Raw genomic sequence first — 72,089 nt, 5'->3', positions numbered from 1 at the left:
GTTGCAACTCAGCGGCTCCAGCAGGACGTTTCCGAATGGTTAGTTTAAAATATTATGTCTGGATACGGTACTTTATTCGGATGGTTTACAGTTATCATCATGTAGCTAACGCGAACCTACTGTTGCCTTTTCATGAGAGATCTGTAACGTCTGTAATTTATCTTATTACAATTACATCAAGCTCTGCGATCTTGAAATGCGGATATCACGTGCGCGCCATATAACCAACAGGAAAACGGTTATTCAAAATAACAAAGAAATGTACAACACTCGCGTTACAGTATGTGTAACTTGATGCTGTCTACCTTTACATTAGCGCAAGTAACTACATAGCTGCATAGCTAATGTGACAGCCACATTCTACGTGTAAGAAGCTAGGTAACCATAAACAGTAAAGCAACACACTTATATATAATTTGTTGACTTACTTGTCCGACGTTCAGCAAGCCCAGCTCTGTATTGACCATTCGATGTTCATTTGTACATCCAATTATTGAGCAATTATGCTTCGCTCGCTCAAAAGCCATGATATCTCTCGTGGACAAACTAAAATCGCGCGCGCGCGTTCTACTTCCTAGCTCATTTTCTCATGGGCGAGAAATATTCTCTGGGCGGGCAAAGCAGAGAAAGGGGAGGTAACATTTCTCCTTATGACGTCATAAGGAGGAGATTCAAGATCAGCCCGGTTGAGCTTCCATTTTCTCAAAGGCAGAGAAAGATAGCAAAAGCTCGATTTACACCGATTAAAATTTTTTGAAACTTGGGGACCATATACAGGCTAGGGGAACTCATATTAATGTTAAAAAACCTCAGAAAGTGGAAATTTCATGTCATGGGACCTTTAATGACCACAGAGTCAGGACCTCGGTTTAACGTCTCATCCAAAGGACGGTGCTCTTTGACAGTATAGTGTCCCCGTCACTATACTGGGGCGTTAGGACCCACACAGACCACAGGGTGAGCACCCCCCTCTCTAACATCTCTTCCAGCAGCAACCTGGTTTTCCCAGGAGGTCTCCCATCCAGATACTAACCAGGCTCAGCCCTGCTTAGCTTCAGTGGGCAACCAGTCTTGGGCTACAGGGTGATATGGCTGCTGGTGTATACAAATATTTGTGTGAAGAGGTTACATTACTGTATCCTTGATTTTATGCACCTGATAGTTATGGATGGAGGTTAACCTGTTCATTTCCACATATTTTTGGCCATGTAGTGTCTATGCATCTATAAATATTGTGCCTACCTAAAAAATTGCAATGCAAAAGTCGGTCAGTATGGCCTAACAGAAGTGGTTACAATTTTGATAAAGTGAAATAGACATGGTAAACCATCTTTAAGCTTTACTTAGATTTGAAAAATGCTGCATGTTTTGGAAAAAATTGCATTTCTGAACATGTTAAGTGCATTTTCAAAGGGAGCTGGTTTATCAGGTCTCTAGAGGCTTCTGTATACGGTGAGCAGAGAAAGTGTTTGCGCTGAGGCATTTTCTCACATTCACATGTGAGAAGTAAAGGTATTTTACACTACAACTCCCTTCCCCCAATATGAATCCAGACGAGCGGCATCCCAAAATGTCCTTGTTGCACTGGGATTCATTTTATCACTGTAGAAGATTATCATCTTTTCATTTCCTCTGTGAATGCAATTCTTGAACGCTGACAACTTATGATTGCTACAACACAAAGTGAAAGGTCAACACTGAACTGGTTAAGAGAGATAGATGAGAATATTTCAGTTGAGGAATATTTCCATGTAATATAAATTCACATTTCTGTTCATGTTTCTTTGTATGACACAGAGCTGGGTGGAAATGTTGAGTGCAACTTGAGAAATCCAGTTAGACCAACAAAGTCAATAAATCACTATTATTGATCTCAAAAGAAGCCACTTGGTCTGTGGTTATCACAAGGAGGGCAGCTCATTGATTTGTGTTGACTCTAAAATAAAATGTGTGCTACAAATATGTGACGTGTCGGCCATCATTTACAATTATGCTATAAGAAATGAGACTATGCTAAAATGCAAGATAAAATACCTTCCAGACACATGCATCATCAACATAGCCAGGTACTGCTAAATTCCCACAACTCTCCTTTCAGTCCATAAACCCACAGCCAGGATTTTCTAATGGAATCTTAAAGGAATGTTCTGAGTTCGATAAGTTAAGCTCTATCGGCAACATTTGTGGTATAATGTTGATTTCCACATACTCAGTCCATTAGAATTCAGATACAAAAGCCTCTAAGTGGCATCTGAAATTTTCTTCTAGAATTATAATTTTTATAAAGCTTTTATATTTAAGTTAAGTAATTTCACTTAAATGACAATTAATAGGTCATTTGCATTGACATTTAAGTGAAATTATTGAACTTATACAAGCTTGATAAAAATGATCATTCTAGAGGAAAATTTCAGATGGCACTTAGAGGCTTTTGCATCTGAACTCTTCATATATATATATTAAAAAAATGTGTTTATGTTAATGCACTAAAATAATTGTTTCCATTTAAGTTGAAAAAATACTTTTTGTTTCAAAATCATCGCTTCTAGGGAAATTGGTGCAAAATACAAATGTAATGTCAGATGGGTCTAGAGCACACTATGCAGTTTCCGTTTTTCTCAAACAGCGACCCCTAGAGTACTTGTATTTAACGTTACTGTCGGAAATACCACTCTGCACTCTTCCAACTGCGCTTTCTTCGTTTTCTTTGGCCATGTCCACACTAATACGTTTCCGTTTGAAAACGTAAATTTTTCTCTCCGTTTTGGCCTTCCGTCCACACTGAGACGGCATTTTTATTAATGAAAACGAAGCTTTTTTGAAAACGCACTCCAAAGTGGATACATTTGAAAACGCCGTTTTCACGTTGTAGTGTGGACTGTGAAACCGGTGGTATTTAAAAACGATGACGTAAATGTAGTCATGTGATGCATATTGTACCAATAGATATTCATGTTTATACCAGTACTGTTATGTGCTATTCACTTTCACATTGTTGCTAAAAATATTCTACATATCACAGTCCTGCAAAGATGACAGAATTTACTCACATTTGCTGTCCTGCGGCAAAACATGAGACCAGTTGTATTTTAGACCAAACATATGGTGACTGCGTGCGACCTGGACCGCATCAGTGAATGGTGAGATATTTTACTAAATAAAATGATCCTATCAGAAGAATTGCGCGAAAACTTCATTATTTATTTTTCCATCTGAATCATATCAGTGATCTTTGGTGGGGTTTTACGCATGCACAGTAAGGTGAATTTAGCGTTTCCAGGCATTTTTCAAAAGTTTCTCATCCACACTGAAACGTCTGAAAACGCCTGAAAACGCTAGTGTGGACGGAGAGCGTTTATAAACAAAAACACCGTTTTCAAATGTATCCGGATTAATGTCTTTGTCAACTCTGCCATGATTCACGTCTGAAATGCGTGCTAGTGTCTTCCATAGAGGCTGCTTCATATGTTGTTGATGTATGTGACGTCGTGCCGTAAAGCAAGTCGTGATTCTCGCGAGATTTGTCAGGGCGCCACCTCTCAAACTTGCATTGCTGGTTGGTAATATTTGTTTGTTTTTAAAGTTTTATTACTTTTTCATAATATGTATATTTTATTTAATTGTATTTCAGCTTTATTTAATTTACAAAAAATAATAAATATATATATATATATATATATATATATATATATATATATATATATATATATATTAATAGCTTTAGTTTTAGATAACACTGATATGGTGATTTAATATTTGTTATTTGTTAATCATTTAACAAAGGATTTACTTTTTTGATGAGCATCAAGATTTTTTATTTTTTATTTTTTATTTTTTTATTTTTTTTAGAAAAAATCCTTCATTTACCAAATCATAGAAAAAAAGCATTTTTTTTTCTTTTTTTTTTCTTTTTTGAAATTATTTTCACATCTTGGTGTTTCCATTAATCATTTCTATTAATCATACATAACAATTATATATTAGATATCCAAAATTTTGCAGTAATTCCTGTAGTAAACAGTGCTTTAGATAAATGCAAAACATTCATTTCTGGTACTGGCTAGCGTTGTCATGACAACAAAGTGGAAAGAGTGCATCTAACTTTATACAGACAGGGTCATTAAGCAATTTTATCATACAAGTCTCATATTAATGCATATACTGAATTAGTCTTGTGTTTAAATGGTAGGCTACATACTTTCAAATTAACGTCCATTGTAAGTGCCTTATTGTAACCACAATTCTTTTTAAAAAGGCACAAGTGAAAATGATGTTCTGTTCCAATCAGCAATAATGTATGTTGCAAATTCAGCTGACGGAGCTCAACTTGTTGTGAACCTTTAAGGTCAAACAGACAGGCTCCTGTAATTGTTAAATGATGTCTCGTAAAACTTACACAAGCCCATAAAATGGAGGGGTTTGGGACAGGAGTGACATGAAGGAGCTGCATAATGAGATTAGCATCCTCTTTGTGTTTGATGCAACTCAATCAAGCAGATCCTCAAGGTTTATGACTCTATTACGGCCTGTGACGTCGACAGAGGAGGGCCGGGGTCCTGTCCCTGCGTCTCTGGCATCAGACGCTCAGCCTGTGATGAACTAGCCACTTTGGAGGACATCAGATAACAGAAGAGGACTGAAAGAGAGAATCACAGTGTACAACCTCGTGTTTAATGCTTTTATGTGACAGTGAGAAAAGAGCTGGATAGATGAATGGGCCTAGGGAGGTCACTACTATGGGTGAATGTTTGTGGGATCAAGCTTTCCGTTTTTATTTTGAGGGGGAACAAGGGTGCTGTGAATTAAGGCCTGTTCACACCATGAACAATAACTTTAACCAAGTTTAAAATATAAACTCTAAAGGTGTGGTTATATTAGCAAATTTGATAACACTTTACTTAAAGCCTTTATGTATAATGCATTGTAAAGGTATTCATAATGTATGTTACAATGCATTATATCTTTCCATAAATTATATTTAAAACGTTAAAATGCATAATAATTGCACCTTTCTAAAGGTGTGACATATTATTGGTGTGTATTATAAAGTATTATAACTGTAAATACAATTATTCATGAGATCATACAATGCATTAAAGGAATAATTAATGCATTAAAAATACTTTTATAAGAACAATGGTAAACCTTAAAGTCAGCATGAAATGGAATTTGCAATCTTTTCTTCCCTATGACGTACAGTATATCCAAGTGAAATGGCTTCTGGAATGAGAAAAATGTAGAGCGGGATTTGATTTCATCCTTCGGGAATTGATTGGATCGATGGATAAATGGAGGTGGATCCATTTGGCCATTTAGCACCACCGTCCATCGAGACATATGGAGAGAACAGACGTTGTTGCGAGGGGGAGTGGAGGTTAGCGTTTTTGGTTAAAGACAACATGATCTCATGACCAATTCATACGAATTCGTACGAGTGATAAAAAGGTGGCTAATTCGTATGAATTCGTACGAGTGAGGTCGTACGAATTCATACGAATTAGCCACCTTTTTATCACTCGTATGGGGGAAATAAGTATTGAACACGTCATCATTTTTCTCAGTAAATATATTTCCAAAGGTGCTATTGACATGAAATGTTCACCAGATGTTGGTAACAACCAAAGTAAGCCATACATACAAAGAAACAAACAAAAATAAGTTCAGAAATTAAGTTATGTGTAATAATGGGAAATGACACAGGGAAAAAGTATTGAACACATGAAGAAAGGGAGGCGCAAAAAGGCATGGAAAGCCAAGACAACTGCTGAAAACTTACAGTAATTAAAAAGCAATCCAGCCCCCTGTCAGTGGAAATGAATAACAGCATGGTTCAGTCCCAAATGATGGCCTACAAAAAGGTCTCATTGCCAAGGTGTCACTCAAGACACATCTCATGATGGGTAAAAGCAAAGAGCTGTCTCAAGACCTTCGCAACCTAATTGTTGCAAAACATAATGATGGCATTGGTTATAGGCGTTACAGTCCTTCGCCAATAACGCTAAAAGGCGAGTGAGTCATATACACTGTAAAAAGGTTTTCAAGCAGTACTTCATCCAATTAATAATTTGTCTTTCAATTCAGTTTACCATTATTTGTTTTATTTTTCAAATAATATTTTTTTCGTTCAAAACATAGTTAAATATAAATATTTTTCATTTAGAGCTCAAATAAGAAATATTTGTTTCGACGAATGTACAATTTCAAGGTTACACACAGGATTGCGCATGGGCATTAAACACAAATCTTCTCGACGACAACGACCACGTCAGCAGACCGCTGTAACCGCTCTTCTACGTGCCGTGGATCACTTTGCTGCTCCAGAGAGAATCAGATTTCATCGCGGATAAACTGAAGTAAGTGAAACAAACAATTTAAATGTGCTGCTGCATATTTAGAAGCCTGTACAAGACATGTTGCTCTGCCGAATTTATCTGTTAGATATCGTTATGTAACTTACGTTAGTTTAAAAATGTGTTAGCTAGCTTAGTTTACACTAGGCAAGTTAACCTTAATGTGTCGACGTTAATCAATTCCTGACCGATTGCAAAAGGGAACATATACGTTTACCCCTGGCTTATTTTGATTTTACAATGGTAATTAACGTGAACGTTTAATCATTGAACATAACGTTATCTCGATGCAGCGTCATAAGAACGACGTTCTCTGGTTAAAACCGTAGAAACCTGATCAACAACTAAGGAGCTAAAGTTAACTTACATGTAAAAGGACTGACGTTCACTTGTGATTAATGGTAACGTTATCTAACACGTATGATTGTCGACACTCACAATGGTAATTTATTTATGGATTGTATGCATAGAAGTATTGCTGCATTGGCGCCAATCGGTTGATGTCGGTTGGTTTTCAAAAAAGTGTAGTAGCAGCTACTAGCCAGAGGACACTGGGGGGGCAGACATTTTTTCGTGGCGTTAGTAATAGGATTGACACACTATTGAATCATATATTATAATGATTATTATATCAACTGATAACGTATATTGTGCTAAAGTTTGTTGACCATAATGTACCCTCATGCCAAATTTGTACTATCTTGATGCAGGATACTGACACCGATACAAAGAGCACTTAAATATCTCATCCTTTATATGGGAGAAACAGTGGAGGACCTCATCAAAGATTTCCTGGTAAGGCCAGATTACTTTAGAGATGTGAAAATGCTAGATATGGCTGTCCACTTCAAACTTAGCCATCAGACTATGTTCAGATATAGGCTATGTCTGATAACAGTCTGAAGGCTAATTTCAAATATAGAAACAATTACTTTCAGCTAAAATCAGAGTCCCATGTGCTGGAAAGTTTGTGCAACTTATATTTATATGTCAACAACAAATTGGAGTAAATTTTATAATTAGTTAGAAGTATTAGTATTATTTAAACTAATTTGGGGGGAAACCCAAGCTGTATTGATTCCTTATTCTTTTTCTTTTCTCCTTCCTAAATTCTTTTCCAGGTGTTGGAGAAGGAAGAGGCTGAAAAAACTCTTAAGCAGAAACCATGGAAATCTTTGTCATCAGAGATGCACAAGCTGTATACCCACTAACATTGGAATCATACTTGAGGGTCAAGAGGTTCTGAGGGACTTGCTGTCTGTCGCAAATGTTGAAAAAGTTGAAAATCTGACACGAAATTGTGGATGTGTGGAAGTAATGTATATAATAATTTAATAAATATCGATTTAATGAAAATTATGTGTCTTTTTTATTTGATTTTGGACAAGATTAATTAATGTTCCTTAATGGGAAATATGTTTTATTGAATCCATATCTTTTTGTTTGTTTAAAATAAATAATTTCTATTAAGTTGTATTTTTAAAAATGAGAAATAATTGTATTATTAAATCAATATCTATTTAATTGGAGAAAACAAATAATTTATAATACATATTTATTAAATGAGAATTTTTGTTTTGATTAAATCTATATATTTTTGTTTAGATCAAAAATAGAATTTAAATTAATTGATTTTTTTCAACAAGAAAAATATGCTTTGTGCCAAGTTTTATAAAATGTGACCTGATCCAGCAAAATGAGTCACAGTGACCCAAACTTCAAAATTGAGATTTTGGTATTAATGGAAAGAGGAGACCATAAGCTTTCAACTGATATCCTAGTCAAAGTCATACCTTGAATGGTTGTAAAGATATACACATTTGAATTATGGTCGTCTGCCCTCTTTTTCCAATTGAAAACCTGAGAAAATCGCGTTTAAAGTTTTTTGCCCGTTTTTTGTTGATATCTTTCAAAATCCATTGCATTTAAAGGGATGAACTATTTATTGTACAGCTTAATTTGACCAAAGACATTAATATATGCTATTATGCCAGGCTGAAGCTCAAATTATTTAAAAAAATTTATTTGAATAAATAATTTAAAAGGCACTTTTACAAACATTTACTAAAATCAGAAAGATTGAACAGAGGTGCTACAGTTTTGCTTGAGAGAGGGGGGTGTGTGTGTGTGTGTGTGTGTGTGTGTGTGTGTGTGTGTGTGTGTGTGTGTGTGTGTGTGTGTGTGTGTGTGTGTGTGTGTGTGTGTGAGAGAGAGAGAGAGAGAGAGAGAGAGAGAGAGAGAGAGAGAGAGGCAGAGAGACAAGGAAACAGAGAACAAATAATGTTAGCCTATGCAATCATATCTTTGTGTAGGCTAGAATCTAGATGACAATAACAATGTAACATATTCATAACGGAGATACCAACAGTTAAATATTGGGTTTAAATAAATCAAACACATTGTAATGGATTCTCCTTGCAGATAAATACACTCACAGAATAATTGCACTCATTCACATCCATACACGATAAATACCACAGGGCTGTCGCTGTCATCAGAGGATGACACGTCTCCAGATCCAAAACAATCACTGACTAGCCTTAGCCACTCTTGATGACCAGCAGCAGAGCTTAGGTTAGAAGCCTCCAGTGAGTTCAACGTTTTTGGCGACTTTTTGGCGACTTTGCTCTCTTTTGACAGCGACATTTCTCAAATTAATAATATTTCATCTTTCTGAGGAGATCTGGAACCTGTACCATGAAGGTAGCTGAACAAACTCGGGGTTACAGGATTAGTTTTGAGTTGACAAAACCAAACCGATGCCATCAGGCTTTATTGGTACCATGATGCAGCTCATCAACTTTCTCTGTCAACTCAGGCTTTGATCCTCAAGCTATGATTACTCCACGCGCGCGTGCACATAAAAGAGTGACGTCGACACTGAACAACCAATCGCGAGTAGAGCGATAGCGATATATTTTTCCGCGGAGGAGCAAGAGATAATCATTCATAATTACGATGAATTTAAATATGTATTTCAAGCTTGAAACAATACGGTCTCTGCTGCCAAAGCAAGAGAAGACTGTTGGAGAAAGATTGCTGATTGTTAATGTGTAAGTTAAACAAATACGTTCTATATTTATGTAAAATTATGTATATGTATGTAGCCTATACGTGTAATATAGCCTATAGCCTATTTTTATCATTTATAAAAATGTGCATGTACTGAGAAAGATTAATATTCATTGATTTTTAGATGCAACCCCAACTCCAAATGTTCTTGGCAGCAGATAAAGACAAAATATAAAAATATAATTCAAAGTGGTGAGTATATACCACAACCTTTTATTATTTTTGTGAACATTTTATCACAAACACTTGTTTGCAGCAAACCGAAATAAAGAGTTAAATTCAGAAAACCAGAATACACTGTGGCGGTTAGGGTGAGATAACCGGTTGGCTCTGAGTAGGCAATAAGGGACGGCCGATTATGGATGGGATTACAGGTGCTGTACAATCTGACCCTGGTGCTGGCTCCTCTAAGCAAGTAACACTGGGTACATGTGCAATACATTACTACTTTTTTAAGTTTTAAATATGGCTGACTGTATGTTCTGCAGTAGAGGGAAATACAGTGTCCCTGTTGAAGCCAGCACACATACACACAGTCTCCCTCACAGAGGTCAGTATGCAGCAGACAGAACACCAAACATAACCTGCTTTACAACAGTTATGCTTTACATTGGCCTATTTTTATTTATTAGGGTGGAGGAAATGATGAAGACACTCTGTCTGTGTGTTCTCAGACAGTTGCTGATGTGAATGCACTGGGCTTTTTATTATGGCAAACATTTGAATGTGTGGCATAAAAAAGGGACTGGCCCTTACACATCTCTTTTATTGTAGGATTTTTCACAACCTGCCCCAGAAACTGAGGCCTCTACCTCAATGGGCTTCAGAAGAAATGTGTAAGGATTTAAAACCCTTGACATAAATTACAGTCAGTCTTGTGTTTGTAGGAAGTCAAGGAACTTTTTGTAATTTGATGAGCCTCCAGAAAACTTGTAATGATCATGTTTGTGGTGGAATTATGTTTCAGGTGGAAACAGACTCAGTCAGGGCCCTGTACAAAAGGAGTCTTGAACTAGACTGCACACTAAAGGAGTCTTGAACTAGACTGCACACTAAAGGAGACTTGAACTAGACTGCACACTAAAGGAGCTGGTGGACTGTGAGCTGAGGAGGCTCCAAAATTTTTTTATAAAAATAAAACATTGGAGATCAAACAGTTGGATAAAACTGATCTCAGTATGTGAACTTATTTAACCAAGTAACACTTTAGTATGAATATTTATTAATGCAACTTTCTCTTGCTCTCTTTCTCCCTCCCATCCCACAAAACCAATAAAACAGTTTGAGACCTATCTGCAGTTTCAATGTGCTTTTATTAAGTGTAATATTGTATGGTGATTGCATCTACATCTGCACCAGCTGTGTGGTCCGCTCTGGTGACTCTGAAGCGCCGAACACAGTTGAAACGTGCCTTTAGGAGGCCAGAGGTCATCTCTATCTTCACTCTGGTTTTACTGAGGGCCACATTGAAGCTGTGCTGTGGCCCTGTCTGAGGGTCATGATAGGGGGTTATTGTGTAGGTTTTTCTATCTCAGTTCAAATTAACAGTGTTTTGTACTGTACCAAATTTAACTTGCTTTCCTCAAAGCGCTGACACAACAAAGATTCGTGAGTCAAGCACTGGAGCCAGGCCATTTGGCATCCAAACTTGTGATCATACGTTCATGACCACCACAAGTCATCTGCAGATGAAATGTTTAATAGATCATTGTTATATCTGTTAATGTTACTATTAATTTAAAGATTCATATCACAGAAAATAATCATCTCACATATTCACATCATCTCTACCTGAACATTAAGGCTGTGATAGGACTTCCTATTAACATAATCTGCCTCATGTTCCCCTAGAGCAGTGGAGATTGGAGCAATAGACTGCATACATGTTGCAATGACTCTAGGGAATCCTGTCATAAGATTAACAGAATAATAATAAAAAATATTTAAAATAATTCTTAACATGTATTGTATAGTACATTTGTGAAATTTGCTTTTTGAAAAAAAAATGTGTTCATGTGATGTCACCCTATCAATATATCTTACCGGCAATTTTATAAAAGCCCTCTTTTATGGACATGGTCGATAAATGTCCGGGGAACACTATTAATGAAACTATTCATGTACTCCTGCGGAGCGAGGACCACCTTGCGAATGGTTTGACAAACCGTGTTTTCCCCTAGCTTCTGTGCGTCACCCACCGTGCAAGAATGTACCACTTGCAAAAAAACGCAACGCAATATTTGCGATACAGTAGTGCATGAATTCGACGTGTTAAATTCTTTTGGTGCGAATCAAGAAGTTCGCAAAGATACATTGCTTCAGCGGAAAATCTGTATCTTTCATACAAATAACTATCAGGAAAGGCAAAGGGATTTTGTCATGTTAAAAACTCTTTCTTTACGAATTGCTCGACTAACAATTTGCGCTGAGATGTCACCGGATTTGGAAGAAAAGGTGAAGTCATTGCAACAGACACTGGAAATAAGTTACGTCACCTATATGTTTCTTTGCTCTCAGCTGATTGGTCAAACTTCAGTCTGAGATCTTGAATCCAGAACATAACCTGCCCCGGAGCAGGTTAGCCGTGCATCGTAAGAGACCATGGCGACGAACACCGATTAAAGCCGAGCTACTTTTATAGTACCTAAAACCAGGGGCGTCACTAGGCCCTTTTTAGGGGGGCTTCAGCCCCCCTAAACTTCTGCCCAGCCCCCCTAAAAAAATATTTGATTAATAAATTTTTGATCGCTTCAGTCCCCTTTAAAAAAACTCATATGAAACGGCGGCAAGCTGCGTCAAGTTTCGGCTCCTCCCCTTATCTGAGTCTGCTTGGATTTTCAGCGCATTTTTCAATCTGCAGTGGCGCAGAGCAGAGCGAACATCAGAGAGTACAAGGTGTGTCGTGAGTGCATTTATTGATAGATTGCTATGATATTACATCTGCATCGGTGCAGTTCTTTGTCATAAATGCATTGCAGTTTACATAATGTAATGTTACTGGAGCATTGGGAGCAACACGAGACGGTTCGGTTTCTCATCCAATACCAATACGTTTCGCTGCGTTCACCTTCAGCCCTTATCACAGTGTGATAGTTGTTTTTTATTCCTACAAAAATGAAGCGATTAACACCCATGAAAACATACTTTAGAAAACGATCATGATTTATTTTAATTTACTTTTTAAACTTTAAAACATATTATTTTGTATTTCGGCATTACATTATGCTGCCATGCACAGAAATGATTTAAAGACACACATCATTGTCTGAAAGCACTAGATGGCCCAGAGAGAGAAACATCATTATTATTTTGGAGTTTTTTTGTTTTGTATTAATAAATATAGTTTTGTATTAAGTAATAATTAATCAGGAGGAGTGTACATACATATATTAGAGTAGGCTAAGAGTAGAGTAAAGGGATTTGTGATTTTCTTTTAAGTACTTGATTTATAGAAGTGGCAAATTGATAATTCATGTTGTTATTTTTAATAAATAGAAATAAATATAGAACAGATTAATCATATTGCCAATAGACAGTTACATTAATACACGTTTAGCTGGTTAGTTAAATGATTTGAAATTAAATCGATTTTCACGGGGTGACTTGATGAATAACCAACCGTATTGTTGATTACAAAGGCTAAAAAGCTTAGAAAATAAAATAATTTATATTTCATTGTAGATGGACTTAGTTACCTAGCTTTCCTGGTAGCTTTGTCTGAGAAAATGATTCATAAATCAACCTATCAGTTGACCCTATGTTTACTTTCGTTACTGACAGACAAAAATAAAAAGCCTGTATCAGTCAAAGCTCAGCTTTAGGAGGGAAAAAGACAGAGCAAGAGAAAAACAAAGAGAAAAAGAGTGTGATGCTGATGAGGTGAGAAAAAAAAACAGCTGCCCGCACATGGTTTTAAAGCTATTGTCATCCAATTTTTTTGGCCTTCAAAACATCTTAAAATGCACATATGTAGATCAGAGAAATCAAAATTTTCTCGGGGGAGCATGCCCCCGAACACCCCTAAATACCTCACATTCGGTACCTCAGTGATTATAAAACCGTGCCATATGCATGTTATTGGATGAATGAATGAAACTAGTTAATAATGAGCATTAGACCATAAACTATCTTTTTTTTTTTTTTTTTACATCATACCCTCATTGGGGGCTGAGCCCCCCTAAAATGAAAATCCTAGAATCGCCCCTGCCTAAAACCCAGGGTTGGCGGAAACTAAACTGAAACATAGCTGGGTAGCCACCTAAACCGGCTTCATGGTATAGGCCCCTGCTAGCTTGTTTACACATAGCGCTACGAGTCTGACAGGAGGATGGCTGGACCAATCGCGTGCCGGTCAGTCGAAACGGGGCTTCCCATTGACAAATGATCAGCGTTTGTGTACATTTCTAAGCTTTATGATTGGTTCTATACAACGTGTAACACCATATTTGGAAAGCAGAGACGTTTGAGGGGATTCCCGGGAAATGCTCAGAGGTGACGAGAGGAGTTGAGAAAAGCAATATTCATTTCCAGCGAATTTAGTAAAGCTTTGTAAACTTTAATAGTCATTTAAATACCTTTTCTCAATTATCTGGACTACGAAACTTTAGGAGATTATTTTTGAATGTCTGTTCTTTGAAATTTAGCTATAATAATAATAAATAAAAAAATCTATTATTTCATTGTTTTTCCACATAAACGGCCCATATCTTAAAATGGAACGTTGCGACTTCCGACTCATTTCGCCAGATCGGGTCACAAATAGTTTTCATAGACATAGAAAATATTGGTACGGGCAAGTTATTTATTTTTCATTGGCTCAAGTTATAAAATATAGATGTGAACCATTACCCTAAAATTTTTTAATTGGATGAATGAAAATATTTTTTCAGTGTAGATGTAGATATAGTTACCATTCTTGGTATAGATAGGCCCTTACTGTGAACAGTCGTTACAGTTCATAAAGTTTGCTGGTGAAAAAATGTCACTTAGAGCAGTATGACAGAATATGACATACCATTACAGATTGCTGAAGTAGAAATGTCCATAGTTTTTTCATCAGAAATCTGGTAACCTTCCGGTTATTCCTGGTACATTCCATGAATTCCTGGTACATTCAATGCATAAAACGCAAAGTGTTTTGAGGTTTTCCACAAGGAAGCAATGCATTTGGCATGACGTTTCAGAAATCAGCTGTTTCACAATGTGAGAAAAAGCCATGTATAACGTTTCCATTCTGAAAATGCCCGTACGTGTTAATGTTATGGTAAGTATATGGGCAAAAGAGCACCTAAACAAATGCACCTCCTTATGAATGATGACACAGAGCTTGTAAAGGTGTACTGTAATCTAACGGGAATAGCTAAGTGACTTTGTCCCCATGGTTCCAAACACGCAGAGCTGTTTCCTGGGTAGTTCATTCACAGCTACTGCAAAGATGATGAGCTCACAGTATGGGCTAAACAGCACTCTCACTTCAGCTGCCATCCTTTGAATTACATCATAAATCACTCATAAGTGGGGAACAAAAACGTTCCTGTGTTGCAAGCATAAAGCACTGCTGTTGGGTTGATGGGAGTTACACTGTTCAAATGGGACTTTTTCACCTTGCAGAAAAGTCATTTTATGGGCAAAATAAGAGATTCTGGGCACAGTCTATTTACCGGACACTGAGAAACAGATGAGCAGTGCTGCGTAAGGAGCTTAAGTGGAAAAAACTAAGAAGTCAGTGGTCTGTTGAGCAAAGCTCATCATAAACTTGGTCAGTTTTCCAACCCTCTCAAGACCCAGAGTGCCAAAGAACTGCTAGAGAGTTTAAGAGGCTTACCTTCTCATCAAACACACACACACAAATCTAGATGCATGAGTGCATATACTTCAGACCAGCATACAAATGTGTGATTTACATCGCCGTTTGTCAGTTTGAATTTTAAGGACAAAGTGATTAGAACCACTAAAGCACAACCCATACCAGAAGTGGCAATTATAAGGAAAACTAATTAGCAGATGTGTGCAGGTAAACAGGATTGAGAATCTATGACTCACTCTCCTTCTAGCAAATGCACAGTTCAGATGCAATTACTGATGGACAAGTCTGCTTTGAATGTCTTGGTTTGAAGGATTAATGATGATTAAAGGGTTAATTTATTCGCCCCCATTTTTAACCCTCTTACTCTGAACTGCTGTAAGTTAATCAATGAGTGCTAACTGTAAAAGGCATTTGCATTTCACATTATTCAGTGCAGTTTGTGTGTCGAAGGGTTGTGGTTACATTATTTGGGATGTGGTGGAAATGTATAGAGAGGACAAATTACACAGTGAGAGTTTGAAAAGTGTTTTTAAAAAGTTTACGGTGCCAAAAGTGCCTGGAGTTGAAGAAACACTCGTACAGTATATGGAAATGTCTTTGCATTTATGTATTTAGTTAATCTCTCAGTATGTGTGAAATTCTCTCTTTCCCTTTCTGTGTTTGTGAAAGATGTCTCCAGTTAGGTATAGGGAAATCCCTAAATGACTTAACTTTCAAAGACGTGAAATCGCCATTGGAATTAATCTAATGATGAGTGTTGGGGAATTATCTGCAGAGAGAGGAGAAAATGCAATGCTGAGAAGTATATTATGCAAAGAAGTTATTTGATGAAGAGAGAGAGAGAGAGAAAGAGAGCCTCTATGCTAATCTGTCTTGACTTGCTGTGTGGATATCTGAGTTTCTTAACTACAAGGACATTTTTAACACTCTCAAACTTTCTACTATTTCCTTCTGTTGCTATAGAGACAAACACTTGGAAATGGCTTTATAGAGGAAGTCTCTGTGAACTTATACCTGACAATGAAACCACAGAAGGTGCATGATCTCTGAGCTATATACAAGCGATTGTACTCTGAGAGTGTGGTCATTGACCTTGTGATGAAAGCCCGCTTTTCCACGAGCCAGACTACAAAATGGCATGCTCGAAAAACAGCACTACTCAGGCACTTCAGCCCGAAGCTATGACCTTACAGACACTACATACCAAATATATCTTAATTAAAGGTGTGGAAATAAGGCCTTCTCAGAGTAATACATCCACTTAAAGTACAAACAAAATAACCTTTTGTCAGAAATCACACTTCCACTATGCATAGGGACATGCAAATAAATTATGCGCCAAATCGTCATTAGCTACATGCGATTTTGATAAAAATCTCCAGTTTGTGTAGCTGGTTAAAGTAGAACAGCCATCGCTGGAGGATCTCAGCAAACAAATTATGCAAAGTTGAAATGCCACAGGAAGCCTTAACCTACGTTTACCCCAAGGCTTTGAGCTGCAAACTGCATACTGAGCGCGAGAGAAAAAAAACAACAACAAAAAAACAAAAAAAACAACCAAAATAACATAGACATTTCTAGGCACTTTTTGTGTATGCATGCTTGCACATACTCACACACATTATGTGAGAGAGAGTGACTGAGAGAGTGTAAGAAAAGGTGGTGGTGTTAACCCCGCGGACTAGAAATGAAAGTACTGCCTTGCCTCCTCCAATTCAACTGAAGATTAGATGGGTGGCAATGCATATCAGCACAAAAGACTCATATGAGATGCTTTTGACACATTAATTGCTTTTGGCATGTCCTTCTTAAATACAAGTTATGAAAGAAATTACTCTTTAAAAAAACTCACTTACCGTTCAAAGGTTTGGGGTTGGTAAGATTTTTAAAAATGTTTTTGAAAGAACTCTTTTATGCTCACCAAGGCTGCATTATTTGGTCAAAAATAGAGTAAAAAAAGCAATATTGTGAAATATTACAATTTAAAATAACACATTTGTATTTTAAAGTGCCCCATTATGTTTTTTCGAATATTCCCTTTCATGCGGTGTGTAATTTAGCTGTTTGTGAATGTAAACATTCAACGCCATTGAAAAGTCGAAAGTGCTCGATAAATAAAGTTATTGGCTCCCAAAAGAAAGAATCAACTCTGAACCACCTAGACAAGTCATTTGTAATTCGAATCCCACTGCGTTACGATTCTTATTCACTAGAAAATACATCTGCATAATGGCCGCCAATGTTGTACGTTGTCTGCCCGATAGGGTGACCAGACGTCCCGGAAAATTCGGGACAGTCCCGAAATCTAAGCTGTTGTCCCGAATCCGGGCCTTATTGTCCCGAGAATTATACTAAAGCAAAATATTGAGTAGTTATTGTCTGATAAAACATTAAAAACTGTCCGTGGAGGTTGTGTCGTCTGCAGCATCTTTTTTTGAAGTTCTACAAAGATACCGTAGGCGCGAATTTATATGTATTGATAAGCGATCGCAAGTTGCCGCAGTCGCAAGGGCAGTGCAGGCAGCCAGTCGTAAAGGAGTGATTGATTGGTCATGCACTGTGTGCAAAAAAATACTTCGGCCTACTGTCTGATGTCGGGTTACACAAAGCAAATCATCTACACAATTATTTAGTTTTCTTATTTAATGACAGACAATTTAGTCGTAATAATAATTTTGGCATAAGGCTTATTAGCGTTAGGCTATAGCCTGAAAGGTCTGATTTATGCACTGTTACAACAGTCATTGTTGTTGTTTTTTTCACAATGACATTTGAGTTCATGATTTTAATGTTGTTTTTTTGTGGCAGACTAAAGACTAATGACAGACTGTTGATCTTTGAATAAAAATATGCTTGGTTCAGGTTTGAAATTCATTATCTTTTATTATAGGCTATGTAGTCTAATATCATGATAGGCCTACCCCACCAAAGCGAGGCCAAAGCAATAAATATTTATGTATAACGAGTGGTTCCCTCCATAATCACAGGACGTTTGCAGGTCAAGAAATTTCATGAATGCAAATATCAGAAGCACGCACCCTGAAAGCTGCCTCAGACAGCGCGCTAATTGAATGGAATTCTCCTTTCACGTCAAATTATGTAAAACGTCCGTCTTGGCGAGTATCCTAGTAAACATAGTCAGTTGTATCTTAATGAACGTAAACAAAGAAAATGCATGAACAGTAGGGCAGGCTATATTGGATCAGTCCATTCGGTCTTAAAGGGACAGCAGCCTAAACCTGCTGTTGTGTTTTTTTGTACTGTTAATCAACTACAAAAGACAAAGAAATCACTCACTGCAAATGACTGAATTACATTTGTAACTTTATAAAGATTCATCTATATTTAATTTATACAGTTATGAATAATTATGCAGTGTTATTCCACATTTGATCACTTTTTTTAGCCCTAAAACTATTGTTAGCCCTAGACTGAAAAACTCTAAAAACACTGTTTATTTCATTTATAGCCTTTCTTTGTTCTATTGTATTTAATTGTGCTATTTGTATTTTGATTATTTGTTCTTAGTTTATTACTGATTGTAAACTTGTCTTTAATAATGTTTTAAATGTACATTAATTAAGCTAGTAGTTTTTGCTGTAGTATCAAAATTGGAATAGAGAATTCTGATATTTCACTGGTATCTAAACATCTGAACCACTGACCCAATCCTTAGCACTGAGCCCTGCTGGAGCAGCTCTAAATATGCGCTGTGCTATTAAATGAAAGATAAAGTATGATAGAGAAATAGAATAAACAGTGAAAGTAACAGAAGCTCATACAATACATTTTAACATGCTTAAGCATAAAAATAACTGAAGGAAATATATATTTACGAAACAAATTAAGCAAAATAATATGATTAATTATTTTAACCCAATCTTTTAAAAAAATTACAATTTCAGTGAAAATACAGGTATTGGTATCGGCAAGTACCAAAATGAAAGTATTGGTATCGGACTCATTCTGGAAAAAGTGATATCGGTGCATCCTAGAGTTCCCACATGTGCACTGCAATAAATGAGAAACATACACATCAGTTTGTTGATGGACATACACTTGTTAATGCTGATGGTGAGAAATTACTGTTGCAACATCTCATAATCTACCTCAAAATGAGTAGTGTATCACTAAAATAAGTCCTTCTCAAGTCGTCCTTGCAATGGAAGTTCGGGTTGAATAACTACTTCTTAAAATGTTTCAACATCGGACTCACGCTTGGATTGAAATGGTAAAATCAACGTCTTCGTTACTGTCTTAACAGTGTGTACAATCACTGAGGACTGAGGAAGCCTCCTGAGCTGAAGTTCAGTTAGGGTAATGGACATTTAGCTTCCGACAAGCGCTGTAAGAGTTAGACCAATCAAAACAGACTGGGCCATCTGGCCAATCAGAGCATAGCAGGCTCACGAAAAGGAGGGATTTAGAGAGACTGATTCATTCATCCAGTCATTTGAGAATCATTGAAAAATGTAGTGATGTTCAAAGTACAGTATATTATGAGAAAATGAAAGTGTTTTTTGCCCTTTGATGCATGTAAACCTATTTTAGAAGACCTCCAAAACAAAATTAGGAAACTTTAAAATAGCATTAGGGGGCACTTTAATATATTTTGAAATGAATTTTCAGCATCATGTCACATGATCCTTCAGAAATAATTTAATATTTGGTGCTCAGGAAACCTTTATTATAATAATAACAGATTAAAACAGCAATTTATTAAAAAAATTCATATATTTAAGCTTTTATTAAGGTATAATACGGATGTATTTTGAGACTTTATGTCTGATATCCTTTCTACACAGCTAATTGGAAATTTCAGAGGTCAGTAATGTGAAAGTTATCAATCCTCATCTATTTTGATTATACATTCAGCATAAGATGCAGTTTGAATTTAGAACATAATTATCCATGGCAACATCTACCTCATAGTCTCACGACTTACAGAGCTATAAAGAGAAACCAATAAACTTTTCATTGTTATTTCTCAGTGTTCACATTTTACTTCTTTAAAAGCTTTGCTGATGCCTCTCAGCAGATTTAGCACAAGGGCAGGATGTGCACAAAAAGTTCATAACTAATATATTTAACGGAAAATGTTACAGAAAGTGTCCAGATGGGATTTGAGCTTGTACCTTGCAGTAGTTACACCTACAAAATAAAGTGCAATGTACGAAGGAGTAGAGGAGCGAGAGTATCACAATGATAAGCATTAAACATGAGTCATTATACCAGCTACACAACAAGGGCACTTCTACCATTCCCGAGAATTATCATGGCTCTGTGAGCTCAGGGAAGACACTGTCTGTTTGCCATACATCATTTAGTTCTCCAGAATGATTGTATTTTGTTCTGTTTTGACCATTTTCTACCTTTGTACCCACACAGACTCAGCAGGGACAGATAAGAGCTAAATGCGCAGCTCCAATCAGAAGTATCTTGTCGTGCCTCACACGCAGTGACCTGGCCTGTGGAGATGTCTTTCACTTATCAGGAAGGAGAAAGCAGAAATATCTTTCTCTCTCTCTCAATCTCTACCTGCCGAGGCCTGACAGAATACAGAGGTGTACGGGAAGTCGGTCTCTGCTGATAACAGCCCAACTTCACATGTCGGAAAATAGGTTTCCATTTCGTTTTTGCAGTTCATTGGTGCTTATCCACACAAACAACAATCAGCTCATGTAGGTAAGAAATGTAAAGAAAGAGAGAGAAGGATGTAAAGAAAGAGACAAGAGGTAAAAATTAGGGCTGAGGTCCCTCACGGTTCTTGTGAGGTGTCACATCTGGAGCAAGAAAAATGGTGGTTAACAATGCACTAAAATGCAGTTTTAGCCTCTCTTCAAATCTCTCACAAGTGACAGGCTTGAAACTACACATTCTGATGGCACAATTACACTGACAGCTTCCAGGTCTGGCTTAGAGTGTGACTACACTCTCCCAGAAAGGAAGGACTGGGAAGGGAATTGCATCTCAAATCCATGTTTGGCTCCATTTGGCGAGACCACCATGCATGGGGAAAAGGTAAGGACTGACTTTGCAAACCAGTTATAAAACTCATTTTTTATGAGTCAGTATAGTTTTCAATGAGGAAAACTCAGTTTTGAATATAAAAGATTGAAAGATTTTTTAAATGAAGTGTATATTGTCATACACTACAGTTCAAAATGGGTAACACTTTAGAATAATGGTCTGCATTATAGGTAACTACCACTAGTTCTTGAAGATTGTCTTTTTTGCTCAGAACATGGTCCTAAATTGCATCATAATTACTCAAGTGTTGCCTATCACTCTGCAGAAAGTACTAGTTATTTGGAAAAAAAAAATTAATAATAGGTGATTTTTATTTATTTATTTATTCATTTATTTATTTACTTTCAAACAATGGTCCAGATTACAGCAGTTAGTACAGTGACTAGGTAACACTTGAGTAATTGATGCATTGTATGACCATGTTAAACATAAAAAAAGACAGTTGATTGCGTCTGAGACACACGTTAATGTTGTTATTAGTAATTAATTGGTAATTCTTTATAATTTGATATTTAATAGTTGAATGAAGGAATTGTGCATTCAAATAGCACTTTACCATGTACTACTGTACACTCAAAGTGCTTTACAATCATATCAGGGATCTCTCCTCAAATTCTCCTCTTTCAGTAATCATTGATTACCTAATAAGGAACTATATTTCTCCTAAATCTGCTATTACTAATAAATGCAGCTTTGGTGAGCAGAAAAAAAAAGTATTTTTCAAACAACAAAAACTCTGCTTTTACACTTAATTGAAAGGCCAATCTAAAAAAATAACTAAATTAACAAAAAAATTACCTTAAAACCAGTTGCTTAAAAGTAATTGCAACATGGCTTGATATTTTGTTATCTATCATTAAATGAAATTCATAGATGCTTGTGTGTCCAGAAACTTTGTGGGCCACTTTATGCAAGAAGTCAAATTTTCATTCATTTGCACAAACAATAAGTTGTTAGGAGACTGATGATTCTCTTAAAAATCCCAACGTGCCACAGACATATCCCCAAATCGATTCAGTAGTTAAACATAAATGAAAAACAAAAGACATATCTCCAAATGCATTAGATCTCTTCAATAATCTATTCTTTTCTAACCTCTGTGGAATGAGCTTAAAAATCAAAGTGTGCGTCTTGGCATGCACTTATTTGACGAGGAGGTTTGGTTGCTGCAGCAACGACAATTATAATAGCCATCGTACGAGGGACGCTTATGTTTTTCTGTCTTCAACTTGAGCAGCTGTACACGTTCTGCATACATTCTCTGTAATTTCACACCGCGTTTCAATGTAGCATAATCTAGCTGAGTATATTTCTCAACCATTTTAAGATAATTAAGTGGTCAGCCTGCCAGTAAGCCATTAAGAAAATCACAAAAGCATCAATACTCTAATTTTCAGCCTTAAGGCAAGCGGGCATTGATTCTGTCACTTCCAATGGGTTGGTGCCCTATACGGAGGCCACGAGCCTGACTTCTATTGAAACGGATCTTGCCTAATGTTTTCTCTTCATTGCAAGGTTTGCAAAAGGCAATTGTGTTTGTGATGTAGAAAATAAAAGCAATCTGCTTTGGATCATAGAGTTTGACCTGAATTTGATTCCCAGAGCTTGCTGTAGACGCTTCTGTTTGAAACTCGGCTCAACTTCAAACTGTCAAAATACCCCAGCACTTGAGGAGCTGGAGATTGTTCTGTATTATTTCTAAATCCGTATCCAGGAGAGAGCAGATGATCCACATTTTAGCAGGAAATGCCCAATGTGTTAAAAATGCAAGACATTAAGACACAAATAAAAGCAGAACCGTAAACACTGTGAACATTGAAATGTCATCTTAATCTCTTTAAGCTTCAGTTCTCTAAACAAATACTCAACCCTCAAAAGGAATTTACCCTGATTTTGCATGTGATGTTCGAGGAGGAGGTTTATTTTTTTATGAGATGAAGCCGTGGGAGTGCAGACGACCTCAATGAAATGGAAACGAGCCCAAACTGCATCTGAAGGTTTGGCGGATTCTTGTGTGAGGCTTCAATCTGGAATGAAAGTCTTAGACAAATGTTTAATGCATTTATTATGATTTGGGGTGACTGTCTCCATCACCTTTCCCTTGTTTTTCTCTCGATGACGGCTCTTCAATCATTCAGCCAATTGTGAAATACAACATGCTTTTAATATGCTTAAAATATGGAGTGCGCATGCAAAATAAATCCCAGCCAAACTGTTATCGTATCTCTCTCACTGATGGGGCAATGCTTCAGAGGACTCTTTCATCGTTTTTAAAATGTGTCTGACAGTTGAAAAACCTAATTGCTCAGGTCCCTCGTCATCTCATTAAGAAGCATAGGTGCATCTTAGAAAAAAGTTAAACGCATTATTAGACGGTCTGGCAAGAGATAGAGTGTGAGCAGTTTTACAGAGGGCTTGGTACCCGCTTCACACACGCATTTGAATGAGTTTCTCTCTTCAATCAAGGAACAATAAATTTGAACAAGGCTGACTATCCAGACAGCCTGACAGACAACTGCCATCATCTAATTGGTGGCAGAGGTCTATTATTCAGAGTGAGAAGGTATAAATCACTCTCTAACAATAAAAGAAAATGCTCTGGAGAAATTTAAGGTGGGAAATGAATCCTGAGAGGAATCAAATGGCCATTGAGAAATTACTGTTTGCTTCAGACGATTATTGTCCTCGCCGTTTCAGCACATATGCCTGGCCATTCACTTCAACCTCTCAGCAGCTTTTGACGGGCGGAGGAAAAGAAAGAAAAATGGATGGGCAACGATTGAAAGGGAACTTAAGAAGGGTTACTTTTCATCTCCCTTTCACCTGAAGAGCAGGTTAGTGTGTTCAAGTGCGAGTTGGGGAATTGAAAACCCCTGACATCAGCAAACACAGATATGGCTAAAGTGCAGCAATTGCTGACTCAGGACCAGTGAGTGACATCTTTTAAGTGCACAGAGGTTCCTTTTAGAGACATCACGGCTTGAGAGGACAGAACGGGTTGTGAGTCCATCACTGACTTTCGGGTTGTCTGGGGTGGGGTGGGTGACGCATCGCCAGGGAGTATTTTGTTCTGTAACGCACCTACCATATATAGAAAAGTTATTGCTGAGGTGCTGAAGGGAAGAGCTATCCATCTTTCTAAGGGTCACATTTAGGTTTGCCAACTTCAGCAGAGGAAAAGAAGTGTCACTGCTAGTCATTTTTAGGAAAATAAGCTCTTTCTTAAAGCTGCAGTCTGTAACTTTTTTGTGTTAAAAATTATCCAAAATAATAATAAAAAAAAACATAACCAGCCAGTGTTCAAAACTATCTGCTTGCCTTAGCTCGATTCAAATCGGTTAGCTTTAATAATGATTTTAATTCCAGTGGTACTGGTGGATTTCCGCGGGAAATTCGAGCATGTCTTTGCGTCATTGCGTCACATCTGTACACATACAGAAGGAGTGCCGGCTAGTAAGCTATATTGCGTGTGAGGATGTTGGAGATGGAGATTTATAACCTTTTCTCACAGCACTTGAAATAATTAAACTTATAGCGGATCCAGAATGTTTCAAACGACAATCACCAGTGACAACTGGAGATTCACAAGTTGTAAAACCCAAAAGACTTCGGACTTTGGAGAGGCTACAGAAAAAAGAGACTGCAACCGGCCCATGCGAAAACAAGGATAAACATCGGCAGGGCTTTTGAAAGATGGCGTGAACTCAGTGTTTTAAAGGGGTTCAAAACGGACGCAGTGCCGCCTTTTTTTTTGCTAGACAGGTAAGACATTTCAATAGTTTAATTACGTAACAGTAGCGCACTTGTTCGCTTAATTTACACAGTTATGGAGTTTCCTTTGTTGTGCCTTTCTCGTTTTACTATTATGGTAAATATGAATTATATTGTGCTAGCTATGAGAGGGAGCAATTAACCTCTACTCCAAGAAAATCAAACCCGCCTCCTCCGTTGTCAAGTATTGGATCTGAATCAGATCGGTAAAGTGAAAAATGTTCCTGTCGTAAGATGTTTATATTATGTTATATTATAACACGTTTATGCATAACAGGGATTCCGTTCATACACCGTTTATTTCATAGCACTATGATTGTTATTTGTTTGTACAAAATAACTGCTCTTCTATGATTTCCATGGTTTGACATGATATGATAAACGATCGTTAGATTTAATCAGCGCGATTTACTGCAATGCTTTTTCCCCATTAGTTGATCAGAACAAAAGTGGATGGTACTTACTTGATCAGACGTCATTTTCCGTTGAAAATTCTAATATTGGTCATAGGAAAGTATATTCTGTGATTCTGATTGCCCGTATCCACACCGCATTTGGTGTTGGACAGCCACACTCTCTCCTCAAAACATTGGATTCATCCGCGCTGTTTCATGCCGATGTACAACCCACGTAAAGTTGATAATTCCGCAAATAACTGCAATTGCAGATTTCGAACAGAGATGGCAACAAAGAGGAAAAGCTACGGACTGCAGCTTTAATATCACATATAGCTTTAGAGATTTAAGTAAACCATTGGTGGCAGGAGGAAATTGATGAATGAACTGAAAAAAGAAATGCCTACAGTATGTTTATAAAAATGTGCTCGACTGAATTAGGTGCTAAAATGTATTTGAGATGCAATCACTTTGATTTTGGCTCACTGACAAATGTCAACCAGAACTGTCACGCATCATTGCATACATGTCAGTTTGGCTTCTACCTTTGCTAGTGCAAATAATAACACTAGAGAATTTTGAAGTCTGTGCACATATTCAGACTGATTTCATTATTGTTTTAAGGTATTCCTACATAACATTTTCACATGTTTTGTTCAGATATATACATTGAAACATTCAGAAAATATGGACAGGCAGCATCTAAAATATATATTTTTTTTAAAGTATATGTGTCTTTAAAGTTGTTCATAGGTGAAATGCTTATTGTTGTATATGCTGTCAATACCTTAATAATGTATACATTTCAGTGTGTGCAAACATACAAAAATGTATGTGTTATATAGTAGGCTACATGTATGATTCGCTAAGATAAAAAAGACAGTATTTTAAGAGTATCTTAACCCTAACAAATCCATGTGCACCAAAAAAAGCAAGAAACTAATTAAAAATGGACTGATTGACTTTATCTTTTCCCTTTTACCAAAAAAGAAGAAGAAAAAAAGTCAACAGCTACTAGCCTCTCTCCCTTGGAATTAAAGTGTAACCCTTGATACTTCTGCCAGTGTCAAGTGTAACATTGGTGTAATTTAAAAACAACCCCTCTCACAACTTACACAATGTGTGTGTGTGTGTGTGTGTGTGTGTGTGTGTGTGTGTGTGTGTGTGTGTGTGTGTGTGTGTGTGTGTGTGTGTGTGTGTGTGTGTGTGTGTGTGTGTGTGTGTGTGTGTGTGTGTGTGTGTGTGTGTGTGTGTGTGTGTGTGTGTGTCTGCTTCACATTCATACATTCATACACAATTTGTTTTTCACACTAAACTTTCTTTTATTAAATCCAGACAAGACAGAGGTAATACTTATCGGTTCAAAAAACCGCCCACAAAACATCGCACAATACAACTTTAACATCATAGGATGTCCTGTTACTTTATCCTCTACAGTAAAAGACCTGGGTGTTATACTCGATTGCAACCTGTCTTTTGAAAATCATATTTCATATGTTACAAAAACAGCCTTTTTCCACCTTAGAAACATTGCTAAGCTACGTAATATGCTATCAGTTTCTGATGCAGAAAAGTTAGTTCATGCATTCATGACCTCGAGACTGGATTACTGTAATGCTTTATTAGCTGGTTGTCCTGCATCCTCAATAAACAAGCTACAGTTAGTCCAAAATGCCGCCGCTAGAGTTCTTACGAGATCAAGAAAATATGATCATATAACACCGATTTTATCATCACTGCATTGGTTACCTATAAAGCTCCGTATTAATTATAAGATATTGCTACTGACTTACAAAGCCCTAAACGGCTTAGCTCCAGTCTATTTAATGGATCTTCTATCACCCTATAATCCATCGCGCTCTTTAAGATCACTAAATTCAAGGCTTTTGGTCATACCTAGGATATCCAGAACCACCAAAGGAGGGAGAGCATTTTCACATTTGGCTCCAAAACTCTGGAATAGTCTTCCTGATACTGTTCGTTGCTCAGACTCGCTCTCCCAGTTTAAAACTAGATTAAAGTCGCATCTCTTCAGCCAGGCATTCTTAGAATCCTACAGTTCAAACTACAATCCGGCCTCTAGCTCATAAATGTCAGAGGAGAACTGGCCCCCGACTGAGCCTGGGTTCTCCCAAGGTTTTTTTTCTCCATTAGGTCACCTGATGGAGTTTTAGGACACCATTAGGTCACTTGATGGAGTTTTTCGGTTCCTTGCCACTGTTGCCTTTGGCTTGCTCAGTTGGGGATATTTTGGGGATATTTAATTTAATTTTATCAATCAATAAATTCCTCTTGAAAAAACTTTGTTGTATTATTTTAATTTAATACTGTGAAGCTGCTTTGATACAATCTGTATTGTGAAAAGCGCTATACAAATAAACTTGACTTGACTTGACTTGACTAAACGATTATTTTTAATATCAACACGTATTCTGATTCAACTGCAATTAAAACTGAAGTGTTTTCAGTTATTTGGGCTTAAGACACACACAAAAATTATAAACTAGGTCATCCATATTATAAGTGCAGGTCAGCAACCCTATAGGCACATTGAAATGGACTGCAAAATGGGATAAGTGGGTAGAATGCTAACTCAGACTTAGAGATATTACTTACCTGAGGTTGTGAAGAAGTAAGTTATTAGACTGTGGATAAGAAGTGTTCTGCTGTGGTACAGTGAGCACTCACACAGATGATCTCATTCAGTGTAAACAGAGCAGCAAGCTATATTCTGATACAAGCCCCATAAAACGAGAGAGAGTTGAAACGCATGTCAACGATTATCTACAATCTCACCTACTGTTTTTTACCGTAATTATCAGATGGTGAGGCTAATTTATTCTCATCCCTTGAGAGGAGTGGTATGTTTTTACATTCTTATGAAACCAATTCAAAATCGTTGGATTTCGAAGAAAGCAGAGATTTCATTGGAATATGAAGTACCCCTTAGAGCTGTGGGTTTCTCTCAGTCCCCAGAGCAAAGGCCAGATCATTTGTAATGCCTTTACATAAACATCACTATGTTCAGAAATTAAAGTGTGATCACTCATTGTGTGCATTGTGGGGTTCTTGAATCAATGTGCAACACCCAATAAAGCTGTATGGAAGAACAAAAGACTGCTTAATGAATACCAAGGACGAATAATTTCCCCCCCAAACCAGTTCAGCACAGACTCCCGCCACTATGACATCTAAGGCCCTGTTTACACCTGGTATTAAAATGTGTTTTGGTCGATCAGATCACAAGTATACGAGGTAGACACATACCCGTTTACACCTGGTGTTAATCCGGTCTATTTTGTCCACTTTCGACCACTTCTGTCCTGATTTATTCTCGGGAGGGTTTTTGGGCGGGTAAAATTATGATTCTTTTTTTTTTTTTTTGATCTTTCCATCAAATGGACAAAATAAGCTTGTACAATTTACATATGAATGCACACAGAGACTATGGAAAAACATACGGAGAGCAGTAGCTTTCGTTTGCTCAGACGGCCGCAAGACCACACTGAACGCGGTGAGTGTGTGTTAGAAATCGGGAATGGTGAGAGAAAATTGTGCTTGGTATGCTTTTGTCTGCAAACCAAGCTTGGGTCTTCAGCCGACAAATTTTAAATCCTGAAAACGTTTTAGACCCTGTTTACACCTGTATTTAGAGTTGTCCTCTTGTGATCCGATTGACCAAAACACATCTTAACACTAAATACTAATACTTTTAATACTAAAGGTTATTTGTTAGCATCTATGCTTCCATGAAAAACCTTTAACATCCATGGAACCTTTAAAATGTTAATATTATTAAAATGTTCTTCACTAAGAAAGAAAAAAAATATTCTTTCAAGAACTGTTTATTGAAAGGTTATTTGGGAAGCAAAAAAAAAAAAAAAAATTCTAAGAAAGTAATTATAATAATAAGCAATGCAATACTTTTTAGAGAGAGTAATTAGTACAGTAATCTAATTACACTGTTGAAGATTAGCTAGTAATTAATTCCTTTTTTAAAGTAACTTACCCAACACTGCTTACAGTTATTACAGGAACAATCCTACAGGAGTAACCTGGGGTTAATGCCTCACTGAAGAATGCAATTGCCTGTATCTGTTTCCATGCAATGCTTTTGCATTCTGGATGCACAGCTGCACTCCCCTGTGTGACGTGCTCTGAGATTATGGGAATCTGCTGACTTTCCATTTGATCATCCAACGTCATCACTCTGATAGAGGTTATACACATAAAAACACTGCGCAATACAAAGTGCTTACTCGTATGATCAAATTCACTGTTACTATCTGATTAAATCAAAGATACCAGATGTGGGATCTCAAATCTGTTACGTGATGGAATTAATATCCATGACTGCAGATTACCACTTCCAGGCAGAATGCAGTCTGAAAATCTAATCAATAATTCATAATGTATACAGTTCAACATTTAGACATACATCTTCAGCTTTTGGTCTCTTCAGATTTCTCCTGTTAATTATTCACATCATACAAAACTACAGAAAAATCTATAAAGAGAATAAATTATTATCTCAATCTCCTTTCTTTTAAAGGGATGGTTCGGAGTAATTTCAACCTAGGTGCCTTGCACCATGACCTCGAGCCAAACACCCCCCAGAAGCTTTTTTTCCATTGGTTGAACATTATTAAAGTTAGAGCTTATTTAGAGAAATCAGCCGAATGGCTTAGTGCAGGCGCTAATGGATCCTATGATGTATCTTGTAAATTACCCCACTAATAATGCCCGGAATGGTACCAAACTTCTACAGTAGTACAAATAGGTTCTGTACTCATAAAACGAGGCATTGGAAAGTTTGTAAGTACATCAGGAGTTTATTTAAATAACACTTGCCTGATGGCTTATACTACCGCTAACCCGGACGTCGAGGTCACTTCCGTGATTTGGGAAAAGCACGTAAAAGTCCTGTCAGAAAGTGATGCATAAGGAGTGTAACAGAGAATTATTATTTTTTCCGAAGTGTTGACAACTTAGTGTTAACTAATAATTGTTGTAAACTGGTACTACCAACAAAATATTAGTGCATTCCTGGATGGCTCGAGGTCATGGTGCAAAGGACCCTAGGTTGATATTACCCCGAACCATCCCTTTAAAATAAACTTACAACACATTAAAATCGATTTAAAAGTCCAATCTGAATAAAAATGCTCCATCTAAACTCCTCAATCGGAATAAAAAAATGCACAAACGACAGTTATGTTTCCACACATAACTGGAAAAGGAGAGAGCATAATATAAATGTCACATTTCACCTTTTTAAGGAAGAAGGGTGAAATGAGTTGTGAGGTGAATGGGAGAAGCTGTTGTTGTCAATAGTTGTGTTAGTTCTCAGTTATCTGTTGAGCATTTACCCCTGTTGCTCTATACACACTTCTGTCACTATATCTTACATCTACCATTTCCTTTGGTCCACATGCCCACAGAGTCTGTTCCCGATGTGATTGTTCTGACTTTCAAATAGTTCTGTCTGCCAGCTGGGATCAATAGGGCTAATCCCTCCTGTAGACGTATCCTGTACTCACTAAAGCAGGTATTACTGGCACAGTGTGATAATTTTTTTTTCCCTGGTAGGGTCTCTGATGCCGTAGGCTCTCCTAGAACAGGGATAAACAAGGTTTTTATTAGTGTGCTGTATTTTTGGGCCACAGGTGTTTGAAACAGCAATTTATTAGATAGTGGGAAACCTGCAGCATCCCTGGAATAAAATCTGAGTTCTAAGGAGTAATTATTATTTTTTTACTGAGATGTCATACAGGACAGATTTCTGTAAAAAAAAAAAAAAATATATATATATATATATATATATATATATATATATATATATATATATATATATATATATATATATATATATATATATTCTGATAAAAAAAAAAAGTTAAAGACAAATGCCTTTTGAATTTGTTCTTTTTTTTAGCGAATTATAATTGAGATAGCAATGCACTTATAAATACATTTTAAATGAATTTAAATGCAAAGAATTTTAAACAAGTTTTTTTGAAAAGCAAGATGTACAAGACAAACTGTAAATATTACCGTAACAAAGGTTTGCTTGATCATTTGGATGGATGGATGGATGGATGGATGGATGGATGGATGGATGGATGGATGGATGGATGGATGGATGGATGGATGGATGGATGGATGGATGGATGGATGGATGGATGGATGGATGGATGGATGGATGGATGGATGGATGGATGGATGGATGGATGGATGGATGGATGGATGGAAGACAGAGAGACATACTGTGAACTTCCTGTGTGTTGACCAATTCATTGCAAATTGCACCTCGTGAATTAAAAACAAGCTAATTCTTCAATCCTGATTTTGTACAACCCAGCTATACCAATTACATAAAGGAAATGAACAGGATTTCATACAGCAAATGGATTGTGTTTTACTGCTTTTGCTCATTTTCTCTAGCCATTCCCAAGAGTGCTAATAAGATACGTTTGCTACGGAGAATGAATTTAAACATTGACTTGAGTGTATGTTTACAAAGCACACAGCAAATTACTGAGGAAAAATAGGTTGCCACATTGCTAGGGAACAAATACTGTGTTAACAGGACCTGTGAGTAAAAAAAAATCCTTGAATATTAAAGGAGCCAGACAATATGGATTAATTCACAAGACACTACTGACATGTTATAGTTATCCTGTTTCCGAGAGAAGAATAAATGCCATTAGCTACTCTCCCACGCCTCCTCTGGGCGGGGTGGAGACGGCCTTGCTCCGGACTCATGATAATGTGCTCCTTTCTTTCTCTCTCTCTCTCTCTTTTTTTTTTTTTTTTCATTGTTTCTGCAGCATTATTTTCTGCTGACTGCCATTATCTACCATTGGTGAAAATCTATTCTTGATGGCAGTGCCCCCTCCAAGAGAACCTTCAGGGTAAATCTCCCACTTACCAGCGCTCTCAGTGGGAAAGCAATCACTCAGCGTCAGCCCACCTTCGCAGATGCCGTGAGTCTCGTAGGATGCACCTACCTTAACTAAGGTCGTACAGAGCCACTCATCTTTGCATCTGTTTGCATGGAAACAGCAAAAAGAAAAAGAGGCTAAAAATGCTAACAAGGTCCTTGGAGGGTTTCAGCGGTGTGTAGCATACAAAGTGACAGGAGGTCAACCAAAATGTATATCTATAACAATTATGAAAGAAGGGGAACTGCAAATATACATTGATTGGTCCTCTAGCTGCCATCTTCTAGGCTAGATCTGAAGCAACCAAGGCCCCAAGGGTGTTCTTGCACTACAAAAGCCGCGTGACCTCCGTTATCTTGATGGCCCGTCTGTAAAAAGCGGTGATTACCGGTGACCTCTAAGCAGTGAGAGCAAAGACGGTTAGACCATTCCCTCCAAAAGCACATACGCGGCAACATGGCTGCCGCAGGCTCTCGAGCCTGCAAACTTCCACTTCCATCTGTTCTTCTCAACATTATCGAAAGAGAAACAGGGCGAGACAAGGTGGTCGGGGGGAAATCTCTCCTCAAGCCAAGCGTGCATCCTGGTGATGACAGACTGCTGGAGGCTGAGCATCATAGCAAACAATCCTGTTAGATTTATAACAAGAGGCCCATAGCACTGGCTGAAGGCCATCTCATGCTGAGAGCTGGGAGATGTACACAAGATGGATGACCGAGACCGACCGGTAAATACTGCGTGAACAATGGGCCATTGTGGACGAGTCACTCAGGACACCCTTGCTTTTAGTTCGGCTTCATATTTATATTGCCTTAGTTTATAATGCGTTCATGGCATACAAACATTTTTCTTTGATCTTATCAAAAGTGCATTCATTTGTGATCCTCATAGAAGACAGAGATGATAAATGTGAGCCATACGTCTAGCCAACATACAACTAGGTCAATGAAATCACATACATGAATTATAACGCTGCAGGACAAAGACTATTTAATCATACTCAATGTAGAGAAACATTTTATTTCGGAGCGTAACGTCCTACCATCCGCCCAATCGGCAAAGCCGGCAGCGTTTGTGTTGAATTCTCCTCCTCTCATCCTTGTTGCTCCAAATCAGTTGGATATATCAGTTTCAAAACACCCTTCCCCACCTCTGTGAAGGAGTCTGGGCCCTTAGTGAGGACGACTATGGCTGAATGAACATATGACTGATTGGCTACAGATAGGGTTCTGGCAGGTGCGCACACTTTGGGGCGAAGTCTACGAGTCCACATTCCCCTGAGTCAGTGCCACTTGTCATTCAGGTGATCAGACAGGGGAAAAGATAATGTATCTGAAGTCAGCCTATAAATCAGCTCACAAACTCTTTTAGACTTCCTCTCAGCTCATCTGATAAACATCAGCATCTGCTGTCTGTGCATGGTGGTTTCTTGTAGCACTGACCTGAACAATTATCAGACGAAAGAAGCATTACAAAAACGTTTTCAGGGTTTGTAATGGAAAAACATCTCTAAAAATCATTGAGGCATCACATGGTCTTTCTCTGAGGATGTAAATGCATGCTAAGGGAGGCTCGGAGTGCTTGTAGATGTGGAATGTAGAGGACTATGACCTTCTCCATGAGCAGCAGAGGGACTAGAGCCAGCAGCTGGTTGGTAAGAGGGTACAGCTGCCTGCATCCAGCACAGAATCAGGGACCCACATAGTGCAATTACCTATTTCAATGACGATGGTGAAAAACATGTATATTAAAGCCATATAATGGCAAACAGGTTTTGAAATCAAGGTATCAAACCATTTGATGTAGCATGTAGATAGGCTATAAAATCCCCTCTCCAGTCCACCAAGATAATATATGGAAACTAACCCATAAATATATTAACATATGACTGACCTCATTAACATAATACAACTATTCAGTTATCAGAAACGTGGCCTTGAGGTAACAATCAGGATTCAGAATTCCAGTATATATTATAAACACACTTTTCTGTTTAAAAGTTTGGGGGTCAGTAAGATTTGTTTATTTATTTATTTTGAATGAAATTAATACTTTTATTCAGCAAGGACACAAGTCTAATTACATTTTAATTAAAATTAAATTGCTCAAAAGTGACTTTTGTAGTCATTGTAGTTTGTAATGCTACAAAAGATTTCCATGTCAAATAAATGCTGTTCTTTTGAACTTTTTAATCAAAGAATCCTTAATAAAACAAATGTATCAAGGTTTCCAAAAAAAAGAGAGAAATGATTAAGCAGCACAGTGTTTTCAACACTAATAATAATAAAAGAAAATTCCTTGAGCACCAAATCAGCATTAGAATCATGTGACACTGAAGAGTGAAGTAACTTTCTGAAGACTTTCAGCCACAGGAATGAATGATATTTTATGTATTAAGATATAAAACAGCCATTTAAAATTGTAATAAAAACCTTACTGACCCTCAACTTTTGAACGGTAGTGTCTGTGTACATTTTAGTTCAACTTCAGTTAAAATTCATGAATATCTTTCCAAATATCCTAAAATTAGAAACGAGTGACTGAAGTTTAGTTATAGTAAATAAAATACAGTAAATGATAACAAGAAACCCCTGCACCCTGGAGCAAGAAACAATGAATAACATTGTAAGTAAGCTTATAAAATGTTGCTTGATTTTTTAGGAAACCCCTTTAGGATTTTAAAGCTATAGACAAAAACGTGTCTGTTTTCTCTGAGGTCGTAACGCACATAATCAGTTCAGTGTCCAACATTGAACGGAAATTACATAAACTCAGATAGAGATGAATGCTGGAGTGAATGTAATAGGAAAACCATCATATTGCTTTCCTTTGCAGATCCATTGATATTTTTGCTCTTTATTCAGGCAACCTGTGGTTATCACTTTTCTCTTCTTTTGTATACTTTCTCTCAGCATGTAGAATTTGAGCACAATGACAGCGTGAGGTCTCGCAACCAAGAAAATAGCGTCTCATTTCTTGTCTCTTCCTAAAAAGTGGAGGACTCAGTGTTGTCCCACTTATTGTTACAGGACTGAGAGACCCAGGAATCTCAAATAGACAAACACTGCTCATCTTTTTCTCGCCTTCTCTCTCTTTTTTCGATAATCTCCCTTTTTTTTTTATTGTCCTCTGTATTTCCTTCTAAGTCTAACTCTCTATTTTCCACTTGTTTATTTCTGTTCTTGCTCACTTTTTCCTCTCATTCTTTTATCCTCTCTGACTTTTTCCACAGGATAAAGACGAACGGGACTCAGCAGTATCTTGCAGCCATTCCTGTGACAGGAACAGGAGGCTGCTGAGATGGAGATAAATGGGGAAGCTCAGGAGGGGTGAGCGTTGACATTTGAAGCTTTTGACATTAAGAAGGGATCAGCTTTTCTGACTCAACTTGTTTGGTACTTTCGCTCATTAATGTGGCTGAGAATATGGAGTTTTAATGTGTGGAGTGTAAATGACTCAGAACTTCGAGCTCCATCATCACCTTCATATTATCAGATGTTTGAATGCTACTTAAACTAATAACGCGCTAGAGAGACAGAACATTGAACTAGAGCATAATTATAAAATAAATAGATTAACGTAATTCAGGAGAATGAGACCGAAACAAAAGTATTTCAGTTAGTAGGGAAAATGGTGCTGTCAGAGATTTAATTTAATTTGCACTCTAATTTCTTTCCTATTTGAAAAGTTTTACACAAAGAAATAAACGGTACCAGGGTGGCCTGTAATACCTGGAGAGAGCCATCTGTTTGCATTCCCATTCATCTCAATGTCAGTTGCTCTGAAGGCGCAGGAACCCTAGAAAATACAGGATGTGATTTCAAACCTGCCATCTTTGCTCTTTGGCGCTCAGTTGTTCTGATTTTTTTTTTATTTTAAATGTGTTATACAGAAAAGTCCAAATAAAAGAATCAAGTCAGTAGTAAAACATATACTATAATAGAACACAATGTATTCAAAAATGATTATGAAATATTAGCCGTATAAATGTTTCAGTCAAAAATACAAAATAAAAAACAGAGCTAATTTTGAATGGCCATGAATGGAGAAAGATGTTTTATGCAACATTAAGTATTACTGGGATAACATTGACAAAATATTGAAGGGGTTGATTTAGCAAAAAGTTTAGACTATACATAATCCTGTTTATAATGTGGCTATTTACAAAGTAAATTAATTAATTAAATATTTCTTATTATTGATAAAGTATTAGTTACTTGTAAAGACAATGTACAGTATAAAATAGTTTCAGTCAGTTATAAAGTGTTGCCCTATTCAACAGTCATTATTCACAAGTGGCCACTAAGTGCTGCGACTGAATCAAGCATTCAGGACAGATCTGTGTAATAATGTAGGTTAACTATTTAAAGTGAATTCGACTTTCCTATTACTAAGTCAACGACCTGCAGCCAAGTTTGGCACTATATCTTCTCTCAAAATAACAATGCTCTCTGTATCCGTGGCTGTCAACATCAGAGCGTAATCCTGCTTGACAAGAGCATAGACTCTACGTGACGCTTCATTCACATTCCAGTCCCATCATATCATGGTCCCTGCAAACACCTGAGCGAAATCTCTGTGCACGGGCCCCGGTTCATCGGCAGCCAATGCGTGAACTGATAAAGTCCGCTGATGTTTACGCATGGCTTAACCTGCATGCGGTGGTCAGGCCATTTTTTTAAAGACATCATGCTGTATCATTCAGAGGACTCTGAGCAGGGCTGACAGGGACACAGAGGTTCTGTGAGCTGTGATTCAAACTCTCTCACCTCCTGTGTGTGATGTGTGATGTCAGCCCAGAAACCCCAACAACACATCTAAATGTATTTTTCTTATGCACTGAGAATACATTTAATACACTAAGAATACATTTAATAATAACAAAATTATACAATTATTAATTTTAGAAAAATAAAATAAATAATATTGTAATATATTATAAAAAAAGTAAATGTCAAAATAACATTAAAAATAATGATAATTATTCCTCAATAATATTATTATATTAATGGTTAACAATATACTATATTATATCATTCATTCAATTGTAATTATTATTATAATGTATCTTTATTATCATAAAAAAGTATTATTATTGAGGATTAAAAGACAAGCCTCAGTATTAATAATATGTATTATTATGGTTGTTGTTATAATTAATAATTGTTCATAATATTATAATATATTCTATAATAATTCATATTATAATAATGATAATAATAGTTGTTATTATAATTATTTATATAATTGTTATATTATAATTGTAATTATTGTTATTATTTTTAAAAAAACATTCTTTGAAAACAAGTTTAATATCTTATCAATGTTTGGTTCTCAAGTATATTTATTTAGATTTTTAGCTTTTTACTGGAAAACAAGGAAAAAATCCTGCTTAATATAAATATTGTTTGCAGTATTCTTATCCCTCATTCCCTCTCCACCGTGGGAACATGCGGAAGATGTATTTTAATATGAATGTCGATTAAGTCTCAATTATCCGTATGATTACGTTTTTTTGTTGTTTTTTTTATCTTATAAAAGTTTGATTCTAAAGTAAATTCATCTTGTTTAGACATGTTTTACTAGAAAACACAGTTTAAGAAAAATACTTTTTGCCATGTTCTTATCCCTCACTCCCTCTCCACATGGGAAGAGGAGGGAGTCCTCATTACCACCATCAACAATCACGGAGAACCTCTTGAAGAATTAGATCATGTCTGAATGTGATCTGGAATGAGAATGCTTCACATGAAAACCCCTCTTATTCTGATCTCCTTTAGAGCCAAATGAAAGCAAGGCTATGCTAATGTGGCAGACACACACACACGTATTCTAATACACACACACTCACCAAACGCCCAGGGCTTGCACGCATTAGGTAAAACCACAGCACCACCAGCATGGTATTGATCCTTCACACAGGCTGTTGCTCTTAAGGGAATTGATAAGTATCATTCTGAAAGAGAAGTAAACCTTGATGATTGTAATCAGGAGATATTATCATTGATTTTTCCGGCCCTTATTCCATTGTGTGCCAAATAAAGAAGCATTTCATTGCAAGGTGGCTCTCCTCTTTCCCTATCCGACTCCCGAGTTAATTCACATCCTCTCATTAAATAGTCCATACTGCTGTGGCCTTTTCACTGGAGGCATTATTGATATGCACCCTGCCCTGAGAGCCTACACACCCAGATTATCCAATAACAGGTTACTTTTCTGCAGTGCTGCATTTCCAGAATTTAATTAAAACTATAAATGAATAAGTCTAATAGGACCTGCATAAATCCTGTTGCACAGCCAAGGTCTCATTTAATTCCTTCCTGATCTCTTTAATACACGATTACACAGTGACTAAGAGGACCTGCATCCTGACGTGTTTTGAATTATAGGCTGCATTTTACGGTGACAGAGTCATCTTTTACCTGCCACTGCATCTATAACAACTGATCACGTTTAAAATAGCACCATCGAACTGGACGCTCTATAATAATGCCCAAAAATAGCATGCAAGATTTCATATTTGCATCTATCACATCTTTAGGCACAAACAATAAATTGTCCAATTCAAATCCAAAAGCCTGGGCATGTCAACGATATATTATTAACAGCTTTTTTAAACAATCTCATATAAAATGGAGAAAAAATAAAGTCTCCAAAAAATTTGTCAATAATCAAATACTTATTAAAATTACATTGTTGCAATTGGTCAAATTAGAATGAGCTGATTTAAATAACACATTTTGTAGCTTATCTAGCATGTCTTTCCAATTAATTGTAACTTTGCATCAAATGATTGACTCACAGTTAATCACTGAACTTTTGTTTGCAAGTTGGATTTAAAACATCAGAAAGAAGCATGCATGAACTTAAGGTTCAAACTCAAATAAAGGCGCTACAAGAAAGTTATTTCAGCTTTTAAAAAGCAGTAAATGAACACACTGCCATCTAGTGGTCAACATCCCATCTCATCTGAGTTCAACATAGGTTTGAACTTTAAAATGCATGAAAAGTGTGGCTGCTTTCTTGCATTGCAGTGGATCCAAAACAGAAAACATGTTTATTGAAAAAAGATTTTTTTCTAAAATTTGAGTAGGTAACATTCATTTTTAAAATACTTAACTTTAAAATGACTCTTGCATAAACAAAATTACTTTTCAATGTTATTTGAGTGTTTTACAAGAAAACAAATTTTCTCCCTTCAGAATTTCATGTTTAATTCAATGTGTGGCGTTTCTTGTGAAATTTAATTGCGAATTTTAAAGAAGAATTGTTCATGCATTAACATTTCAGTGTAAAGGAGAGAAACTGTACAATTTGCAGTTCTTATTACTCAGGAAACATTGAGAAATGAAATCTCATTTTGCATCGTGATCGGCCCCTGATGTCTTGTGAGGTCAATAAAACCCTGAATGCTTCAACAGTTTACCAACCACTAGACTTTACTTCATTTATGCATGAGCCACAAAAATAAGCCTGTTTCAAGGTTAGTTAAATCATGCCTCCGGTGTAAAAACAGCAGTAATCAGGATGGATTAATATCTCAAGCAGGCCCGGGGGTAGCGTGCATCTCTGAGCGTATCACCTGAGCTGTGCACTGACAGCAAGGGTCAGCCTCACCTCCAGAGACCCGCTCTGTGTCACCTTCAGCAAGCACTCAGCCATGTGTCTGATTTGGGCATCCAGCTGGCTACCCTGCCTGATCAGAGCGAGCTTCATACACCTCAAACAAGTCTCAGGGTCATCTGGAAGATCACTGAAAGAGTCCAGTGCGGTCTTGCTTCATCTACAAGTCTTAACCTTTGAGTCTCCAATCAAATCTCAAGAAATAATGGAAAATCTGGGTCAAGTTACAATCTTGCTAGCAGCCACAAATTACATATTGGATTTCATTACACGTGACAGATTTGAGGGGAAAAAAATGAATATTTGTACAAATGAGGCAAGTACACAAAATCAATAATTCAATAAATATGCTGAGCTGTGAATGGGTTTAAGGAATGAAGGCAACGCATGTCAATTTGTTCTCATTAGCACATCCCACTCCGTATGAAATTAATTTGATTTAATTTTTATGTTGAAGTAAATGCTGAAGCTTCATTTGTTTGTCATCTGGAGAACGATATGCCCAGAGCAAGCATGTCATTCTAAGTTGCCAAGCCTTTTACATGTGCACAACTCACATATCCTTATAAAGGCATTCACAATGCTGTCTTCAGGTCGCTGTCATATTACAACAGGGTTTTTGTCCATAATTCCATTTAACAGCAACACGCTTTTCTTTAACTACCGCATACTATTCAGCGGCATTCAGAGTTGAACAGAGAATGTTTAAATATATGTTTTAACGTAATGTAAAAAAATGCAAAAGTTCAATAAGCAATTAACTGAATTACAATTCTCAAATTGTTTGAAATTAAACTTGAAATGGTTCTATAGATCTTACGCACATATTCTAACCAGCCACTTTATCACACATTTTGAACTGATCGTTAATGCAAATATCTAATCAGCCAATCACATGACAGACACTCTTTTAGCATGTAGACATGGTCAAGATGATCTGCTGAAGTTTAAAAGATCTGCCAGAGGTCAGAGGAGAATGGCCAGACTGACTTGAACTGATAGAAAGGCATCCGTAACTCAAATAACCACTTACAACCCGAGGTCTGCAGAAGATCAGCGCTGAATGCAGTTGAAACCTTGAAGCACATGGGATACAGCGCACTTTTGAAAGGCTGTATGCATGTACACTCACATACACCGTAAGATCATTTGAATTGTAATTCAGTTAATTGCTCTTCCTGTCAAACTCATCTATAGGGCAATTTAGATCAAATTCTCAATTTTCCACATTTTGTAAACAAGATAATTGAAAATAAAATAACTTCTCTTCACTCTTTAAATGCTGCATCAACCCACATGAAGAGCATGAAAAGGTCAAAGTCAAATCTTCTAATACTTGCCAAGTCAAGTCTTAAGTACTCAAAATTGTGGCACGTTTGCATTTTAAAATGCATTTTGCTTTGGTTGTGCTTCGGCTCTGCGTGACTGTGTGGAAGAATTACCCTTTACAACAGATAATGCTTTACAATGAACTCTACAAATGGCAATTTATCTGTTCAATACAATACCTTACTCAACTGTTGAGTAAAATAACACCATCTCCACCTCGCTTTTACAACTTTTCAAATATCTGTTCTACGAAAAGCCATGCCAGTGTTAATTTTAAAACGTGTGATTCCTCGAAGTTTAAAGGTTTATCGTGCTCCATGTCAACCTTTCTCGCTCGCACTCACACCATACGTATCAAAGTAACCGGAGCAACTTTTCTCTATATGACGAGACGCACGGACTACATATAATAGGCTTACCATAGTGAATCAGGCTAAGACAAAAACACCACGCTTTGGACAAAGGAATTATGATGCATTTACTCATTTAAATTTTGTTTCATGTTAATTTTGAACAAGAAAAAAAAAAAGTTACCTAGTGTACGTTTAAAAAAAATAAATAAAACAAACTGCAGTTTCTAGTCAGACAATGTTTATTAAAGGGAAAAGGCATTTTCAAAATCAGACATTTAAAAAAAAAAAAAAAAGTTTTCTGTTCCGTTAAAATAGTTGATAAAGTTAGTGAAAACCCACAATAACCTAAAAACAGATGTATATAACCCATGAAAATGTGGTTAAATCGTAGAATAAGGTCTTGGTATCAAAATGCTGAATAAATGATATTCTTATGAGATCAATAAAGCAGACCATAACCACAAACTGTCAAGTAAAAATTTCAGATTTTGTACAATAGGGTCCCGTGAGAGTGTCATGATATGCTCCTTAAATTACCAGCAGAACCCTCTTTTGGCATGTTTAAGACCTGAAACACTTAATGCACACAATTAAGTTGTTAAATCTGTATGATTTTGAGGACAGACTTGAGGGACCAACTCCAAACCCAGCAGCTGAAAGCAGTCCAAGTGAAACACTCAAGAGTCCATCTTCAGCAAAAGAGCACGCAATGTCAAACAGTCCGCAAACGTAGAGATAAAGTGCTTTTGTATTCACTCAATGATTGTGCTCAGAAAAACCCAATGTTAGTTTTTTAGAGCAATGTCAACACATCAGAGGCTGTTGATGGTCTCAGAGCTTTTTCATCAGGACCCTGGTGAGTGAAAGATTACCATCCAAACATATACTCCATTGCTTTCGATACAAAACTGTCATCCTTTTTTGGTGTCTGTTGATCTGACACAACCTATAAATCAGAACAAAACAAAAAGGAGGCGTTTCACAAATTATGCTTTTAAAATGTTGTTCCTTACAGCACATTTCAGTTTCATCCAGTAACTAGCCATTTAAATAACATTTGTAAAACTAGATTATAATACGCAGAATATTATTATCATCATAATCATACCCACTCCTGTCATTCAAAATCATATGAAATTGTTTTTGTGCAAATTGCTATTGAGTTATTAAAACTGCAAGAACAAAAGGCATAAAATTAAAAAATTTAAATCATGTTCACCTGGGTGTGTGAAAACTACAAAATAGAAAGAGATGCACATTATTCCCAAATTACGTCAGGTTCTGCTGCCGACAGGGTGTTATTCAGACTTTAGAGTAATTTTTATTGGCTACACTTTACAATAAGGTTCAATTTGTTAGCCTCAGTTAACTACATTAGTTAACATGAGCTAACAATGACAAACACTTTTGAAGCATTTACAAATCTTAGGCTGTTCACACTGTCAGTATCTGATCAGTATCAGATTATTTGTGTATCTGATAGGAATCTGATAAAAAATAGACTGTCCACACAAGGGCTTTTCACACTTGAAGTAGTTGATCCTGGATCATTCTAAACCCCGGGTAAATGGAATTCTGGGTTATCTTGCTTCACGTTTCACACTGCTAATAACCCATGATTAACATTTAATCCCGGGTATTTATAAGTAGACGTTTCACATCAGCCGCGTTTCATTTACCCTTCAAATTGCGCAAATTGAAATTGCGAATTGAAAATATGCCCAATGGAAACACGCATTTTTTGCAAAAACTCCCATTTATCGAAAAAAACTTGCATGAGGTGGTTTTTCAGGCAATTCGAAAAATACATATTTCACAAAACTGCAATGGAAACAGTTTTTGCGCATTTCCAGGTCACCTGACGTAGATAACGCGGTATGTTTGGACAGAAGACGAGACAGAGTTCTTTATTAAATTCATAAAAGACAAAAAGAATTACACGAATAATAGATTCTAAACCGCAAATAAATGCCACAATCAAGACCCCGAAGCAGATATGAGGGAGAAACACCTCATACGAGCCTCTCACAAGTATAACGTTTTACATCGGTTAATGGAAACGCTGTTATTTCGTAATAGTTTTTTTTCGACATTTAGAAAATCTGTAATGGAAGCGCGCCTATTGTACATTCCTAAACCCTGGGTTAATGTTCTTGTTTGCATATTTGTGGAGTCAGTGTCATTGATTGGATGAACGCAGCACACAACCTGATTACATAAAAGCTCTAGCATTGCGCATCCAACTGTACTATTGAGTTTATGGATATTCCGGACTATAAAAGGTAAGAATGAAACTGTCTCTTCTTCACTCAAGTTGTCGCGTTTTCTGTCAGCATTTGACATTTTTCCTCTCAAACGCTGAATTTACAGTTTATATAATGTGCAGTGATTCCGTGGCTGTAGGCCTCAAAGCATGATGATGTGTTGGTAAGGATATGCCCAAAACAACAGCAACATGTTTGCAATACAGATGTTGTCTTATTTATTTATTGTCTTTGTGTGTAGCCGCCGCACTGGGCTACTACGTCTTCTGATGCAGCGGCAGAAATTCTAAATCTCAATTATATTGTAATTTTCTGCTCGACCGGCACTTTGCAACATCACAGTCTTGTTTCTGCAGTGACTTTCAGCATGTTTCCTATAACAACGGCAAGAGCAGTCAGACACCAATAGATTCAACTGAGATATCAGCATTTAATTCTTCCTCTAATAAAAAAAATATATATATATATATATATATATAAAAAAAGTGTACGGCAAATATAGGATTTCGGCTTACTAGATGATCTGTATATATACAGGGTATAAAATTTGGCACGAGATAATAATAATAGATTATAAAATTGTATAACTCCTGCAAGTATCACGTTCATAATGTGGGGAATTCCCACTCCCATTTATGTACTTGAACATAGAGAGACTGCGATCTGCACTGCCACACCTCTCCCTCACGCGTGTCCTGCAGCAGTGGGCAGCTCATTGAGATTAGTATGTGAAAAAGTTTGTTGGGGACATTCTAAAATGCTTAATGTGGAAAAAAAAAATCTTACCATGGATAAATGTGCTGAAATTGGAGGATCAAATTCAGTATGCACCTATTGGATAACCCATGCACGTTATACTGCATCTCTGTCAGCGCGATGCAATAAAACTACAGCTCACTTATAAACAGTTTTTTTTTTTATCCATTTCATACAGTCAGCATTTAAAAAAAAAAAAAAAGATTCTTTGTACTGTTCTGAACATTGAGATTTTATGTACAACAATACCTCGCTCAGCGTTAAGGCCTTACTAAGGATTTTAAATCCATTTAAAATGGTGATGAGTGTACTGAAAGTTACTTTCATCTTTACATTTGTAATAGCATTTTCCTATTGTTTTGGAAGTACATTTGGGATACGTTTTATCAGTGATGAGTGATTTATTTTTTAAAAGACAATATTAAAACTGTTGATGGATCTAGATATTCTTCATTCTTTCTGAAAAACAGCAAAAGAGAATGTCAATTACAGTATTTTCTACATTTAAAAATAGCAGTGCAAAGTGTTTATTATAAGGGGGTAGAATCCACAGCTCAGTACTCACTATTCATGAGTACTTTTACTCAAAATAGTTTTTTCTTTTACTCTACCATTACTTTCAAAAAATGTAGTCTGAGTACTTTTACTTTTTCAATACTGTTCCCAGCCCTGCTGTTAATATTATTTAATGACCTGAGCTAACAAACTAACTAACAATGAACAGTTAACTAACATTAACAAGATGAATAAATACTGTTGCAAATAGGGATGTGCCCATGCCGAATACCATATTTGGAAAGGCACGGAAAACGGCTTGAAAACGACTAACAAATTCTACCGAACAATAGAAAAAATATTTCGGCAGACACAGTCACTCCTCATGTTTGTTGGATAATAGGTGAGCCAAGGCACAGCACGATATTATAGGCTACATAAACCTCTAAAATCACTACGCAATAATGAGTGTGTGAAGTGAATGCGTGTAAACTATGAATGAAACTAGTGCAAAATAAATAGCCGAGTTACCATCTCTGTGCGTCTTTCAGAAATCAGAACTTGGCAAGAGAGTAATATCAACTAAAATACTACATCATATACGTTCTACTATTTTACATGCCTATTTAAATTATTTAAACCTTGTACGATATGATACACGAATGAATGAAATGAGCAAGATGGCAAATCAAATAGCTACGTTGCAGTCTCTGCGCATCTTTGAGAAACCAGCTCTCTTTCAAGAGTAATTCTGCCTATAACGCTACGTTACATCAAGCAATATTCCAATAATTTATATAATAACACTTTATACCATTTTGCATAATGAGAATTCACATTTAGTATGCTGACTACTTATGTACTTTTGGTTAAATATGATTTTAAATGTAAATGTGTATATAGGTGTGCGTTTGTCCTATTTTTAGATCCTTGATTTTGAGCGTGTGTTGTTGAACAGATTAAAAGTATAATGCAATGTCCATACCTTTGAAAATAAAGTTGGATATTCTAATCCATATATTGTACATTTCTTTCAAGATTAAAAACAAAAATAAAGAAAATGGTCCATTTTATCCATCTTATCAAAAAAAAAAAAAAAAAATTCCAATCAAGTCCATTACAATGAGTTTGTTTGACCTTCTGTGTCGATTTGACAACATAAACGCAGTATGCACCTCTAGTAGTGGGAAAAATTACATGAACCCATTAATGGCTCCTACAATGGAATTGAACATTTTCATAATGGTATTATTATTACTTTAGTAAAATATCTGAGTATTTCTTCCACCACTGGTAGAGACTAGAGGAAATAAGGTTTTGCCAGTGCCACTCATTACATTAAGTTATTTTTTATATATAACGTTACTAAATAAAAAGATGAAGTAATTAGTGAAGATTAACTAAACAAGATTAACACGCAATGCAAACTAGTTTGGTTCCAGCTCAAACAAATAACTAATTTTATATATATATATATATATATATATATATATATATATATATATATATTTTTTTTTTTTTTTTTTTTTTTTTTTACAGATGGCTGAGGGTGGTAGTAGTAAGGTGTGGGACTACTTCAAGGACCCATCTAGTACATTAACAGTTATCTGTCATATCTGTAATATCTCTGTCAGTCAGGGATCAGGCAGCCTCAAAACGAAAAATACAACCAACTTGTGGGCACATCTTAAAGTGAAACAAAGTAGCCTATCATAAGGGCACATGATAAAAGCAGCACAGCCTAAAGGAAACAGAGCTCCATCACAGCCCACAAGCAAACAAGTGTTTGATAAGACCACAAAGTGGACCACAGACAATAAAAGATTAAAGGAGCTGGACAAGTTGATCATTGAAATGATCGCAACTAATATCCTGCCTTATGCAATTGTGGAGGGTGCTGGTTTTAAAAGATTACTAGCCAAGGCAGAGCCCAGGTACCCTTTGAAAAGTGAGAAGTATTTCCGCTAATGGACCAAATTCACTCAAAAGTTGTAACCCAAATAAAGCAACTTCTCTCTGCGGAAAATGCAGGAAACAGCGTAGACTGTTGGTCTGGATATACTGAAGCCCTCATGAGCTTGACTGCTAATTTCATTGACAGGAACTAGAATAGGGTCCAAATTGTGTTGAATGTGAAGGCCATGTCTGGGTCCCACAGAGGGGAATACATCAGGCAGATCTTCCTGACCATGCTTAAGGAATGGAACATCAACGCACAGCGTGTCCTCCTGGTGCTAAGGGACAGTGGCGCGAAGATGGTAAAAGGCATGAGACTTGCGGAGGTGCCTGACCTGAGCTGCAGTGCCCATACACTTCAGCTGATCATTAATGATGGCCTCAGCTCCCAAAGGGTGGTGGGGGACATACTGGCCAAACTAAAAAGAATAGCCACCCACTTTAACCACTCAATTATTGCACAGCAACGGCTCTCTGTAATTCAGAAGGAGATTGGTGTCCCTCAGCATTCCATACTCCAGCTGTGCCAACCAGGTGGAACTCCACACTACACATGCTCCTGAGGATGCTGGAGCAAAAGAGAGCAATCACAGCCAATTCAAGTGACCATGGGTATTTCACTTGTCCAACAGCGGACGAGTGGGATGTGGCAGCCAACCTGGCGGAGACCCTGACACCACTGGAGGAGGTAACACAGGAAATGAGCAAAGCAGACTCCTCTGCCTCCAGCATTATACCATGTGTAGCTGTGCTGAGGTGTCTGCTGGAGTCACAGGGACCCACCAGTAAAGGAATCCAGACTCTGAGGAAGACTATGCTGGAGAGCCTGGAGAAAAGGTTTTCCAAACTAGTAAAAGAGTCAAAAGAGGTGGTGCTTGCATGCCTGCTCCACCCACGCTTCAAGGACAAGGAGCGGCCCTTGTCACCAGAGACACTAACCCAAGCCAAAGCCTGGATGAGGGAAGAGGGCAGAGAAGACTCCACCAGACCCAACACCAGCAGATAGCACCAGTGATGAGGGAGACCCCAAAAGGCAGAGAGTGGAGGACCAGGCCCACAGTCTTCTAGACAGTCTGTATGACACCATGCTCACTTCAACCAGTCATGCACAGGCAGCTGAGGGGATCCTTGAAGAGCTCGAGAGGTACATGATTGAGCCAGTCATAGACAGAAAAAGAGGCAACCCACTGGAGTGGTGGAAGCACAACACTAGCCGGTTCAAGAGGATATCAGGCCAGGCCAGGAGATACCTCTCCTGTCCACCCTCCTCTGTGCCAAGTGAGAGGGTGTTCAGCACTATTAGCAACATTTATGAAGAGAAGCGAAGCTCCCTCAAAGGAGAGAACGCAGAAAAGCTGTGCTTTCTGCATTATAACCTGCCCCTGTTGGATTGGCAGCAGCTTGCTTGCCCAACACAGTTACCTTTTATTTTCTTAATTCAAGTTATATATATTTTGTACGTTTTTTTATAAGTTATTTATAATAATAAGTGAAGTAAAGTTTACCATTCAGTGCACTGATGTCAGACTCTTTTTGGATAATAAAGTTTGTTAAATTGGTAAATACTCTGCCTCTATTACATTACATATCTGTCGTCACATCAAAGTGCTTGATCACCACATTTGAGTGATCATTGCAAAAAATGTGTTTATGTGTATATATATATATATATATATATATATATATATATTATATATATATATATATATATATATATATATATATATATATATATAGTATTCTATATACTGTATTCTATATACAGTACCAGTCAAAAGTTTGGACACACAAATAGGAAAGTGTGTCCAAACTTTTGACTGGTACTGTACTATAATTAGGCATGTGGCAATTAGGCATCAAATTTTCATGCTGCGATTAATTGATTGAGCTTTTATCACGGTATACGATATTTTAATTGCATAAGAGAAATGGATGGATTGGGGGGGGGGGGGGGGGGGGGGGGGTGTAAAAAAAAAAACAACTTGCATCAAAATAGGTGTAATTGTGATTGTCAAAACATTTGGCAAACTAAACAGAATTGTATTAAGTTTAGTTTAGTTACAACATGTTACAATGACTGGTAGGCTACTTTTTTTTACTTTTTGTGACTCATTTGGATAAATATTAGGTAGGCTACTGTACATAGCCTACATGTTAATTTTTCTGAAGAAAAAATACATCTCACATAATGCTGTAAACATACAGAGAGCCCTATCAGCTGGTATTATTAAAAGTTAAAAATATCAAATTAAAATTAAATATAATGTGGTTTTCATTATAATAACAATTATGTAATGACACAAGTAAAAAATATAATAAATATGTAATATAGTTCTTAGTCCACATATTTAGCAAAATACTCCTCTCTATATTTTTTTCTAGTCAACTAACGTGCTGGTCATTAAATGGCTTTCCTGAGGTAAATGTAACGTTCTGTGACATAATTGTTGTCCTGCAGTTTTATTGACCTCTTTCCGTGGCTGAAAAACACTGATTGATCGATATTATGTATGAGGCATAAATACCTTTCGGTAAGTTGTACTGTATCTTTAAATAAAAAGTAACAGATGATCGGTTTACTTGATCTGATGCGCTACAGCGATCGGTCACGTCACATTTACAAGCGCCAAAACGGTATTTATTGTCTGAATTTCATAATAAAATGGACAGAACCTGAGAGCTGAGAATTTTTTTCATATCAAAAGTAACCTGCTCTGTCTTGTCTGTCGGTGTCAGTCTCCTCTCTGCGCCGCGATTTTTCTCTGCGTGAGAAAATGGATGTGTGGCGTGAGAGCGTCTGAAAAGTGTCGATTGCTTGAGTCTCACGCTGAATGCATAGAGTTGGCAGCCCTACTTTTAGAAGGGGGATAAATCGACGGCAGCGTTCCTCCTTCCGCCGTGCTTCTTCATGTGAGGATTGTTTACATTAGACTAGAGTGCGCACTGCGCCACATGCACACAGTGCTTCATGTGGGGATTGTTTACATCAGAGTGCGCACGTGTTTTGTACAGCATATACGCAGTGTTTTTTTAAGCGGTTGATGGGAAATAAGCTAATGCGCGTTTTAAAAATCTAAATTCTGATCTATTATTTTGAAGTGCCCGCGACAACAATATCGTGCATATTCATTACCGCGGTTTATCGCATTACCGAATACCCGGCACATGTCTAACTATAATATACACATCTTTTTTTACTCCCTAATATCGGTATTGTCCCCCAAAAATCCATATCGGTCGGGCTCTAATTATTACAGTTACAAATACTGTCTCTGCTGCACACCCCTAGTAACAAATGTACTGCTCATCATTCATAGTTGATGTTAGTTAATGCATTAACTAATGTTAACTAATGAGACCTTACTGTAAAGTTGATTTACATTTACACTTATGCATTTGGCAGACGCTTTTATCCAAAGTGACTTTCATTTCAAGGTACACATTTGCATTCTTATCAGTTCTTGCATGAATCGAACAAATGACCTTGGCGTTGCAAGCGCCAACACTCTACTGTTTGAGCAACAGAAAAGCCATGGTAAAGTGTTACCATTTTATTAATATTTATGCCCTAACTAATTTACAAACATTCATTTTAGTAAAAACTTTTGAGTTACAGTAGTTTAATATGCTCCTTTGCTCCCAAATGCAATAAACTGCTCTTTCCACAAAACCCTTGCATTGTTAAAAGCATTTATTTTCTTAAAAGCTGCTTTTAATAGATTTATATTAATGAATTTGTTCAACTATACCTGGTAGTCACTGCTGGATGCTTTGTAAGCCGCACTGAGGGGTCTCATGACAGATCGGGGAGTTGATACAGGGTGACTGGGGGTCCCATGAGCCTTCACCGGGGGCGTGAACACAGAACTGGAAGTACTGACCTTTTCTGAGGTTTCCATTACACTCTGCCAAAAGAATACAACGTAACATTATTACTGTTACAATTATTACATACAGGAACACTTCCATCCACTGCTAATTTTCACGAGGAAATTATTTATTGTGTGCTTCTACCTTATCAATACATGGTTTGACACCAATCATAATGGCCTCTCCAAATATCTTTCCATCTTTACTGAGAGCTTTCCGTGCCTGCAGTTTAGACTGATACTGAACATGCATCCAGTTTCCAGTATTAGACATCTGTAAATAATAATAAACATACATTTTTACAGATTACAATCATATATAAACCAAACTGCAATGATGAAACCTGGTCTATACTTACTACATGTTTTAATATGTTTCCATACTGTGCAAACTGTAAAAGGATGTATGAAGCAGATGCTGGAGGGAACCTGTGTACAAACAAGCAAGAATTGTATGCCATATGTAGACAACAACGATGCCATAAGCCCTGACATCATATTTGTTCTAGGATGAATTACTTAATAGTACTATGGGGGGGGGGGGGGGGGGGGGGGGGGGGTACTACAATAAAAAAAAATATTTTTAAACCCACACACCCAAACACTGTGACCCAGGTGTCATCTAGCTGGTCGTCAGAGGACAGAGCATCTCCTTGTGTGAAGAACGGATCTACTTGAGCTGGGGAAAGTGTTGATTTCATCTGCTGCCCCGCAGGGCTAAACAAACTAGAGACTATAGAACAAGAAAGTCAATAAGAATAAACAATTTTTTTGCAGGGAACTTCATTTAGTAAGAAATCAAATTACAAATGATGTTTACCTGTTCCTGGTGTCCCTGGTAGACCAGACAATGGGGTGTGCACTCCAGCAAATGGCTGTGAAAAGCAAAATATTAAAGCCAAGGAAAAACTCTGCTTAACAAAATGCTTTCAATCCTTTCTCAGTGTGTAATTGCTAAATCTGTGCAATTAATATAAAAAAAATTGGGTCTTATTCACTAACCGTGTGTGAAATCAGTGTACGAGCGTTTTTACGAAAAAAAATATATTATTCACTAATAACTTTAGTACGGAAATGTATTCTAAGTTTATGGGGGGGGGGGGACTACACGTGAAAATTACATCCTCTGGATGGCCTTATAACTGTATTACTGTTAAGATGACATTTTCTACATAGAATCTTAAAGTCTTTAAAGTTCTTAAAAACAAGTTTTTAAATGTTATTTAAATGTCTATGTGGTGTTTTTAATATGCTTTAAGACAATCCATGAGCAAATTCATAAGCCAACAGCATTGCTGAGTATTTTCTCCTTAAAACTGCAGTGGCCCAAAAAAGCGGTTTGAAATCGCCGGTTTCTTATGTCACAAACTACCTTGTAACCAATATACATATAGGCTTTAGCCTATCATTACTATGTGGGGAGTCTCAAGAGAAGCCAGTTTATCCCAGTGGGCTATATTCTTCTATTGATATGTAAAATCAGGTACATTTAGCAATATAGCGGGTGAATTATATATGTATATTACGATGTTATGATTAACTATATGTTTTTCTCCACTGACGTTCTAAGTTATTCAAAGTGTTTCTAAGGATGCTGATTTTTAGAAGGCAGCAGTCTGACTCTGAGATGGTGAATTGGAACATGGTTTGTGTAACGTTAGCAACAAATTATATTAGCTGTTTGATAATGTAGTCAAGCAAAAAGCTAATCATATTAATTACTGTTATGTGTCAGACGTTGTAGAGAGCGATAAATAAAACGCATTACCATTCTGAAACTTCGACTAGTAGACCAGCCTGTATAATTAACTCTACCACTTCTGAATCAGTTTCCGGTTCAAACATATATATGGCTGAATTAAACCAGGATTTCCACTTGCCATTGTGTAGGCTAGCGTTTACTACAGTAAAGTTGACCGAGTGATCAGGTATTCTGAGCTCCTGTGAATGGGTGAAGGTGGGGCAAATTTGCAAATTAATTAACATGAGAACGATGTTAAGAACAAGTTCATGTGCAATGCATATGCACGTGTTGTGAATTAGGAGTGAACTTATGAGAAGTTCTCCTGTACGTATAAATATGAATAATCCATGCAATTATTAGTGAATCCAACCCAGTATCTTTTAACTTCCAAATTACTTAAATAACATTTTCAAATTGTCATGATATATCTGATTAGGGCTTATTTATTTTCAATATTGTTCATTCAATAATTAAATTCCTATAGCTAATACTATATCAGTACTCACTACTGACTTTGAAAGTTAAACATTCTTAATTTGTATATTTACTCAATTAAAGGGGTGGTATAATGCACTTTTCACAAAATGTAAAAATAAATGTGAAGTTTTAGCTCAAAATACCCCACAGATATTTTTATATAGCATGTTAAAGTTGTCACTTTTTGAGGGTGAGCAAAAACGCACAGTTTTGGTGTCTATCCCTTTAAAGGCAAATGAGCTGGTGCTCCCCGCACAGAGGGCAGAGCTTCAACAGCTTGTGTCCTTTTACCTCACACTGCACTGAAAATGTCAAAAACCTTTAGCCTTTTATGTTCAAACCAGAGTCAGAAAGATGGAGAGACTCAAGAAGTGACAACATGTAGACAACATTTCTGAATGGTTAGTTGAAGTAACGCGTGTGTAATTATCTTCAAGTCATTGATTAGCATATTCTGTCTTGATAATCTATAAACCGTTTCCCGGGGGCGGGGTTTATGTCAATTTTAGGGTTAGTGATGTCACTAACCCGAGAGGAATGTTGTGTAGTCCTTACCAGCCGTTTGTTGTAGTCCTTAAAAAGCAATTTCTTTAAAAGAAAATATCTCCCTTTGCTTTGAACGTCATAACTTTGCAGATGTTGTTTATGCTCAAACAGCAACATTACACACTAACTAAAGTTAGAAAAGTGAAAATCAATCAACCACCCCTTTAAAAAATATATATATATGTAGGATAAATACATTTGAATGTCTCTCAATGTTCTTCTATAAGGACATGTGCTGCAGACTTAAATTAAAATCTATAAGTTTGTATGCACTTCTCACTTGTTTGCGAGCAGCAAGAGGTGACATTCCCACACAGGAACCGTTGAGGTCATCGTAGATGCTTCTGACTGGAGGGGCTCCACTCTTGTCTTTAGGTGTTGGGACCACTGGCTGTGGAGGAGACCCACCTGATGGAAAAGAGGATAAAATCTCTTACCAAGTAACTTCTATGTCATGTATAAAAGGGGAGCAGAAATTCCTCATGGTATTAGCAAAACACAACGAAAAATAATAGGTGTTTACCAGCCAGAAGAGGAGACCTTGTTTCTGCCCCACCTCCTGTCAACCCAAAAGACCTGGGTTGAGGTGTGACAGGAGCAGGCAGGTCTCCCATCAGAAACCCGGGTAAAAACTGAGCACCAGGCTTGGGGGAGGTTGGGGAGCCAAGTGTCATTGGTTCAATACCTGTTATGAGACATCAGAAAGTGTGTTTAAAAACAAACTACTATCTAGAACCCATATTTGCAAGTAACTGCAAAATGCTGAAAATCGGGCACATAAACAAATAAACGCAAATCACTCGAGAGGTACTCAAAGGTTTGTAACTTTACAACAAATATGAAATACCCGCATATACAGATATCGCATTAGTTGTTATAATGCTGATAAAACACATGTCTTTAGCTGGTCATATTAGCACAGCCACAATTACGCACGTTTCTACAAACGTATCAAAGACATCAACATACAAACACAGGACTCGAGTAAAGCATGAAAACTTACTCTGGATGTCCATGCCGGGTCACTAGCACGGCCGCCTCGGACAAAAGATTAGCCCTGCTTTACCAGATAAAAAAAAGAGTGCAACTATTTTTTGAACCGCACGGAACGGAAGTTGCGCGTTTTCAAATCAGCCGACACCAACTTCCGCTTTCACGAGACCAGCGCGCGCCCCTGTAGGCAAAGAAGTGAAACTTATGTTTTGTTCCGCACTTTTAAAAATAAAATTAAGACCTGTTTTAAATGTAACTCTCTTTTGTCACTGTATACATTTTTATCTCATTTTGTCTTAATTTTATGCGTGTATATGTTATGTTGTAACACAGATACAACGACGAACCTGTGTATTCAAATTGTATTACTGATTTTTCATTTTTCAGGTAAAATGTTCTTACACTAACTCATCTGTAGGTGACACTGTTGTTCCACAGAGGCTAGTAATGCATGCATTTCATTTAATACAATATAGTAGATGTTGATATAATTTCTTGGGCGAGAGGAAATAAACTGAATAAATGGTAATGAATTAATGTTATGCTAATTTTGTTGAAGTTTCTGATATAGACTAAGGATGATACAGAGTTGTGTTGTATGATGGTTTGGTAAAAAAAAAAAAAAAAAAAAAAAGATTCCCTCATAAAGATAAAAAAAATTATCATAAAGATCAATTAGCGTATTCAGTTACTAGTTGTATTACAAAATCAATGATTAATATAGTTCATATGATAAAAAAAAAAGAAAAAAAAAAGGTTTTACTCAAGCTTCAATGATCTGGAGAACTGCTATAGCCTAGTATATTCTGATCAGTGCACATCATTGGACTATATCCTTTCCAAAGATGTGTGTGCAGTAAACAATAAAATGGATTTGAAAGCAGTGCTACGTATTCATTAGTGCTCAGTGATTTATATCAACTGTAATCATGTCTCTCCAGAACAAAGAGACAGAGAGAGGGGTTTCCTGTAAAATGACTGAGCTCATATCCTGGAGCAACACTGAATATATGATGCTGCCAGTCATTTGCATCCAAATAAAGAGAGAAACGCCAGCTCTGTCTAAACCCATTAAGCAAATTGCCATATTTGATAAATGCATTTGTCTGTTTATTTTGATTTGTTTAAACAAATCGACACCCAGAGGGCTCCTTTCTTTTAAAAATCCCAAGATGTTGAGTGATGTTTCAGACCAGCATTATATTTGCAGAGATAAACACATGCATAATCTCAACTCATGTAATAAAGCATTTGTTGCTCACAGTGCTGTAGAACTTCATTTTGCTCAAATCAGTTATTTCACATCTGTTCAAGGACCATTATGACTTTCATTCATTTTGACAAGGTAATCATCTTCAATAGTTTTGAACTACGTGCCACACTGAATTCTTCCCCGGGAAAGAGTCTATTATCAAGGAGCGAGATAAAGTTGAGGTGTTGATGAAACTGTCTGATAATAAGAATGCAAACAGCTTGCTCTCTGTGACTATACCAGTCAGTGGCAGCCTTGCCTTTATTACTCTTCTGTATTTCATGGACTGTCACCATAATAAGCACTATTGACCTCAGTAAACTGTGAAACTGGTTGCTTATTGTGTACCTTCTCAAAGTTTAAAAAGAGCAAAGAGGTTCATTGCAATAGTTAAAATGTCTCATACTTGTGAAATATGATGTGCATGGGCTATTACATTTACATGCAGCATTTTATCCATAGAGACTTACAAAAGAGGAACAAAGCATTCATCAAAAAGCTACACGATGCCAGGTTTATTAGACAACTTGATTAGGAAACAAGCTGAGAAGAGAAGAAATGCAGAAGAACTACATTATGGGGACAAAATGTCCCCACAAAGATGGCGACATCCGAAATCCTTGTCCTTGTGAGGACATTTTTTGGTCCCTATAAGGAAAACAGCTTATAAATCATACTGAGTGATGTTTTAAAAAAATGTAAAATAGCAGAGCATTTTCTGTGATGGGCAGGTTTAGGGTTAGGGGATAAAATATACAGTTTGTACAATATATAAAAACATTGTGTCTAATGTCCCCATAAAACATGAAAGGTGGTTAAGAGCTTGTGGAAGAGGTGTGTTTTCAGCTGCTTCTTTTTGCCCCTGTTGTGAGGGAACAACAAGGCGTTGCTCATTTAGTCATTTGCATGCATTTAGTGAGTTGAGGTAGGGAGGAGCTGTTCCAGTGGTAGTCCAGAAAGCCAACGTTAAAACTTTAAATTTGATTCGGGAGCTGAACTGGGAGCCAGTGGAGTGAGATAAGCTGGTGTGTGACATGGGTTCTCTTAGCCTGATTGAAGACTATACGAGAATCCACATTCTGGATCATCTGCAAAGGCTTAGTCTTACTGGTGGGAAGGGAATTGCAGTAGGCCAGTCTTGAAACTTACAAGCGCTTGCCTTGGACGAGTACCATGTGGCACATATTCTGATTGAGTATTAGATAACCAAAAATATCAGCATATCCTGTGTAGATGATATTCATCTGTATTGTTAAAAACAAGACAAACAGTATTCTCAGTATAAAGTTTTACTTTACTTTTTACATATCATTTAAATGATATAAGTGGTCACTTCCAGTGATTTGTTCATCTGAGAGTTTTGCAATAAAGCTTATTGACAACAACATGTTCCTCAGTACTTGCTGAGTCATGAGTCCGGTGATTGCATGAAATGCCCCATTTTACTTCTGACAATGAAACTGACAACAAAACAGATGTCAAGGTCAGCTTGCTGATCCTCATAAAGTCAGCAGAGTGAACAGCACCCAAATGTGCGGCGAAGGAATCTTTGCTGATGGGGAGATATTTGAGACTCCTGCAAGAGGAAACCTGCAATGATTTTCCACAATGGTTGCCATGTGCAAACAACTGAAAAAGTCAATGTGCTTTGAGTGACGATTTATAATAGCCATGCTATGTGCACTTTTTAAGAACCCTGTACTCTTCTGTGCATATCCTCTTATGTTTTGAATGCATATGACAGTGAAAAAGTGTTTTCATACCTGGCTTTATTTTCTTTTAAACCCAGCTTTTGAACTTGGGTAAATGTTTCACACTTGCAATTTTAAAAAGGGGTTTAGCACTGCTTTAAAGGGTTATTTTTCCCATGCATATTTTAAGTCTCTGTTTAAGAGTTAAGCCGTGAACCAAACAAACCAGCTACGAGGTGAATCACAACATTATGAATATCGGACAAAAAGACAGGTACAAAACTGTGTGCATGGCAGCTTTAGTGAGGGACAGAACTGCAAACTAAGAAGCATTGTGAATGACATAATCGAATAAAAATTATTCAAAAAACGATTGTTAAAAAATATTAATTTAAAAAGTTTTCACTTGAACAAAAGCATATATCATCGATTAACAGCCATACAGTAGGACTGTCTTTAAAGGTTCATAAGTTATCGTTCAAAATCAATTCCGCTAAGGAGAAAATTAATGGGATTTACATCCGAACCCGACTGTTGCACAACAGTGTGAAACAAAGCGATATTAGAATGGCCAGGTTTTTAGCAACAGTGAACCAATCATAAACTGAACAGTGTTTTCCTCATTAAATGTTCATGTGCTTTAAACAGTCTTTCATGTGCTGTTTATTGTTCCCGCTTGAGCAAAAAATGTAAATGTCAGACAATGATGGAAAATGCATTAATTGGAGTTAAGAAGAGACTGTTTTGAGCGTGCTTTGATCCAATCAATGTCTTAACCTCTAAACCTAAAAAGATTTAAAATCTAAATCTACTTTTATGTTCCTCAGAAGAAAGTCTTACAGATTTGAAATCACATGAATAAGTATATGATGACTTATGATGAATTATACATTTTGGGTGAACTATCTCTTTAAAGTGCCAAAGGCCCTATAGAGTTATTGGTCTTACATTGAACACAGTAAGCAAAATCAAATTCTTCTCCTTTTGTTTTCTTGATAGAAATACACAGAGATAATGCTAAACCAAAGTATATTTTCCTCAGGAAAGACAATTGCTCACAGTTTAGTGCTGCACAACATTTTATTATGCTGGACCCAGCTGCTGTGATGGGCACTTTGTAATTATGTGGTTGTAGGAGGCTCGTGATGAAGGGACACCAGGGTCGTCCTTCTGCGTGAAGCATTTAAACATGTATTATTCAGCAGCCTGGCACAGAACATTTCCAGGACCCTGACAGAGCTGAGCTACACAGCTTTACCTTTCAAAAAGCCCTCATTTACTGCATGAAAACTGCATTTAACTTTGAGAGGGGACAAATATTGAATGCTGCTCAATACATAGGTTAAATATACAGACGTTGTTCTACATTCTGCATGGTCAATAATAGCTTGCATTTGGTGCAGTAATATGACTGTTTGCATTTCATATGTGGAGTCTGACACTGTGCACTGAACTGTGGTGGAGGTATAAAAAGTAACTTCAGATCTCCACTGACAAGCTTTTTCAATTCATTGAAATAAAGTATTTAAGAGGGAGCTTCAAGAGGGAGCTGGGATTTTAGCTCCAAGGTTATTGGAGAAAGTAAAAACAACTCTCTGAGTGTTTGGCATGGTAATGGGTATGGAAATGTTGATATTTTTGGTACTGGCGGAATAGATCTGCTACTCTTCTGCTGCTCTATGTTATTGCTGCTGCTGCTGCTGTTGGTTATTAATGCTGGTGCTGCAGAGCAAGTATGGGACTTGCTACTGCAAATGCATAAAAAACACTCTGCTGTGAGCAAGTAAGACGTACACCATGTGCATGAATTAGCAGATCTTTACAGGTGGAGCTGGGGAAGGTGATGGGGTTTCTGAAAGCTCGCTACACTGTATAAGTATTTAATAAAAAAAAATGTATTCAAGTTTGCTATTAGTACTTCTATTAAGCTAAGATAAGAGCGTATACATTCAATCTACTTTTTTTCTCAGATATATGCTAAACAAAAATATACTTAAAGCTGCAGTCCGTAACTTTTTTGGGTTAAAAATTATCCAAAATAAATTTTTTAGCAAGTACATAACCAGCCAGTGTTTAAAGCTATCTGCTTGCCTTAGCTCGATTCAAAACGGTAAGCTTGTAATAATGTTTTTAATGTCTTTGCGTCATTACGTCACATCTGTACACATAAAGGTGTCTCAGCTAGTAGGCTATATTGCTTGTGAGGATGTTGGAGGTGGAGATTTATAGCCTTTTCTCTCAGCACTTGATTTAATTAAACTTAGCAATTTGATGGCGGATCCAGAAAGGTTCAGACGACAAACACCAGTGACAACTGGAGATTCACCCTTTGTAAAATGCAAAAGACTTCGAAGTGGCTACAGAAAAAAAGAGACTGCAACCGGGCCCATGCGAAAACAAGGATAAATATCAGAAGGGCATTAAATGTAGTCACGCAATGCTGATGTTGTTAACATTAACATTTTGAGAACAAAGTATAATTTGCACGGTGGCACAACCCACATAAAGTTAATAGTTCCACGAATAACTGCAAATGCAAATTTCAAATCTTTGAAATCAGACACGCTTTTTGCTTGCGGGTTTCTCTATAGAGCTCCCCCTACAGCTTTGGAATAGATATTTCCCCCTACAGCTTCGGAATAGATATTTGACAACACGGTCGTCAAAACTCGTTGGCGACTCTCCCCCCTCCCATCTTCTCCCGCTGGTCATGTGCATTTGATTTCAAAGAAGCCGGCGAACACACGGAGCCATGTCCACTTAGGTATGTATGATACACAGAAGGCTAGCATATAAATGTTTAGATAGTGTTTGTATGCAGTGCCGTAAAGCAATTCGTTACATCGCGAGACCTGATACCACGCGATACTTCCTGACGCTGAGGCCGGCGGCCCGCCCCAAAGTTGCAAGTGTGGTTTTTTGGCCCACAGGTGCTTGGGGGGTGCGAGACGACCACCATTCAACCCGAAAAAAGTCATATAACTATTCCAATAACTCCGAAGCTGTTCGGTTAAGGTAAAAAAGTTACTTAGTTCACCTTTAAGTATACTTGTCTTATACTGTTTTTTTCCAGTGTACTTAAAGTACTAAAATAATATATAAATTTTAAATATATGTGATGCTAACTCCACTTCAAAAAACGTACAACTATACTTGCAGTATAAAAAAGGTTAAAATTTACTGACAGCATTCTTTAAGATGTACTTTCATAAACTGTCATGTAACCAGTAAACAAACAATATACCAAAAGTTTACAAGTATATAGTTGCAATACCAAAGAAACTCTTAGATGTGTACTTAAAATGTACTACTGTTACACATAAAGTACATTAAAAATATACTTTTATAAACTAAAAAAAACAGGCCAACTTTCTCCCAAGAAGTATTGAAACAGTACAAGTACTTTGATATTAGTATACTTACAATACAAAGTAGCCTATACTTGGAAAATATTATTTACTTAAGTTTGCTTAATAAAATTAACTTGAAAAATAAATTGACCTTATTTACTTTGTTAGCACATATTACTGGTCTTAAGGTGAACAATTAATTTGTGCAAGTTAATAATGTAATTGTTTGTCATGGTAATCTTTAATCAAAATCAGAAAAGTATTCCGGTCTGGAATGGCTTTCCTTTTCCGATGACGTCAGTTTGACGGCTTGGGTTGAAAACTCTTAACCACTCCCCTCCAACAGTTTGCTATGAGCGAGAGATGGAGGAAGAGCGCTAAAATAAAACCGTGCCCTCTATTCAATATTCCATTTCACTTGGAAATACATCACAACACTGAAGTAAAATCAGTTGCTACTTCCGGTTTACGGAGACTTTAAAGCATTTATCTTTTGTAAGGGTAGACTTACCATGTCAACTCTATTGCACTCATCTATAGTGTCTCAAGTCCATTTGCGGCCTATATGCACCCTCGATGTGCACTTTTGCCAAGACCGCACTAACCAACAGTCAAAGCAGCATTCGGTCACGAAAGTGCAGACCCAAGATTGCGAGGGCTTATAGGTTTCCATTTAGGACCAGACCCAACAACCAAAACTCCATAGCAACCACATAGCAACACACTAAAAACAAATATGAGGGAACACTCTAAAAAATGCTGGTTTGTTCCAACCAATGGTTGGGTCAAATATGGACAAACCCAACTGTTGGTTTAAAAAAAATTATTACATTTGTGTTTGTACATATTTGTAACAACCCAGCATTTTTTAGAGTGCAGTTTCAGAATCAGACCAGTTGTCTTTAATTGTCTTTGGGTCTAGTGTTTGTGTAAGAGTCAAAAGAGCATTCTGTTGCCCTGGTGGTGGTCTTTCCAGCTTTCCTGGTTACATTTCACTCCCATCTTTCTGGACCCCAGACAGAATGGCCCATCTGGTTCAAGTGCAGTCATCAGCTTTCATTAATCAGCCACTGTTTCTCAAAAAAGAAAAAAACTAAATAGTCAAATATTACATGGTAATTGTAGAAATTTTATTCTGCACTTTAATGCACTGATGAGCTTGAGGAGTCAAGAGGCTCCACTCAAGAGAAACCGAATCAGTGAAGCTTCTATCTCAAATGTTCCAGGTTATGAAGAAGGGCAGACAGGCCCTAGAGATGAGTGTACTTCACCAAAGAAGGTCAATGCTATGCTATGACATTTCATATTCCAAAAGGTTTTTTTTTGCAGTGATGCCATAGAAGAACCATTTTTTTTGTTCCCAAAGAACCTTTCAGTGAACAGTTCTTAAAAGAAGCATTTTGTTTTTCGAAGTGTGAAGAACATTTGAATAATCTAGAATAATCTATGCCCGATGGATGTTTAAGGTTCTTCATGGAACCATCAATGCCAATAAAGAACCTTTATTTTTTAAGAGTGGAAGATTGTTTTGCTTTTATGTTGTTGTTGTTGTTTTTCGCAAACTCCAATTTGGGAAAACCATATGAGAAGTGAAAAGTGTCCAACTTGGCTGCTCTCCTCTCCTGACTGCAGCCACCTACTGTCAACTACTTTCAGCAAAGTATTTGGCATTTCAAAGTAGCCTACTGATTAATGTAGGGCTGAAACACTAGCTTCTACAGTGTTGCTCTGAAGTTGATTCTGCTTTGAATTCTTTTGAAACTATACACAAATTAAAAACCTGTCTAGAGAGATTTGACTACCATGCCTCAGTGAGTGGAAAATATGTGATGGACCCTGAGTGTTAATATAATTAAACCTTGGCTGTTACAGCTCAGCTCAGATATGTTCCAATTTCACAAGTCTAGTGAATATTAATGTTTTATTAGAGACTAAATCTAATATAATTATATTATTGTTTTTTCCTCTAACCTAATGACATATGATTCCAATGTTACTGTCTTATCCTTCAAATACTATATTCCAGAACAAACAACATTCAGTATGCAGCTCTGCACATATCCTGAATTATGTTAGATCATTTCATACATCATAAACATTGTCTGCACACACTGGCTCAGTTATAAATTGTATATGAAAAGCTCAGATGGGTCACTGTCCCTGGATTTGTTGATTTGTTTTGGTAGATTATGTTCCAGTCTTACTCACATTCAATGTTTTTTGTTAGCAATACGTGTTGTGCATCCCATTGGAATAACCTGATAGCTTTAATTGAAATGAAATACAATATTATCTATAATGCATTTCCCCTCTCACAAATTCCATTCTTTTAAAGGCAATGCTGGAAACACAGAGGCCAGAACTACAGTAGGTGTTCCATAATTGATTGTTACTTTTAAAATGTGATCTTGCATAAATTAAAATGAAATGTTAAAATCTAATCTTCAAGAGAAAGTTCACCCAAAGATGAAAATGATATATTTTACTCATGCTCATGATTTTCTAAACCTGTCTGACTTTAATTATTTTGGGTACCATTCATTTTCATTGGATGAACAAAAAAAGCACTGAGAAATTTCTCAAAATATTTTTTTTTTAAGTTCCGTTCATGTTTTGGGACAACATGAGGGTGAGAAAATGCTGACCGAATTGTAATTTTCAGGTAAACTAACCCTGCAACCGATGAGAATGTCCGCTTTTGAATGCACATCACCTTTTGACAGATCCAAATAATGCTAAAATATTCGTTCAAAAAACACATATATTTTACATTGTTGCAGAACCTCTTTCCCACTCTGTCAGCCTCTGTTAAGTTCCTGTAAAGCCCCTTCTTCAAAAAAGCGCAATGAGCTCTGATCGGTTGGCTGGACCAGTGTGTTGTGATTGGTCAACCTTTTCGAGCATGTTTTGGAAATGTCACACCCTTACCATAACCGCAAGTTTCAAAACACCAACGCAACTCAGCCAGGCCTTGCCGTTATTTTGTGTATGCCTTGTATATATCATGATATGATGTATATCTTGTGAAGTATGCTGGCAGATAACTCAAGACTACAATCGCAGGGAGTTCAGAAACAGTGCACACTGATATAGAGAATAACTCCTTTTGGAGTGGACTTTGTGCTTTGTAACTTTGCAGACCCTTTTCTTGCACAACCAGCAACATTACACACTAAAGAATGTTGAAATTGTAAAAAAGCAAAATAGGACCCTTTTGATGATGAGGTTTCATTGCCCTCAACGAGATACCATTCTTAGATTTAAATAAAAAGGAAACTGCAGTTTTAGTTTATTACTGACACACCCTTTCATCTTGAAATATTACTACATTCGTCCACTGGATTTAAGCTGACTAAAAAAGGATAACTCAGGGTGCTTGACATCACAATGTTTCCTGATATACTGACTCGTCACAACACAGCAAAAGAGAAGATGTGACTTCAGCACTATAACATTCTCCTTTAAAGGGTAAACCTTTCTAATCTTGGATTTACCATCTACAGTATTCATTATTTAATAGAGGTCAGTGATTTTGATAGGGAATGTTTTTCTCTGCCATTTCTTTAGAGACCCCATACAGATGTCTTTACACTGATTAAGTTATGAGTAATGTGTAGATGCTGGAAATACCACAGGGGTATCCTTCGGCTGCTAGGCCAGATTTCAAATATCAGCTCAGCTGCACAGTCAGAGGTGCGATAATGAGACCTCCTCCTGTAATATGTTTGTTAACGAGGGTACAAGTGGCATGCTGGGTAAGTGGGCTGATTTTCGGGCTTGCTCCTGTGGTGACCACTAGTGATGGGAATATAGCTTCCCATTAATAAGTAGTGGTCTGATGTTTGTCATAATGGCTCTATTTATGTAATACGAAAGTGTTTGAATCTCTTATTGGGTAATAGCCTGTTGGCATACAAGGATTTTGTGAATATAGTCAGGGTAGAGCCATATTTAAATTTTGACAGGAATGAAAACAAGACTGTGAGAGATAGAATACAGTGCATTCAATGGATTGAACTGTTTTTTTAACAACAATCTGATTGTTTAGCTGACGAAACGTCTTTCCAGAAGAAAACAATTAAGTAGACAAAACTTACATAAAACTGTTTTAACAGTTATTTGTGAAAATTACGTGATCTAGGACTTTTATACAGTGCGTGCCATTGTAAAGACTGTCCCGCCAACATGAGAATGTGGGTCCCAAATGGCTTTTATCTGGGGTATATGGGCATCATCTGGGCATGGGGTCAGAGTGGGCACTTTAATGGGCTGAATGTGGGACCCAGCTTGTTTAAAGTTGTGGCCCCCAGTTTGGTTGCCAATTATTGTTAATTTGAGGGGCCCATATGGTTCACATTTGAGCTATATTAGGCTATATATATACTTATAATTTATCTTATCTATAATTCACATTATACCACCAACTCAGACAAATCACCAACTTCCTGCCTTCATTCTCCATGTAAGACAGAATTGACACCCATGAAGCCGGGAAGGGCCACACAAGAATAGAATAATATAAAATGGAGATTTCAACTCTAAAACCCGACTGAATCAATGAACCATGCTGTACAATAGTCGATACAGTATATACACTTCACTTGTGATATGCCAATATTCCCACTGAGAAAACAGTAATTCCATCTGCTGATTGAAGCAAATAGTAGTTTAAGCAATGAATGGCAGACCCTGGTGTCTCAATCCAGAGTCATCTGTTTCTATTTTTTATGCAGATTCATTTGAAAGCACTGACAATGAAAGGGTAAAACAAAAATATAATGAACTTTTATTTTGTAAAATCAGTGTACCTACAGCATTCATTGAGTGTTTAAGATAATAATGATGAAATCCCGCATTCAAAGCCATTGCTTATAATCAAACGATGTGTGTAAATAACACTCTATTCTTGGATAGACCAAGGTAAATTTGTATGTGTATGGCCCATTAACAGCAGATGGCATTCACTCACATGACTGCCCAGTGATCAGTCCCTGTCTAACCACTTCAGGGCAAAGTCACCTCCCTGCCCACATAGCTAGTAAAGTTAAATTTACTGAATAAAGTACAGCTTTGGAAGCTGTCAAGCCCAATGTTGCCAAGGAGATATATAATACCTGGAGAACACTATTTAGCATTCCCAAACATTCCTTTGGTAGCAACTATTTTTAATCATTCTGTAATTATTAATATAATTTAGATTAATAATAATTCAAATTATTATTATAAATTATGATTATTATTAAACAATTAAACAAATGTAGAGGGACATCGATGAATTAATAGAAATGATGGGTGAATTTATTACAAAATATGTTTTACTTGGTTGTTTAGAGCATTCCTGTGTTTCGTGAATATTGTGATTAAATACTTTTTCTAGTAATTCTCCAGAGTTGTGTGATTTGTGGAACCAAGCGTGACAGAACACGTAACCTTAAAGAAAAATTAGTGGAGTGGGTGCTGTTGAACAATGGGTCCACGTTCACCATGTCCTGTGGAGGCCATCACCAGCTCCAATCCAGACCCAAAAGCCAGCCAGCCACCTCCCACGCCTCTAACAGAAGAAACGTCTGAGCCCACCGCAGACGCGGTGCCTGAACCTGCCGCAATGCCAGCAACAGAAACAGACTGAGGTGATCATCACCCAGGAGCCCGAGCCCGACAAAGTATCTGACCAGTTGTGAGAGCCGGCAACATTGTCAGTACCAGAGGGTGTGCCCCGCCCACAATCCGCCTTTGAGGGTGAGCTACTGCTGGCCTTTGCAGGCTATTATGAGGAAATGGAAGAGGATATTTCCCTGGGTCTACCGTCCCCACTGGTCCCACCCAGCTCCAAGTCACATGTGTCTCCAAGGATCCTGCCCAGCCTCCATCTCTCACCTCCTCTGCCCATAACAGCCAGTTCCTCAGCCCCTCCTCCACTGGTTCTCTTTAGTCCCTCAGCTCCTCTTCTGACTCCACTCTGCTGTGTGGATCTGCCTCGGGTCTCCAGGTCTGCAGCTCCGACTTTTTTCTTCGCCTCCCATCACTCCACCTCAGCTCGTCGACTTGTCAGCTCAACCTTGGCTCCTCCCTCCCTCGGCTCCACCTGGGACCATCGTCCTTACAGCTTCATTAGGCTCCCTCGTCCCTCCGGCTCCAGCTTGGTCAGACGTTTCTCTGCCTAAATTATGGACTTGCGGGCAGTCAGCTGCACTTCGTCCCTCCACCCCTTTGGCTCTGTCGGGCTCAGCCTTCCCTCCAGCTCCGCCTTGGTCCTCAGTTCCACTGGCTCCGCCTCAGTCCTCTGATATCCTGGCTCCACCTCGGACATTCATCTCTGCAACTCCGCCTTGGTCTCCAGATCCATCTGTGTCGTGTGGTCTCTATGACTTTGTCTCTGCCTGGGTCTCTACCTCCATGGGCTCCAGCTCTGTCTCTGGCACCATGGCTCCTTCCTCCCTTGACTCTGCCGTGGGCCTTCATCCTGCCTATGCTCTGGTTTCCCACCAGGCTCCTCCTGCTCTCGTTTCTTCCCTGGCTCTTCTCACCATCATCGCCACCCTGGTTTCTCGCACCATAATCTCCTCTTGTTTCCTGTCATTTGTCAACCTCTCTCCCTTCTCAGTTGGGCTCATTACAGCACGAGGACGTGCCTTCCAGGAGGGGGAGCTACTGTAATGATTTCATTCTGTTTTGGTTTCGTTCATTCTGTTCCCTGTGCTGCTTTCTTGAGTTCTGTTTGCTAGTTAGTGTCTATGGTTTCGGATTGGATTTCAATCACCTCTTGCTTATTTACCTTGTAATCTCTGTGTATTTATACCCTTAGGCCATGTCCACACCAATACTTTTTCGTTTGAAAACGCATTTTCTTTTTCCCTCCATTTTTTGCCTTCCGTCCACACTGAGACAGCGTTTTTATTAATGAAAATGAACCTTTTTGAAAACGCTCTCCAAAGTGGATCAATTTGAAAGCGCCGATTTCGCGTTGAAGTATGGGCTGTCGAAATGGAGATATTTAAAAACGATGACATAAGTTTAGTCATGTGACGCATATTGTACTAATACATATTCATGTATCACGGTGCCTGTTGAACCTCACAATAGACCTGAATAGCACAAATTCACTTACACACAGTTGCTAAAATATGTTACTTTGCACTTACACACTCTTAATTTCACTGTCCTGCAAAGATGACAGAAAATTTCCTCACATTTGCTGTCCTGCAGCAATACATGAGAGCAGTTGCGTTTTAAACCAAACATATGGTTTAATGGAAAGTGATCAGTGAGGGCAACCTGGACGCATCAGTGAATGAGATATTTTGCTAAATAAAATGATCCTGTCAGAAGAATTGCGCAATAACTTTATTATTTATTTTTCCATCTGTATCATCTCAGTGAGCTTTTGTGAGGTTTTACGCATGCACAGTAAGGTGAATTTAGCGTTTTCCAAAAGTTTCTCATCCACACTGAAACGGAAAACGCCTGAAAGCGCTAGTGTGGACGGAGAGCATGTTTAAACGAAAACGAATAAAAAAATCCGGATTAATGTAGAGGTAGCTTTAGTTCCCTTTGTTTTTTTGTTCTGTGTCCTCTTAGATTACGTCACAGTTATTATTTTTTTATGTTTGATTATTCAAAAGAAAGTGAAAATATTATATGTTTGTTTGTTTTGCTGGCAAAGTAGTATATGTATACTATTTTGCCAGCAAAACAAACAAACATAATTATTTCCAAAAATCAAGTCCTTTGACCAGCACATTAAGCACCTCACCAATAGACCAAACTGTAATTTGTACGGCTACTTTTTCACCTATGACCTTAGATCAAATTTGTTTATTTCTGGGTTATTCCCACATTTTGGTGGAGCAGATTTGTTGAAAATAAAATGTAAAATTTTATTATTTAAGTCTCATGATTCCAGTGTAGGGTTACTCAACATGAGCATCTTCTACCACTCATCTCTGCTGCTCAAATGTTTGAAGACATGACGTCTATTTTGCGGACAATGTTTTAACAATGTTTAAAACATTTCTACCCATCTTGGATGTGCAGCCTACAAATCTGCAGCAACTTGGTGATGCTATCATGTCAATATAGACCAATATCTCTGACAAATGTTTCAAGCATCTTGTTGAATCTATGCCACAAAGAATTAAGGCAGTTCTGAAGGCAAACTGAGGTCCAACAATGAGTAGGCCGACATACCAACGCTATCTCACGACCTCACTCGTACGAATTTGTACGATTTGTCTAAACCCACGTGATGGGTAGGTTTAGGGGCGGGGTCAGGGGTAGGTCATTCGTATGAATTCATACGAATTGGCCAATTCGTAAAATATGTACGATTTTGCAAAAATCTTACTAATTCGTAAGAGTCAGGTCATATGAATTCGTACGAATAAGCCACCTCGTAGAATTTGTACGTTTTCTCGATCAGGGTGTGTATATTTCCTTTGAAAGTTAACTACACTTTATTCTTTATAAAATTCTATATATTTTTTTTATTATTCAATTATAATTTAGTAATTGACAGATCTGCAGGTAGTATAGTATGTAACTTTAATGAACAATCAAAGAGCCTGTAGCATCAATTGTAATTAAACAATGAAGTATACTGATTTAACATTCACACCAAGAATGTTAATGATAACAAAACCAGTTTTAAAGTTTAAAAAGGTAACCTTTTGTCAACCTCCTTTCTTTTTTCTTTAGTCTGGGTATGCTGAGAAGAGATTGCTGTATTGTTGTTGCTGCAAAGACATCCAGCTTGCGACTATGTCATAAAATTATATCACTGGTTTGATGAACCATATTGACACATCTTCATTTCTGGAATATGTGCATCCCTGCGTGACCTTGTTTGATTTAATCTCACAAAACGGAGGTCATCTGTCTGGAAGAGTAGTAAAAGGCATAATGCTACAATAAGGCACACTAGCAGCTCAGCAATGTGTTTACAACAATGTCCTCCAATGACCTCAAAGTATAAACTCCCTGATCACGGACACCATGCAGCTGCTATTCAATTATTATTTAACGATTTATTACATAAATATTTATTTAATGATTTAATTTTGCGAAATTGTGCCATCCATACAAGTGAGGGCAGGGCAAAAGCTTAAAAAAAAGAGAAAAAAAGTCCAGTTCACTCAAAATCACTTAAAAGCTATATCTAGCCTTTTACGCTTCCCTAGAGTCTCTCTAAAGCAAAGCACCATTAGGTATAAGGCTGATATTAAGGGCACATATATTTAACATGACATGACTAAAAGCGGTTCTCCTCACATGATAGGGAAGGTTCTCTGTCCTCATCCTATGAATATGCTTCTATATCATTGAAAGGAACAGATTTTGAAACTGTGCTCCAGGTGTGCTGTGCCTATGGACTAAAAATCAAAATAAGATCTAATCGCCCTATTTGCTACAGTTTGCTGCTCTCCCATATCCTATTTCACAGTTCAGTGAAATCCGCCGTGGCTCCAATTTCAACCTAGAGGATTACAGAGGGATATGCTTAAAAGTCCACATGTCTTTAGATCACACATTTATCTTAGCTTTGGGTCAAGAGATGTATTAAATTGCAGAATATGATATAGAACTAATAAAACACAGTGTAAATGTTACCATAAAACTATCTCTTGTCATATCATCTGGTCTCGATCTGGTCTTAAAATTATTTTGCATCATTAGACTCTCTGGGTTAACTTGCATAATGGAGAAGAGTTGGAGGGAATTGAAGTGCTTCTGTGCCGGCGGACCCTCTTAAAGGAAGGAAAAATGTACTGGACCACAAATCTGCCCCCTCAGGAGAGCCACTGCTCAGCTAAAACTACCCGATGTAAGCACCACACTAAATTTTTAAATAAACACACATACAGACACATGTTTTTATCCAACAAGAGGCAAATAGTGTGTTATTTATATTGTAGACATAATGCTGTTACTTTGCCTATTTTTGCTCCATGCACGAAAGGAAGCCACTGAAGAATTAGCCATTGCATCTCCAAACAATAAAGCATTGTTGATTCTTTACTGACCGAGTCTGTGTTTTTGAATGAATTTGTTGAGTGAAGGATTTAATTACTCACTCATAAAGACAGTGGCTGCATCGGAAATCATATACTTCCCTAATATATAGTAGGTGAAAAACAGTATGTGACAAAAGAAGTATGTCCGAATTCACAGTATCTATGCGTAAAAAAGTAGGCAAAAAGTACCCGGATGACCTACTTCTTCCGGCGAGATTCTGAAGTGTGCATACAATGGACACTTTACTATCCCATGAGGCCATGGAAAAGGATTTATGAACGGCAGTTAAGCAACGTAACTGACGCTGGTAGGTCACATGATAATGACAACAAGGCGAATGTAGTACGTCTAGATTACATTACTATAGAACATACTTTTTTAGCTGTCATGAAGTAATTTCTCATGAGAGTATGCGATTTTGGACGCAGCCAGTCACTTGAATTATTCAAGGTTTTTGAACAAATAGTTTGAGTCAATGATTCAATGATTCACTTATAAACAGTAACTTGTCACCACCTACTGTCGTACTGATGTAACCTGTAGAAAGACTATTGTTAAGAAATTATAATAATAATAGTAGTAATAATACTAATTGTTGTTATTGTTTTATTTTTTATTTTTTTGCACCTTATTTAATCCATCATTAAAGATGCTAACTAGAAGTATTGGATATTTTGTCAACCAAAAAGCAGATGCTTGTCTACTAGTCTGGTTAATTGTTCAGAAGTCAAAATTGATGAAATAGATATAGGGTTTAAGGTATAAATAGTGGTTCAATTTACCTAAACTCACACAGCAATCTGTGAGGACTTATATTCTCAACCTATTGTTGTTGTGATATCTTTTTTCCCCATTTCACCATCAGTCATTCACACTGTGAACAAACCATCATTTTTCACTGACCTGATATATAAGGCAAAAATGTGAACATACAAAATCTAGTCCCAGGGCATGATGTGGGTAAAAGCTGCTTTTAATGCTGGGAATCTTAAAGAAGGATTAGAGCTGGTGT

The 72,089-nt window shown here is 37.2% G+C and overlaps 1 protein-coding gene and 1 long non-coding RNA gene across 3 annotated transcripts; one reads left to right on the top strand and one right to left on the bottom strand.

The window, feature by feature from the left end:
- Positions 1–6,032: 6,032 nt before the first annotated feature.
- Positions 6,033–7,726, top strand: LOC309503605. The gene is made up of 3 exons (XR_014207774.1): positions 6,033–6,353; positions 7,061–7,145; positions 7,472–7,726. It is a non-coding gene; the product is annotated as an uncharacterized lncRNA (long non-coding RNA).
- A 34,168-nt stretch (positions 7,727–41,894) lies between these two features.
- nup35 (nucleoporin 35) lies at positions 41,895–54,915 on the bottom strand. Of its 2 annotated transcripts, none has more exons than XM_082175688.1 (9): positions 54,784–54,915; positions 54,304–54,465; positions 54,061–54,188; positions 51,834–51,888; positions 51,611–51,746; positions 51,373–51,442; positions 51,159–51,287; positions 50,894–51,049; positions 41,895–42,619 (listed from the first exon to the last, which is right to left on the bottom strand). In XM_082175688.1, exons 1-9 carry the CDS (start codon positions 54,794–54,796, stop codon positions 42,542–42,544), a joined length of 927 nt encoding a protein of 308 aa, XP_082031814.1. In that variant the 5' UTR covers positions 54,797–54,915; the 3' UTR covers positions 41,895–42,541. The 2 variants fall into 2 exon arrangements, with proteins under 2 accessions (XP_082031814.1, XP_082031815.1); XM_082175689.1 differs by lacking the exon at positions 41,895–42,619 and adding an exon at positions 45,075–45,152.
- Positions 54,916–72,089: the final 17,174 nt, after the last annotated feature.

Source organism: Leuciscus leuciscus (assembly GCF_965113295.1).
Source record: "Leuciscus leuciscus genome assembly, chromosome: 7".
Classification (NCBI taxonomy): domain Eukaryota; kingdom Metazoa; phylum Chordata; class Actinopteri; order Cypriniformes; family Leuciscidae; genus Leuciscus; species Leuciscus leuciscus.
The sequence above is the reverse complement of the archived record's forward strand: the minus strand, read 5'-3'. Positions and strand labels throughout refer to the sequence as shown.

Coding starts and splice junctions, on each gene's coding strand:
- nup35 (XM_082175688.1), bottom strand. Junction 54,189..54,303: donor AAGGTCTCCTCTTCTGGCTG/GTAAACACCTAT, acceptor CTTTTCCATCAG/GTGGGTCTCCTCCACAGCCA. Junction 51,889..54,060: donor CTCTTGCTGCTCGCAAACAA/GTGAGAAGTGCA, acceptor TGCTTTTCACAG/CCATTTGCTGGAGTGCACAC.